This window comes from Gambusia affinis, linkage group LG08, assembly GCF_019740435.1.
Source record: "Gambusia affinis linkage group LG08, SWU_Gaff_1.0, whole genome shotgun sequence".
Lineage (NCBI taxonomy): Eukaryota > Metazoa > Chordata > Actinopteri > Cyprinodontiformes > Poeciliidae > Gambusia > Gambusia affinis.
This window is the reverse complement of record NC_057875.1, coordinates 3228133-3300221: the sequence shown is the minus strand read 5'-3', so window position 1 is coordinate 3300221 and position 72089 is coordinate 3228133. Positions and strand designations below refer to the sequence as shown.

Below are 72089 nucleotides of genomic sequence, written 5' to 3'. Positions count from 1 at the left end.
AGGTAATATGCCCTTAATATTGATTAAAAATAATTACTACTTTTATTGGCAGATTATTTCACTTACAACATGAGTAAAATGTATTGTTAGAAATGAAATAATCTGCCAATGGAACTAGCAATTTTTCATAAATAATAAGGGATTACTGACTCAAAACCAGTTCATATTTCTTGCTGAAAATATATATTTAAGTTAGTTTTGCTTATTTCAAGTCCACTGAAAATACTGGTGACCAAATTTACTTGGTAAAACTTTGTGTTTTTGCAGTGCAGGAGCCAAATAATGAATTTCTTTTCTGGATTTTTCAGGGTTTCTGTGTTAAGGTTTTTGGCAGATTCAAGAATGTTCATTCAGCCGATGTTTAAGGATTTAAAAACTTTTCTAAGAAACAGTTTGCATGGAAAGAGCAGAGTTCAGTTCAGGTTTCCCAATCTTTTAAATTCCTGGACAAATTTTAACAAAAAGCTTCACAGCTTTTTTTTTTTGTTGTTGTTGTTTTTTATCTTGCAGGAAGTATTCAGAAATTTTGAAATTCAAAAGTATGAGACGCTAAATAAGAAACAAAAGCAGCTTTGGATTAAATAAAAAAATATAAATCAAGTGAAAGACGAGTTAGAAGGAAAGAGGAGAAATGAATGAAAGGATGATACGGATGGATGGATGCAGAGGGAAGGTGGAGACGGGAGGTAAAGAAAGAAGGCGGAGAGATGATGGAGGAGAAGAAGAACGTGTGAGTTGGCAACAAGACGAAGACTGGAGCCAGTTTCACCCACCAGGTTTTCTCACCTTCAGGCTCTTTTGTCAACTTCTCACATCCTGATACAAACCGATTGAGAACAGACAGAAATATAACAAAAGGAACATTTTATTTAATAAGCAGAACAGGGCTGGTTCTGATCCGTTGCGACTGAGTACCGTCATTCTGTTGATACTTTATAAACTTTAAGTAATGTCTGATTTTCTTTTGCCTTTTTAAGTTTTTTTGTTTTTGTTTTTGTTTTATTAAACTCAAAATAAGAAATTCAAAGCAAAATTCTCCTTTTAAACAACAGTAGATAAAATAATTGAAATGCAGCACATATGCAAATTAGCCAAGTTGTTCGTAATTTAAAGTGCTTCTCATTCACTTACTGGAACATGTTAAATATGCATCATTAGTGGTGGACACATCTCCTGAAAAAGTGAATTCAAATAAAGTTTTTCTTTAAACAACAGCAGTAGATTGTTTCCTCTGTGTACTGTAAAAAATTATCTTTAATTCCACTTTATCATGGGATAAATATTTCACCAAATCTGTCTAAACGCTAAATTACATTTAAATCAAGAATTTAAACGCAACACTTATGCAAATCAGCTAAGTGATTAATAATTTCAACCACTAGATGGCAGAAAAGGGCTTTGATTATATTTACTGCAATGCGTAAAATAAGCATCAACAGGAATTGGTGGACATATGTACTCCATCACGGCTGTTTAGTTTGACCAAACGTGGTTTAAAATGTAAGAGGCACTAAAAACTTGTCCTGATGAGTTTATATTTAAATATTTTTGAATTAATAAGATAATATTGATTGTTTTGTCGACTATAATGTCTACAGCTGTCTAAACTGGACAGCTTCCATCTGTCTGGTTGATGGAAACACATCCAGAGACATTAAGACATGTCCTGCAGGAAGGCGTCCTCGTCTGTCCCACCACTTTCTGCAGCTTTTGTTTCAACTGGAGTCTCTTCATGCTGCACGGCTGCTCAGGTCGGCACGCTGCAGCTTCTCCATCACTGCTGTCTGACAGCGGGGAGTCAGAACTCACTGACAGCTGCTCCATCCCGTCTGCATCTCTAATAAACACTCTCTCTCACACACGCATTCCCACACAGCTCCTCAGACTCCACACACCGACTTCACTTCATTTCCTAGAGACTGAAAAAAAGATGACTAACTGAGAATGACTCAAATCAAGTGTAGAGAAAAACATGGACCTTATATTTAAATTTAAGCACTCATTTCTTTCTTTCTTTTTTTAACGCCCGTTTTCCATCTCTTTATGCTCACAATTGATCTGTCCTCGGCCGGCCGGTGTGCGGACAGCTGTGCACTGCTGATCTGCTGCTCTTCCCTCTGGACAGTTCAAACTGTGCAGCTGCGCACGGCTTCTCCTCCAAACGTCCTACAAACTCTCACACGTAGAGATGATGGAGGAGGCGGCAGCAGAGGAAGACAAACCAGGTTCAAATCGAGCCTGGAAGAGGAAGAAAGCTCAGGGATTAACCATAAACCATTTAGCAGTAAAATCATATTTTAGCTCTAACGTTATTGTTTTCAGGACGGCCTTGAATTTGGACTTTAGCATTTTTTAAACTGAAGTTTTGCATAAACGTTTGTTTAGATGTTAAAGGGGGATGTATTTTTGCAAAATTCACTTCTTTGCAGGTTTTTCTACTTTTGTTTGGGTCTTAACTGCTTCTAAAAACAGCCCAGTGTTTAAAAAAACAAACACCCAGCTGTTTTTGGGCAACAAGTCAATGTTTTGTCTTGTCTGGAAAATGTCTGACAGCTTACTGCAGGGAGAAGAGAAAAGAGGGTAACTCTTTATTTGAAGGGGTCTGCATAAGACTGACATCATGAACAAGACATAAACATGAAGAAGTCTCCATGAATGTTTGACTGTTGTCATGAAGTGTCATTCGGTAAATAATGACACTTGTAATGGGCTTTTAATGTAAGTTTTAATGCAACTTTTCTTTAAAAGTGTCATTATTTACCACATGACACTTCATGGCAGCAGTCATAAACATTCCTGAAAACTCTTTCATATTTATGACAGTGTCATATCGGCCTTATGCACACCCTTTCAAATAAAGTGTTTCAGAAATTTCTGGGGGAAAAATAAAAAATTTGCGAGAAAAAAAGCTCTTAAATTTTGAGAATAAACTCAGTTCTCTTATATAAAAGACATGCAAATTTCTGAATCTCAAAAGTTGAAATTTTGACCTCTAGAATGTAACGTCACAAATAAGCAGCTGTTTCACCTTTATATAGCAACCCCAGCAGAGTTCCGCCTGTTACCTAGCAACCCCAGCAGAGTTCCGCCTGTTACCTAGCAACCCCAACAGAGTTCCGCCTGTTACCTAGCAATCCCAGCAGAGTTCCGCCCGTTACCTAGCAACCTCAGCAGAGTTCCGCCCGTTACCTAGCAACCCCAGCAGAGTTCCGCCTGTTACCTAGCAACCCCAGCAGAGTTCCGCCTGTTACCTAGTAACCCCAGCAGAATTCCGCCTGTTACCTAGCAACTCCAGCAGAGTTCCGCCCGTTACCTAGCAACCCCAGCAGAGTTCCGCCCGTTACCTAGCAACCCCTGCGGAGCTCCAGCACGATTGGCCTGTTGCTTTTACTGCTGTACGCTGCAGTTTATTTGGTTTTAAAGTGACAACACACTGTTAACAGCTGAAAATGGGCAGAAATAACCAGAGTAAAATCTCATGATCTAAGAAAGATTTTGTGCAAATATGTGGAGAACATATTTTGTGTAGATTATATAATTATTCTAACCTGTTCTATGAAGCATAATAGGTCATCTATAAGGGCATCAGACTGAATGTAAATGTCTGTAATGAGATTAAATGTGATTTTTGTTTCTGATTTGATTTATATTTTTGTTTAAATGCCTTAAAACTACTGCAGTTTCATTCCAAAGTTTTATTCTATGCCAATCTCGGCTCCTTTAACCATCTGTTAATCCTAATTTTTTTGTTTTCCATCTGTAGGCAATAATCTGCTACCAAACGCCTCAAAGAACAAATGAAACCAGAAGCACCTTGGCAAAAACAAGCTCAAACGTTAAACCAGGACTGTGGCTGAAGAGTCGACCATTTCTCTCTATCACACACACACACACACACACACACACACACACACACACACACACACACACACACACACACACACACCCATGCAAACAGAGTCCTGAGAGGGCCGAGTCAAGTGTTGGGTTGATGTTTTCCTCACTTCATGAATATTAATGAGCTGCTCTCTCCATCAAAACACGAGCAGTCCTCATTTATACAGAGGCCAGTGTGAAGCCTCTGTCTCACACACTCAAACACACACCGAACACGCTGAAAAGAATAAATTTATAGACGATCGTAAACATGGGAACTTTCATGAAAACAAAGAGAGGTTGGTTCTGATCTAATAAATGTCTAAAACCATCAGGATAATTCGGTGGAGGGAGAAAGGAGGTAAACTGATGGAGAGCCGGGGATTGTTGGGCCAAGATTTGTAGTCAATTAAGTTGGATTTAGCGAGGCCATGATGAGATCCTCACTGATGCCGTGTTTTCATATTGGACCGAAGCTCCGGGTAAGCCTTTAAGTTTTCCCTCCGCCCACTAACGTCACCGTTCTCTCCGGTTCTGCTTTTAATATGGTTTTATCTGCCTGGCTCACCGGCGGCTCTGATGGACCCGGCGGACGCTCAACCTCAAATACCCCACAAAAAGCAAAGAGCCACATTCAATCAAGACCGAACCGTTTCCAGATGCTTCTGAGGAGACAAAACGCTTCCCCGTAAGCAGAGCTGGGAAGTAAAAAAGTAAAAGTACTTTCTTACTGAACTCAAGTAGATTTTTCAGGTATCGTTACTTTACTTGAGTATTTATCTTTCTGGCAACTTTTTATTTTACTCCCTTCATCTTAAGAGAAATATCTACTTTCTACTCTTTATATTTTCACATATGACTCTTGATGGAAAAATAACGACGGAAAAAATCCACCGTTTGCACAAAAAGTGTGTTAATTTATCAGTAATTCACCATTCAGGAGGATTCAACCAACGCAAAGCAGAAGAAGAAGAAAACACTATGAGAAAACAGCAACACAGGAAAACATCCAGAGATATTCTCCATCTGTGGCCTTGTTTTGAAAAAAAATTTAATCTTTACTGACGGATGCGCTGCGGTTTGTGAAATCTAAGTTATCCTGATTGAGATTTGTTTTGAAGAAAACTCAGTATTTTTTATTTCTACACCGACACGGAGCAAAGAAACAAAATAATGTTTTGGGTTTTTTATGACGAAAACTTTTTCACTATTTTAAACTTATTGAAAGTCATTTTGAATTCCTGAAGGTGAAAACTACTTTTTACTTTTTGTATGTTTTAAAACTTGTACTTATTTACAGTCAAAACTGTACTTTTACTTTTACTCGAGTATTTCTTCATACTTTGGACACCTCTGCCCATGAGCAGCAGCTAACATCAATCTGAAACTAACAATAAAAAGTCTCAAGCTTCACTTTGGACACCTAAAATTACTGAATGTCTGAGAAAATACATCTTTGCAGCAGAGATTTAGTAGTTTTTAAATGTTTTTATTATACTTTAATTTTATTTCATTGTGACTTTTTGTTTGCTAGTTTTTATTAGTTGTATATTGTTTCGTTTCAGTTTAGTTTTCATTAAACTAAAACTGAGAAGAAGTTTTAGTTTTTCATGCTTTAGTTAATTTTCAGGTGCAGAATTCAAAAATCACAATCATGATTGTGATTATGATTATGTTTACATTGACTGGGTAACAGATACTCAGCAGAAGATTTTAAAATGTGTCATTTCATCAATTTTAGTTTTAACTTGCGGTTTATAAACCAGGTTGTTTTACAAAGTGAAAGCAGTCAGACTGAAATCATTTTATCCAACTTCTTCAGATCAGCTGGGTGAACAGATGGATCAGAGGTGAAAATTAACAGCAACAACATAGAAACCGGCAGTTAGTGGGGCACACACATGTAAATTTATGTTATCACTTCTGAGAGCTGAAACAAGTTTTTTCTTTTTCAAAAGATTCACACAAACGTCCCAAACTGCTGCTAAGGCTGTTTAAAAACCACGGTTATTATTTAATCCTGCTTACATCAAACGGGCAACTTTACGCACTAAACAATTTGATTACATGGAGTTTGTATATAAATTTCCACCAAAAAGCCCCCAAAATTTTGAGATTAATCTCAGAAATCTTGTAGAAAAAAACTTTAGAAAATTCTGTCAAAGAATTTTTATTTCTGTAACAGGTTTACAGGTTGTTGTTGTTTTCCACCAGCACAAACATTATTTTTGAAATTTCATCTGCAAAAAATTGCCTGCAAATTTGGTGATCTTCTGGTGACCAAGTCAAACTAATCGGCAACAGTCGGAGTCAAGCGGCTTTCAGCCAATCAAATCACTCCTTTTGTCCGCTAGCTGACCAGCTAACTGACGCGTGATTAAAGGAACGTGATCCAATTGGCTAAAAACGGCTAAACTTGATCTAGAGCTGATTAATTCTGCCTTGAAGGTACATTTTAAAAAATCATATACATAATTATGCAGGATATAAATGGGAAATTTATCTTGTTAAGTCAAAAATTCTCACTTTTTGTACATTTTTGGGTTTCGAAAGTTGAACATCTTCAACTTTTGAAACTCAGAAATGTCAAAGTTTTTCTAGAAAATTAGTGAATGTTTATTTTACTTTTGGTGCTTAGAAATTTCCTTGTTTTTCTAATTTTCTGAAATTAATCTCAAACTGAGTTTTTCTTGGAAATGTTTGATATTTGAAACTCAAACTTTTTTTTGTTTTAGCGGATATTTATTCCCTTTTTTTCTGTCCCACACCTTCACATTGCAAAAATCATTAGGACTGTCCTCCTAACTGACATAAAACAACAACAACAACAACAAAAAACTAACACAACAAAAGGTTTTCCACCTCTAAGTATAAAATGAAACTCCGCCTCTAAAGTCTAGCGCTAGCAGGAGAAATGACTCGTGGTTTTTTACCAAAGAAGAAAGAGAAATGATACAACAGCTCAGTGACGTGCGGTGAGGTTCATAGCTGGTGAGGCACTGACGTCATCAGAATCAGATTTGCAAATAGATGCATAGATTGACAGCAGTTTACAGGTTATGTTTCACTTCTGCATCCTTACACATACAAACTGTAGCTCACAAAACACACATTTCCTTAAAAAACAAAACAAAATAAATGTTATTACTGTCTTACCCTAAAAAATCACTATCTCTATTATAATCTATCGCTGCACTTGACTTGCTTCTCGAATCGTTTAGCCTAGCTCGCTGTCACTTACTCGGCAGTTGAGGAGTGAACAAGACGAACGTCTGGGATCTTGAGCGCCCCCTGCCATGAGGCAAGAGAACTGCCTGCCTCACCTCGAACCTGTTCTCTGCCGTTTATAATCGCTCATTACACGAAACACGTTACACAAACACAGTTGGTGACAAAAAGCACTGTACATTATATACATAAGCTAAATTATTGGAAATAAGTTCACATATTAAATTTGTTTAAACCATTTTATTGACGCCGTACAGCAACATGCTCTCTCCGCTTAGCAGCCAGCGCAGAGCCAGGGGTTGCGCAATCCAAGGTGAGGCAGAGCTCGCTGCTGCCTCACCGGCATCGCTTCCAAGCATTTGAATGGGAAAATAAGAAAATTCAGCGATTTTGAACAAATAAAAATCGAAATTGGTGAAGCTACATGAAAAATAAATATTTTTTAGTACAAACCACCGGATGAATATAACAATTTAAATTACTTTATGATTATATATTTTCTTTCTTTCCATGATGGCTGGTGAGGCACTGCCTCACCTGCCTCCCCTGACCGCACGTCACTGCAACAGCTAAAATTTGATGGTACTCCATTTTTATTTCCATTTTGTAAAGAAGAAAGTTGCTCATGTCTTAAGAGGTTCTTGTGTTGTTTCCTTCTGTTGTTCCTGTTGCAGCGCCCCCTCAGGGGAGGAGAGGAACATGTTTTTCAAATTGGTTTATTTGACTCAGTGCAGTTTGAAAGAAAACAGCAGCTGAAATTGTAACAAATGGTGCAACTTTTTTCATCCATTACACCAAATCTAAAACACCCTGAAAGCTGCCCGACTGGTTTCCCTTAATAGAAAGTATTAATATGACAGTTATTGTTAAACAAAAACAAATCTCTCTCTTGGATTTAAAAAAAATAAATATGCACAGATTAATGGCTAGTTTTCTAAAAATTTCCACTCAGAGATCCTTCTGCTGCAATAAAACATTAATTAATTTATGGATGAATGTTTCACAGCAGCGAGGGACAAAACACCAAACGTCCCATCTGAACTCAGGAAGTGCTGTGTTGCAATATTTAGACTGAATGACGGGGCATTTCATAAAACAGTCTGCTGAGTGTGTGTTTAATAACCGCATCAAGTCAGCCAAGGTTAGGCTGAAAATCTGACACATAACTGGCAGAACTGATACCAAGACGTGTCAGATAGGTGTTATGACAAGAAATCTAAATAATTACACCCACTGCTGAGTGCGGAAAAGTGAAAATTTGATTCGATGTATTCTTGGAAAACGTCGGCTCAAGGACTTGGGAAAGGTAACCCGACACTCCGGCCACACTGCTGATCAGAACGATCCTGCCACATAAACAAAATGTCTGTGTCAAGTCCAAGGATAAATCCTGCTGAATGGACTCTCAAACAGTCCGGGTTTGAAAATGACAAGCGTTCACTGTGATCTCAGAGACAGACTGCTGGGTTTCCTGCCACGTTTCGGCGGAAGAAATCCGACTGATTGGCTGCCAATACGACATGTTTGCACACAAACTCTCAACAGACGGCAGCAGGATTTCTGCAGGAGGAGCAACCTGAGAACTGAAGCTGGAAATACAACAGAAACGACAATAATTACTGCATGTTTATAGAAGCCAGAGATATTTTGGACGAACACACAAAACTGGAGGAATAAATGAAGTTTATTCAGCTTCGCTCTCCTTAAAGGTGATTTATTTTGCTTCCTAAAACAGGTTAGGAAAGGTCTATGGGCGATAAAAAACATCTTTATTACATTTTTTGTGCAAAATCTATGAGCTGCATTATGTCACTTTTATAAAACATGTTTTTTTTACACATCTGTTAAAACTGTAATCATGTAATCACTGGTTATTGTGAGACAGATGATCCCTGAGCTACTATTGCGGTTTGAAGAAATGCAACAGCTCCCAACCAAAAACAACCAATCAGAGCCAGTAGGCAGGTCTTAGCGCTGTTACTCAACACTGTGTACACGCTGCTAAATGTGCTAATGGCGGAGAAACAACTTACAGCTACAAGAAAACAGCATAGCAGAAGGTATGGGGCAATGAGCAGCACCGCATGGAAGGTGATTGACAGCGGTAAGATCCGCATCCTGGCTCTGATTGGTTGTTTCTCATTAGCACTGGGAGAAGGCGGAGGAGCTTGATATTTTTTTCACACATTATTTGTCTCAAACCAAACTGTCACAACATGGTGACAGTTTAAACAAATATGTAAAAAAATATATTTTGTGTGTAAGTTACATACAGCAGCACTAAATCTAATTAAGCTGCTGCCCCCCAACTGAACCGTCACAGCCTGCAGTGAAAATGGCTACGCAGTGATCCACAATTATGCAACCGTATATCTTTGAAAAGCAGAAGTGGAACCTCCCGCACAACCAACAAGAATGCAGCAAATGGTTTCTAAATATTAAGGCAACAACGAAACAGTTGTCTTTTCCAGCAGCCATTGTACAGCACATCCATCGGTAAAACCAGCTGACCAAATGTGCTGGAGCTCTGGGTTGCTAGATAACGGGTAGAACTCTGCTGGGGTTGCTAGGTAACGGACAGAACTCTGCTGGGGTTGCTAGGTAACGGACGGAACTCTGCTGGGATTGCTAGGTAACGGGCGGAACTCTGCTGGGGTTGCTAGGTAACGGGCGGAACTCTGCTGGGGTTGCTAAGTAACGGAGCAGTGCCTGCTGATTTGTGACGTCACATTCCAGAGGTTTATTTTCCAGACGCTGATTTTCCAAACGGCTGATTTTCCAGACACCAAAAAACATAAATTTATTGCAAAAAATTAAAACAGCTTTTTTTTCAGTTCTTGGGCTGTTTTTAGGAGCAGAATGGAAATACAAAACTGTGGAAAATATGACTTTTGCATAATGTGTCTCAAGCAGCCAAATGTATCTGTTTTGGGACGGACGACAGGGTCACCATGTCTCTGGTCTATTCTGGTCATACAATCATTAAGCAGTTCTCTGTGATTCTTTCTAGATGGAAAAAAGGCTCAGATTGTCCTCCAATCTCTGCCTCAGTTTCTGACAGCCGTCCAAGCCTTGTCAGGAAGACTTGAATGATTGTCTCCCTCTTGCCTAATGATGCCAACAGGAGGAAACCAGCCCAGACTGACGATGTCTCTGCTTTCCAAAAACCTCCAAAGGAAAAATGTTTGAGACCTTCTTAGTCGTGGCGTCCAAAAGTTATTTTAGTGGAAATGTTAAGAGATCTGATAACAACTGGAGATCAAAACCGTGGGCGACACGTTAATGTCTGCTTCTACTTTTGTTTTGCTCTGTTAGAAAAATAAAAAGCAAAAATGGTGGATGGTATTTATACTGCATGATGGCAGATTTTAACCTGAGAAACACGAGATACTTATTTGTAATAAATGTATTTCCTTATCTTTTATCTAAAAACAAAAGATTTAATGTAAGAGGATGTGCCATCAAACCCTACTAGGAACACACTCTGAAGGTAAAACTGATCTGGGATGTTCTGGTTTCCATTAGGAACACCAGACACCCCATCATGGTTCATCATCTTGTTGGCTCTATGTCTGGGTGCCGCATAATAACATCAGAGGAAACCTATTCATGAAATGAATAGGTTTCCTATTCATCTAGATTTGACTCTAGAGAATTTAATTAAGGGTTGCAGGCTGTGTAGCTGTTAGACCTTCTTGCTGTTAGCATTTTGCTAACAGAAGCTGTTAGCAAGCCTTCCTGTCTGGTTTTTCTCCAGGTATTCAGACTTTCTTCCCACAATCCAATAACATTGATTGTTTATTGTTTGTCATGTTTGGGTTTTCTGACGCAGAATCTCCAGAAGAAACATAGACTTCATTGACACCAGCCATGTTTAGTTCGCTTCAATCCAACTCCAATTTGTTTGCATAGAAAGTCAGATTCGATTGGGGATTTATGAATTCATAATCAAACTCTACACACCTGGGCCTCAGTTTAGTTTGAATGCATATGTGAACAAGAAGTGGTCCACAGAGCGCTCCAAAAGCAGGAAGAGGACTACAGCGCAGGGTATTCTGGGTAAATACAACCAAAACAAATGTGCTAGCCTAATGCTAGCAGGAGAAATGGCTCACAGTCTTTTGCTGAAGATGAAAGAGAAATCCTGCTAAAATCCGATGGCATTTTGTTGACATTTTATGAAGAAGGAAGTTGAGCTGATGTTTTCTTCAGAGGTTTTTGGTGCAGCGCCCCCGCAGGCGAGGAGGGGAACAGGTTTTTCAAAGGGTTTGGATTGCAGCAACTGACAATGTAACAAATGTTACAACTTTGATCCCCAGTCAAACTGAGTCTGCAGGACTATCAGATCAGAAAACAAGAGTCAGAGTCAGTTATCTGGTTAGCTAAAAACTAAAAGGAGCGTAATTTATTTGTCTAAATGTTAGGCCTGTCACAATACACAATAAATCAACCACATGATAAATTAAAACATCTCAATAATTTTCATTTGCATGACTTATCGTTTTTCTCTTTTCTCTGTTTCTACCAAAAGTCTTCAGTTTGGTGTTTTGGTCTCAACTAGCAATTTTTTAAGTGCAGTTTTATTTACAGACTTCATAATTAATTTCATTTGTTGTTTCTGTTGTTTTGTTTATTTATTTTGGATATTTAAAATGTCTTCCAGTTCCAGTGTTAAATATTCATCGGAAATTGAAGTTTATCTGGCTTTGGGAATGTGATCTTGAATTATTATTATTGAACCATTTTGCTTGAAAATGGTTTCAAAAAAACAATATTATCATTTATTGCAATAAAGTCTGGGGCAATTTATCTTCCAGCAAAATTTGTTCCAATTAGACCAAAACCTAGTGCATTCTTTCTGGAATTTGGCTCCCGTCAAAGGGAGAAACACACACACCTCCAAATTGTGCATGTGGGCAAGTTACTAGGATATAAAGAAAAAAGCAAGGACTTTGGTAGCCTTTAGTTTAAATGCAACATTTATTTCTCACTGCATTTGCATAAAAAACATCCTTCTCCTGAATCACTGCATGCTGATAAACTGAACAAACCAGTGGGAACCTTGGAAAAAACCGATCTAAAGCCTCTCCATCCTTTTCCCAGCTAACAATAAGCTTTTGTTTTTCTCTGATAAATAACAGTTTGTGCTGATCCACCTCCCACCTGCTGAACTGCGGCACACAGTCAGCTTCTGGGTCCACCTCGTTTTCCTCTGAGGGTCTTCAGAGGTCTCAGTACATCTGCCCACAACCAGTGTCCATCCGTCCATCTGCCCGTCCGTCCCCGTCCCCGTGCCTCTGTAACCCAGAATCTCCAGAGTCCAATCAGCTCGAACGATCCGGTCAGGCTGCTGCAGCATCAGGCGCCGAATCCCCACTCTGTCATCATTCCTGCTCTCCATCTATGTGGAGATTAAACATTTATTGACCCAAAATAAAACAAATAAAATCAGAATAAAATCATAATATTACCAGAAATAGTCATAATAATTCATGAATAAACTCATAATGATATGAGAATATAGTTATAATAGTCATAATATTATGAAAATACTACAACAATAAGGTTGTTGTAAGACTATGAACCACGCCCCTCATTTCCCTGCGTTGGGGGAAATTACATCACTTCCCTCCTGGTCAAAATGAGGAAAAGATTATTGCCAACTTTGTTGCTACATTTAGCAACTTTTCAGACCCTCTTTTCAAAAATGCGACTAGCAACAAAGCTACCAACTTTTCCGATTATCTGAGACTTTTGCTTAATGCTCCTGATTCCAACTAGTTTCTAAACAAAACGGTTTCATACCTGAACCAGGACTGTGTGACCCTTCAACCCAAAGAGGGAAGCACTGAGATGATTTTAGGTCAGATATTGCAGAATTAAACAAACTTACACAAAAATGTCACAACTTGCACTGAAACTTAAAGATAGCATCAAGTTATACAGTTTATCCACATAGAAAAGTTGTTTTGTGCTTCAGTTGCCCTTTAATGTCAAAATAGAAATTGATTTTAATGATATAATGACAGTTAAATCAAAATATGTAACATAAAATGTGTGGTAGCATAGATATTCACCCGCTTGGCAGACCTAATTAACAGAGGTCCAGTCAGTTGGTGCTACTGGCCTCACTGTTGGTCTTTGCAGACATTCACTATTAAACACATTTTTACTACAAATCTGCTGAGAAAACACACAAGAAGATCAATTTTCTCATAAACAGCAGCGACATACAATGTTTTATTTCCAGATAAAATGAAAGGAACGAGTAATTATCCCAGCGAAGCCGATTTACCATGAGAGTCCATCTCTCATGCAGCAGTGAGCTCCTAATCAGAGCCGTGTGACAGGCATCCACACGCTGCCAGCTCCGCCTTATGGCTCCAAACTGAACGATATCCAACAGGACCCCAGATGATAAACACTGCCAGCCTCGTCTTCCGCTGCCTTCACTCCTTCACTGCCCCACTTTCTTTGTTTACTGTCCTTTATCCTCTCATTTCATTCATGCTGCTAATGCTGTCTACAAAGGCCTTTGCTGTTGTTTTCTGCACCTTTATGTAGGTTTTTCTTCACACAGATAAAAACTAAATCTGTGAAACATAAAGCGAAAATCTATCTGCAAATTAGCTCACTATGTAGTTTAATGATTCACTTAAAACAGATTAGAGCCACTGGGAGAAACCTGAAGAATTGTTCTGAGAAAAAAGTCAGAATTATGATGATAAAATTATAATTATAAGAAAAATTCAGAGCTTAGTCATAACTAAAAGTTGTGATTTTAGTCATGACTTAGTTAAAAAAGTAAGAAAAAAGTTGAACTTCTGAGAAAAAGTCAAAATTTTGAGAAAAAGTAAAAATTCTGAGATTAAAGTTGGATCTCATTTTTTTCCAATGCAACACTAGGAAATGAAAAAAAAAATTACAATAATAAAGTAATTCGGCAATAAACGTTAAGTAACACGAGAATAAAGTTCTTGTATGATTATTAATTTATTCTCGTTATTTTATTTTTTATTTTCATTCTCTGTCAGAAAATTTCACGTTCAGGATTCTCTGGAGTTTTTCAAGTCCACGTTTAGTAGACTTTAGTAGACTTCTCCTGCTGTATATTCACAGCTTTCAGAGCTGAAACCTTTTGACAAAGCCGACGAGTTTAAAGGACATTTCAGGACAACAAAGTTAACCGTAAACAGAAGAAGTCCAGTTTCATTTTGAGCCAAAGCCAAGCCAAATAAAGAGTAATCCCGCTATTAAACATTAATAAAGGCTATTAATGTGGGAGGTCCAGATGGAGGAACACCTAATAACAAAGATGGCGAAGAAAAAGCAGGCTGTGCACAATCTGTCTGCAATAACCTCCCACCAGAGAGCAACAAACAGATTTTAATGAGAAAAACAGCTCCTGTGAGACTGAACCGCCTTGACTTGTGTAGGTCAGGAAGGTTTGTGACGAGAAGAAAGAACTATTTATCTGCACATGCTAATGCTAACGTGTGCAAACGCTAAGGCTAACGGGAAATGTTAGCATGGATCAGTGACACTTATTTACAGCCAGGAAATACACAAAAACGCAGAAAGACGGACATGTTTCATTACTTTTTCTTTAAATATTAGTTATTATTAGTTATTATTAGTTGTAAGTTGAGTTCACCATCTGATTAAAGTTTTTACACATCTTTAGGGACAGTTGTTTATCTGCTAATTAGCAAAAATAACACAAAACACTCATATGGCAGCGACTGAATGAGTCGTGCAGTAAAACCTGCATCCTGGAGTTTAAATCAAGAATCGAAATTGTGGAGAAAAAGGGATTTAAGTAACTGTTATTGTGTTTTCATTGGAGGTGAAACATAACCTGCGATTCCGTTCACTAAACATAATTGCACAAATTGGAATTATGAAAATAAATTAGCTTAATGGAAACACGCCAATTTAAAAAAACTTTTTGCTGAGAGGTTTTTGCTCTAGATGGACATGAAGCGGGGTTTCAGTGTTTCACACTTCCTGATATTGTTTAACCAGGAGAAAATATGTGTAAAGATAAAAAGGACTAAGAAGAGAACCTTGAGGAACACCATATTCTGTCACATAATACAAATAACCCCGAAGATATTTTACCCACTATTGATTTTACAAATAAATTTTGACTGACAAGATTTGGCCTTTTTGATTAAAAGGTTTATTTTTTAGAAAAGGAAAAAAAGTGAATTAACTTTCCTGTGGTAGCATAGCCACACCCACAGACAACCAATGAAAATGTTCATAAAAGTGGGCGGAGCCAAGATACACAGAGGGTCAGGTATGGGGATGAGTGGAAACAGTTAAGTGGGAAATCACTGTTGCCAACTTGTTCAGTTTGTTGCAATTTAAAAAAAAAATCACTAGAAAAAAAGCTAGCAACTTTTTTTCTGTTACCGGAGAGAATTTTATTATTTTTATTAATTGTTTTGCTTAATGCTCGCAGTTCCAACTCGGGCTGAGTGTCTAAATAAAACGGTTTCAAACCCGAACGCAGGACTGTGTGACGTAGCCACCGTTCCACCCAAGGAGGGCAGCACTGAGGCGATCTGAGGTCAAATATTGCAGAATTTACAAACATTTACCCCAAAGTGTCACAACTTGCACTGAAACATAAAAATGGCACCTTAAGACACAATTTATACAGTTTAACTAGCTACGCTTTAAAGTCAAAGTGGAAACTGACATTAAAATAACTTTATAGTTGTTGTTAACGATTTTATGTGGATGTAAAATTTATTTTCCCAGATATCCAATCAATCAATCAATCAATCAATCAATCAATCAAATTTTATTTGTATAGCACATTCCAGCTACGTGTGGACTAGCCCTGACACCTGCATGCTAATGCTAATGCTAACTTTGACACTTATTGTTTTCAAAACAACTAAAAATGTGATAATAAAAAACCTTTTAAAAATTTCTTACCCAAAATAATTTCTGGAACATTTTCTTCACATTCTTCAACAAAACATCTCACTTAAAACTTTTTACTCTACTTCCTCTTTGTAGCTATTCTTTCCATTCTTCCTCTGTGTTTATGCTAAGTATTGGTAATTACATTATCATGCGCCCTATGAAATATAGTTTCGTTGACACAGTGTGTGTGTGTGTGTGCGTGTGTGTGTGTGTTCGCTGCTGATGATGGAGAGGCTGTCTGCGTTTTTAATAAACACAACACCACAACGCCTCACACGCTAACTGCCTTAGCATTGAACTCAAACACAAACACACACACACACACACACACACACACGCACACACACACACACGCGCACACATAACGAAACACACAAGCATCTGCCAAGTCTAGGCTCAAACTTGCAGGGAATTTATGTACAAATAATTACTTTTTAATAGCCAGTAATGTGATTTCCTGCCAAAGAAATATTCAAATGCATCTCAGGCAGTCCAGTATATTATCTGCCTGGAGCTATGGATGCGACTACGGGGAGACGGCGCAGGAAAGACGGATTATTGTTTGTGTGATAATAATTATTTTACCCTTGTCATCTGCTGAGGAAAATGGGAGGTAATGCCTTTGTCTCTCTGTCTTCTTTCTCCACATTCTGAAAATTCATCTAACTGGGTAACTTATCTTTCCAGTTTAAGAGTTACGACTTCTAGGACTTTTTTGAGAAGCTTTTTATAAATGCATGTCGCTTTAATTTTCCTCCTTTGGACATCGATGTGGAGTGTGACAGATTAACTGCCTTTGTCAGAAAACCTTGCACAGACTTTCAGCTTTGAATTCGTCAGTAGGTGGAATTCGCCCTTGTAGGTTTTCACATGTTTTCACATGGTAAGACTTCATTCCTATAAACCTCTGAGCTCAAACTGGTGAAGGTTTTTCTCTCATTTAGAGCTCAATCCAAAGATGTTTTTTCACTGCAGACAGAGCAAACTATGAAAAGGTCGAGTCCATCATTAAAAGACGTTTGAGCTCACGTTGACGTGTGTAAACCTGCTAGATAGAAAACTGAAAGCTGAATAAGTAAAGCCTTATCAGTACATGAAGACAAATTCAGCTCCAGTGAAGATGAAAATTAACATTATTTAGTTTTAGAAAATGAGAAGTTGTGTTTTTTTCCCCCAGAAGTCATTCCAGATCATTCAATGTCTAATTTATTTATTCATATTGAACTAAACATCTGGTTTCAGCATCTGGATGTTCCCTATTGAATAAAAACTGAATAAAAAGACTCATTTTTTCTCACTGTTTGAAGTTAAACCAAAGACAAACTTTTTTTGTTTTAGTTCACCCAGAATTAACAAAATGATTTCTATTTGCTAAATGCCACAAAACTTGGTAAGAATCTTTCTTTTTGTAACTTTCTTTGAATTCAGAAGTTTGCACTGTAAAAGCATGTTGGTTGAATTTCTAGTTCGAATATCTAAGCAGGCCTGAAATAAGACAAAATTAACATAAAAATAACTTTCAACAAGAAACCTGATCTTGTTTTAAGTCAGTGACGTCTTAATATTGATTTTAAAACAGTATTTATTGGAATGGCAGATTATTTCACTTGCAGTAACATATTTTAGTGAAATAATCTGCAAGTGCAACTAGAACTTTTTCATCAATATTAAAGAAGGACTTAAAAATAACTCCAATATCTGCCTCTTAGTTTTCTCTTATTCTAACTGCACTAAGATATTCTCACTAGAAACTCGACCAAAATTACTTGGTAGGATTTTCTGTTTTTGCAGTGTAGATACATTTAGTCAATGTCAGGGATAACTGTAAGGTTATGTAAAGCTTTTTTGAGCTTTACATCATGTTATAATGTTATTCTCTCATTAAAATCATACCTGGAGTGTCGCTTTGATTCCTTCATGCGTGTTTGAGAAATCATCTAATCTCCATGGCAACCACTCAGCTGAGCAAAACGCCTGGTTGGACCTAGCTCCGCCTGTTAGCTACAACAAAATCTCTGAATTGTTTCATGGCAGTTCGAAAATATGAATGATTTTGGTGATTTTAACTAACATAAAACAGGAGAAGTTTAGTCGGATTTCACTTCAGATGGTGAGAAAAAAAATAGTTTCTTTTTTTTCGGTGAATGTATGTATCTGGTTTCAGTAAAATATAGTCAAGAAAGTTTTAAAATACTAGAAATTACATCACAAAACATAAAGAAATATCAAGTTGGAGTCGAAGTTGGTCTTTTGAGAATTAATTGAAATGTTACATTTTCATGGAGTACTTTTATTTACGTACAAATTCTTCTGTTTACTTAGAATAAAAAAAACAAACAGAAGAAATGCAAGAAACAATTTGCAGAATTGTTGCAGTTTTGATTTTATTGCATCACTTCCTCTTCTGTGGAGCATCCTGTTAGAGCCTGCAGCCGATGGCGAAGTGTCCTTTCTCCGGCCAAGTCTTTAAATGCCTCCCTGATTTGCAAACCGATGAGTGTTTTGTCTGGAATTAATTTCTCGCTACCAGTTCACGTCCTTCATCTGGTTCAAGAGCCTAATGGTGTGGAAGTCGGAGAGTGTCTGTGTGAGTGTATTTTCAGGTTTTAATCTGTGCTGGAAGTGTGTGTGTGTGTAAAGTGTGGTTAATGACCTTTGAAAGAATGAGCTAGCTCCAATTGAACCTCAGGGAGTCTAACCGATTGCAGCTGTAGGAGTGTGGGTGTGGTGCTAAGCGCTAACTGATGAGCCGTTGTGTCTAATCTGCACCAACAAATCAGAGCGAGGTTTACCACACACACATTGATACGCAGGAAAAGTGAGCGAGTTCAACTCGTTTCGCTCACTTTTCGTTTGTCTGTCGGCTCCTAAATGTGTTGGTGGATCTGTTTGTCCTGCGGCGGACGTGAGTTGGTTTGACAGGGTGGTAATGGGGCCCAGGCCGGGCAACGCCACCAACGTGGAAACAGACCTGTCGCTGATGAACACTTACACACCCACACGCACACGCACCCACACACACACACACAGTATTATTTCTTATCAAATTGCAGTCTAGCAAACACAAGTCGAATAGCTTCCAGTCAACAAACAGACGATCTGTCCGCCTCAAGCTTGTATCTCAATGTTTCAATGCATTAAATTCAAGCCAAAAGGGTTCAGACATTTACTTCCTTATTTTACATTCAATCATTTTCAGGAAAGTAAGAGTATTTGTTCCAATGAAGCTTGTTTGTCAAATTAAAAGTACCTTTTGTTAGTAAATACCTTTAAGAGAGACTAATTATGGATGTTTGTATACCTTAATTTTGGCTTCTACTGCTTCTAAAAACAAAAAAACTAAACACCAAGTCGTTTTTTTGGCAATGAAAGTGAGCCGATTCAAAAACCTCCAGAATGTTACGTCACATTCCACACTCAGATCGCCGCTACCTAGCAACCATAGCCAGCCCAGCCCCGTTACCTAGCAACCACAGCCAGCCCCGCCCCGTTACCTAGCAACCCAGCAGTTGGTTTTACCGCTGTATGTGCTGTTCAGTGACGGATAGAAAAGATTTATTTATGATAGTACTTTCTTACAATATGAAGAAGATGTTTCAATCCACGGATTAAACAAAGACAATAGAATAGAATAGAATAAAATAGAATAGAATAGAATAGAATAGAATAGAATAGAAGTACTTTATTCATCCCAGCAGGGAAATTACTTCGCAGTTGCAGCATAAAGACAAGACACAGTAACAACTAGTTGTAGATAAGATAAAATAAAATATATAAAATATAAAATTGGAGACGTCAATAAAACAGATTTACACACAGATATTCACAGATTAGTAGTCCAGTAGATTTGGTTCGACTAGAGACCAAAATTGCAACATTTGTTACATTTTCTGGTTCACTTTCAAACTGCACTGTCAAAGCAACCAAACTGTTTGAAAAACCTGTTCCCCTCCTCGCCTGTGGGGGCGCTGCACCAAGAACCACTGAAGAAAATTACACGAAAACCTCTGAAGAATGTAAACAAAAATTTTCAAATCAAATTTTAGCATTTGTAGGATTTCTGCTTCATCTTTGGCTAAAGACCATGGTACCCCCCAGCACGTTTGTTTTGGTTGTATTTACCCAGAATGCTCTGTGCTTTAGTTTACTACCTGCTTTTGGAGCAATCGCCGGTCCACTTGGCATTCACCTTTCTATGGGAAGTGCACCAGAGTTCACTTCAACCAAACTGTGATGGAGGTTTCTAGGCAGACTAACTTGATCTTTTAGTTCTGTTACTCACCAAACGAACCAGACCTTCGAAGGAAACGGACTGGAGTTTCAATACAGGGTTTTGCCTGCGGTAAGAACTTTGATCCATAATAATTATTGCATTTTGATTAATAATAGACAGTTTGTGCTTCTGTTTGATTTAAACTCCTCTTATTATCAGTAACCTCTCTGTAGCAATCTGTATTTTCATTTTTGCTTTACTCAGAAGACTTCAAAGTGAATTTCAGTTACCTTTACATCTAAAACTCTGTCCTCATTCTTCTCTTCCTTATCTCATAATTCTTTTTTTTTTTTTCCGTATTTCTAATGAATCACGCTGAAGCGAGTTTTCATACTGGAAGCCCTCTGGCATGCACACATATTGCATACATTCATCACTGCTGCAACACATCTTAGACTCTGAAAGATAAATACATAATGGCACAGTTATTTGCACATTTGCTCATGAATTTATTTGTTTTTGAAAATATGTATCTATGGGTAAGAGTATATCATGCACTCTATTTCTTTGTTTTACCGGAGAACAACAGATACTGAGTGGTGGATATATAGAAAAACTAACAAATAATAATGGAATCTGGTATTTAAATGGTAATATTTTCTCACATTGTTATTTATTTTAAAGTATTTTTATCTTCCTCTTTTTTGCATCATATCAAGTGAATTTATGAAACAAGAAAATGTTACGTTGATATACGACCTGTAGGGGTCGCTGTTTAGCTCAGCAGTGTCCAAAGGGCGGGCTGCGGGCCATTTGTGGCCCTCAAAGGATTTTGGTCGGCCCTTGCTCACAATTCAAAAATAACCTGAACTTGAACTTTTCACTGATGTTCAAACAAAGAAACAAGACACAAAGTATTCATCCAGGTCTTTAATTTATTTATCAGTAATAAGGAACAAAATCCTCCAGTTGATTTAATAAACTTAGAAAAATAAAGCTAAATTAATTCATATTTTGTTCTTTTTTCTGAAAAGACGCATGAAGCTAATCATGAACTAAGTATAATATGATTTGTTGTTATTTGTTTTAAATTGATAGCTTATCAATCGTTAAGTTATAAACAACATAATGGATGTTAATCCATGATCATGTTTAATTTTTTGCTTTTCTTAGCATTTTCACTGTTATCCCTCAAGAGTTTTTCTTAAAAAATGCTGTAAATAATTTGTTTTGTTTTGTTAAATAATATGATCTTAAGTGTTAAGCTACCAATATTTACATTATCTGGTGTTATTGTCAATATATGGACAAAATTTACATGATGTGTACTGTTTCAGCCGTAATTATCAGTTGGAAATGTTGCAGAAATTCACCTTTAAAAAGTCTTTCAGACACTAATGGCATTAAAACAGCATTTTCACATCCAAATAGTTATATTTAAACATTTTTTTACAAGAGGTAATTCAAATTAAACAACAAATAAAACAGCTGGAGTGAACAGTTGAAGAAACACCTGCAGTTACGTGAAGATGTGGAGATTGAAGCTCGAAAAAAAACAAAACAAAACAAACCTGGCAATGGAAACACATTGGTGAAAAAAACCCAACAATATTTAGTTTTCATTTAAACTATTCACTTCATACAGATAAATATTGTGGTTTAAACATTTTCTTATCAAACTAAGAGTAAAAATGATAAAAAAAAATTCAGGATGGTGGGAGAAAGTGTGTGCGTGTGTGTGAGGGTGTGTGTGCGTGTGTGTGTGTGTGTGTGTGTGTGTGTGTGTGTGCGTGGGCATGCAGGTGTGTGTGTGTGTGTGTGTGTGTGTGTGTGTGTGTATTTCAGGATTTTGTTAACTAAAACCCAATTTCAACTTCAAATCATTGGCCTGCCAACAGCAGCCGCCTGTGACATCATCACTGAGAGACGGGTCGATACTAATGAAGTCAGAGAGAGGAGGTGAAATCCAATTATGATCCTCAGTTCATAAACAATATATTTCTATTAAAATGCAACTTGTACAGAAGTGTAGGGTGTCGCACGAAAAGAATAGAGAACACAGGTAAAATAAATGAAAAGGGGGAAAAACAGGTACTAGAGAAAGTTGTGAAGTTTGGTTATTGTGTTTAATATTGAATGAACTGTGTTAAAAATGACCAATCAGTCTCTTTTATTCAAAATTGTAATAAACCCAAAATGTTTTCCTGAGAGATTTGAACATCAGCAAACCAACGGCTCATTTCAAACATGTAGAGGCAATAATCTGATTATAACAGGAATGTTTATGGGAGAAAGAAATCGCCCATGTTTGTGTTTGATGGTGGAAAAAATACCAATAAATGTTCATGTTTGTTATTCTAAGTGCTTTTTATTGCAATGTGAGCTTCGTTTAGGTAATGGGTCAACTCGGAAACATCAAAGGTTCAAGAAATGATTTAGATAAATGAAAATAATGTCATCAAAGCTGACTGAGTGTTTGGTGTAAAAGACTATCGCCATGGAAACAGACAGCAAACCTGCAAAAGAGAACGAAAACACAACGAACAGATTAAGGAGAAAGGTTTCTAATTTGTTCGACACAGAAGACTTCCATATGGGCCCAATAAAATGATATAAATTACATCAAAAACACAGACATATTGGGACAAACCTGGTGTTAATTTTTAAAAACATTTCTTACAAAAATAATTGACCAAAAATGTAACTATATTACAGTGTCTGTTCCATAAAAATATTGATATTACCCATTGAAAACAGTGAAATGCTATATATATATATATATATATATATATATATATATATATATATATATATATATATATATATATATATATATATATATATATAGTATTTTAGTCCACATTTAGCATCTTTACTGTTGTTAGCATTACAGTTTGCAAACAAGTTTTAATTTCCATTTTTCAGGTAAGAATAAGGCAACAAATTGTCTGAAAGACCTGTAGCATTGGCTTTAACATGCTAATGCTAGGTCAACAACTCAGTTAACATCAGCATCAAACTATACATATCAAAAATTTTAGAGTAAACTTGCTGGATTTGGTAAATGTTTTTTTACCAACCTAGTTTCAATTTGGTTAATTTATAGAAAACTAGATCAAAACCAGAAGATGCTAACGTCTGTCGTAGCAAGCTAACATAAGCAGAATCTGTTCAAGCATGCTAGCACTAACAGAATAAATACATTTTTGCTAATATTAGCATTAAACCACTTAAGACATACCTGCATTAAGTTGTTAAGAATATGATAAAAGAAAAACACTCCAGTTTCATATTTCTGAATACAGATGTAAACGTCTCTCATTATTTTTTTTGCTTCTGATCAAAGCACAAAAATCAACAAAAAATGTTTTTAGTGCCTTATCAACAAATGAATACAAAAAAGACATTCACATAATTGTTTTTGTTTGGTTTGGTTTTCATTAGTACAATATATAATTAGCATGCTAATGAAATGGCATTAGCATTTCATTAGCAATGTAATGTATATACAAGTATACACATTAACTGTATATATTAGTGACGATGAATAATGAGAAGGAAGAATAAAGAAATAGTTACCAATCTAAATTCAATAAATTTTGCTTTACTGTACCTTCTAATTTGTCAGTTATATCTGCATGTCAGCAAAACACAACATATAATTTAGAAAATTTCTTTGCCTGAAAATCAGGTACGTTAACAAAATTGTGCTTAAAGAAAAGATTGTTCATTCTGGCAAAAATCGAAATGTTTTCTTTTATTTTTAATTAATTAAATGCTTGAAATGTGTCAGTTGTATTTGGTTACAGTATTCTGACTTTTAAGATGATGTACATATTTAAATTTTCTGTCAACCAACTGAACATCTAGCATTAATGTATTGAAGAAGTTTGAAGTCAAACTCAACTTTTAGCCTTTTTATTCCATTTGTTTATCATAAAATGACATTCACGTCTAATTTCAACCTCATCTTTCCTCTGTGGACTCAAATAAAAACACCTTCAGGGGACAGAAAACACACAGACACATATCTGAACTGACAAAAGAAAAATGAGACCCATAACGCTTTGAGTTGTGGGACGCAGAAATGTCGTTAGTGACACTAAAAACAGAACCTAGCAACACGTTTTAAAGTCCAGCTCCGTCCCTGGATCTTACGTTCAGCATATGGAGCTGAGTTGTGAATCTTGAGCACAATCCCAAGTTTGAGTCCAAAACATTGTTTCCCTCGTCTGTTCTTCTGCAGCAGTGCAGGAAATCTGCTCCAGAGAAACAAATTAGATTAATCACAGCAGAAACTGGAAACGAATAAAGACCACTACGCTTTACACACACAGCTGAAGAAAAAGAGGAGCAGGAAAAACACACACACACTTACAGTTGGTAATGCCATGCTCTGAAAGCAGGGCGTTGGGTTTGTGTGTCAGCGCAGCATCAACTGTGGCATCTGTTGCCCACTGAGCCAATCTGCTGGAGCTGGAGTCAATTATAAACACATTAGACTCTGTTTCACATAACACACACTGACAGACATACCTGGCGCCGACCAGCCCTCTGCTCACAGCGTCATACTGAACCTTTCCGAGAGTTCAGGGTCCTTCAAGGCTCCATGCAGCAGATATGTGTGATTGTGGCATTAATGAGACAGTTTACAGAAGCAAAGGCGATCTATTATGCTTCCTTGAACTTCCTTGTTTTTTATTCATTCATAGAAAATGAGATTTCCTGCCTGTTCTGACCTCCTTTCTGATTGAAATGTTTGAGGACAAAATGTAGCTTCAGTTTGATTTGGGACCAAAACTGCAATATTTTCAGCCATTTGGAAAACCTGTTCCCCTCCTCGCCTGTGGGGGCGCTGTACCAAGAACCACTGAAGGAAATGACACAAAACCCTCTGAAGAGACTGAGCGCAACTTCCCTCTTCACAAAAGGTAAATAAAACTAAAGTAGCATCAGATTTCAGCGTTTATAAGATTTATTTTTTGTTGTTGATAAAAGACCGTGAGACATTAGCTAGGTAGCCAGTGCTTTTGTTTCAGTCGTATTTACCCAGAATGCCCTGTGCTGTACTCCACTTCCTGCTTTTGGAGCAGCCTCTGGTCCAGTTGGTGTTCACATATGCATTCAAACCACACCAGAGTTCACTTCCACCAAGCCCAAGTTTTTAGGTGGACCAGAGTTTGATTTTTTTGGTCCAAATCAGAGTTTGACGTATTCACACCTCCCCAGACAAACCGGTCTTTCTGGACAAACGGACTGGAGTTCAAGTAAAGTGGACTAATCAGTACTGGTTTTAATACACCCTTTAAATCCTTATAAGCTGCTGCTGACCACGCCCCCACCCCCATCTCAATGTTTACACTTGCCTTGAAAAGGGCTGTAAACCAGGGGTCTCAAACTCCAGTCCTCGAGGGCCGCTGTCCTGTGCCACAGGTACAAAATGCTGGAATGAAATGGCTTAATTACCTCCACCTTGTGTAGATCAGTTCACCAGAACCTTAATTATTCTATTCAGGTGGTGCAGCAGAGGCACATCTAAAAGTTGCAGGACTGCGGCCCTCGAGGATCGGAGTTTGAGACCCCTGCAGTGTAAACAGATGAGCAATTATTCAACTGTAGATCTTTGAAAAGCAGACGTGGAACCTCCTGCAAAACCAACAAGAATGCAGTAAGTGGTTTCTGGATGGTAAGTCAACAACAAAACACTTGTCTTTTCCAGCAGCCATTGTATAGAGCACACAGCGGTGAAACCAGTTGACCAAACATGTTGCAGCTCCGTTTGGTTACCGGGAGGAACTCTGCTGGGGTTGCTAGGTAACAACGCAGCACCCCGTCAGTTGTGACTAAACATTAGGGAGGTTTTTTGATCTAAATATGTAAAGAGAGACACATTTTGTGAGTATATTTTGATTTAAAATTTGTAGTTTTGTTCCAATTTATTATTTAATTTATTCTTAAATTTTGGTTTGCAAAAAATCAGTCCAGGTGCCCCAAATGGTCTGTAGGCCCCACTTTGAACACACTTACTACAAGGTTTAAAAAAGAAAAGCCTCAAAAGTTTCTGACTAAACAACAAGCTGTTTAATGTCAGTTGGAGCAATTTTCTGAAATAATCTAATCTGCTGTGATTCTCAGGGGGGCCAGCGTCACTCTTCACATCTGATCTCACATCTGATCGACTTCAGAACCGAGAACGCAATAAGAGAAACACGTTCAGCTGCGTCTTCTTCTAAAACTCAATTTGTTGAAGAGCCTCTTTGTTAAATGTGGAGCCTGCATCTGAATCCCAGCAGAGGATCGGCGACTCGATGCGTCTCTTATAAACGCGCCTGACAGACAGAATGGAAGAGAACAGCTCTGAGTTTCTTTCATTAGCGGATCGACAAGCCGTCACCAGAACCGACTGCAGGGCTTCATACACACGTTCTGGCTTTTAATGCATTTTGCAGAGTCTCCTGCATCCTTCTGTGAATTTTATGTGACGGCTGACAAATAAGCATCGGTTCAGAGTGACTGACAAGGAGGCAGATTATGAAAAACAGAGTTTCTCTCTCTGTCGTCTGCAGTTGTTACATTTCCATCTGGTTCTCTTTACAGCAAACGGAGGACATTGTAGATAAAGCAGTAAATTCACAGTAAAGTCACTAATTCTGAGATTAGTTAATTTTTATTTTTTTATTTTTTTAAAAACATGTAAATTGTGGAGTTTGAAAAGTCAAAAACTCAAAGAAAATTTGAGATCAGACTGAAAAGTAAATAAATTCCACCGAAACATTTCTTAAATTTTGAAACTGACTTAAGAATTGCTTTAATGAAAAACTGTAGAACATTCTGAGTTTGAAAAGTCAAAAATCTGCACTTAGAAGCTGAGAAATTTTCAGATTGATCTCAGAAATTTTAGAGAAATTTAGACTTTTGAACATTTGACAATCAACAATCTGCTGGAAAAAGTTCAAAAATGTTTAAGTTGATTTCAGAAATTTTCTGGGAAAAAAAATTGTAGACGTTTCTGAGTTTGAAAAGTCAAAAACCTGCTTGAAAAAAAATCTAAAAGTGTTTTAGATTAAACTCAGAAATTTCTAAGAAATCATAAAAAGTAGTAAAGAAAGAAAAATATCAGGAAGGAAATAAGAAAAAACACTGAAGAAAGTTTATAAATACTGACATTTTATCAAACTCTCCAGAACAGGAAAACTTTTCCAGATATAGAAATTTGTATTTTTCCTGAATTATTCCTAATTCTCATCTCCTTTTGGATTTCATCACCTTCAGCTGGGAAGATCCCAGTATCAGTGTCAGTAATGGAGCTGAACCCACTGGGAGCTGGTTCCAGACGACCGGCCTCGAACCGCCGAGCCATCAAATATGAGGCGGTGTGTGTGTGTGTGTGTGTGTGTGTGTGTGTGTGTGTGTGTGTGAGAAGTCACAGAGGAAACCGGTGTAACCTTTATGCTGCTCTTTACTCTGTCAGTTCACGTAAAAACACGACTTCATCACTTAGCGAGGAAGAGGAGGAGGAGAAACAAGCGAGGAAGAGGAGGAGTAAACGTGATTAAACGGGGGGAAAGGAACGTTTGCAGCGAGGAGGGAATGAAGAAAACGATGTGAGGAAAAGATGAAGATGTTTCATATTTTCAAGGTTAAACGCTCCGCTGTCAGGCAGCCTGCTGGCCGGAAAAATGAACAAAGAAAAAGGCAGAAAACCGGAGACAAAAGAAAACTGGAGCTGTTAAAAGTTTACAGAGATGAAATAAAACATTAAAGAAGCAGCATTACCACTTTTTCAAGCATTTTATAGCATAATCAAGTAAAAATGTGAGTTTCAGTTGTTAAAAAGTTAGAAATGTCAAATATGACTTCAAGAAAATTTGACTTTGTAATTTAAAATTTGGTCTCTGTCTCTTTAAGAAGCTCCTGCTCTTTCAGAAGCTCCGCCTTCAGGAAGTCATCACAACATGGCTCCTCTATTAACCCTTTAGCAACTTTTTTACCAGTGTTGTTCTGAGAAGTAGCTCCTATAATGAGCTCAGCACTTCAACCAGGCGTTAGCTAATTGCTGCAGGCTAGTTTGAAGGAGCTGAGTTGCAAATCGAAGCCCCTTGAAGGCGGAGCTACGTCCAACCAGGTGAATGGTTGCCATGGAGATGAAAGGATTGAATCAAGGCGACACTCCAGGTTTTGATGAGGGTATGAGATTATGATCTGATGTAAAGTGTTTTTTTAAAGTTGATTTTACACGGCACTGCCCCTTTAAAGATACTTTCATTGCTCCAGGGTCTAGTTAAAACCTGGCTGGGTTTAGATTTTTAACGTTGCACTTGGAAATACTTCACAATTTTCCTGTTTTCTGTAGGAACCAGCATGTTAACTTAAAGCTAAAGCATGTAACTTTTATAAAGAATCATTTTTTTCCGTATTTACTGAAACTGTCACCATGTTGTGTTTGTTATGAGACACATAATCTGTGAAAAGATTGATCTCCTCCACCTCCTCCCTGCATCACTACAGAAGAAAACAGCCAATCAGAGCCAGGAGGAGGTCTTAGTCAACAATAACGTCTTAATTTCAGTTTGGGATCAAGCTCCTGAACGTACTTTAACTTAATTCTGTTTGAATGCATCAAATAAAATCAGTATGTGATTTTCTGAACTCAGTAAGAGACTTTATAGTGGGATGCTCCTTCAGAGTCTCCTTACTGATGAAATAAATTAGATTTTAAATCTTCTTTCAAGTGTTTTAGAAAACTAGACAAAAATACTTGTCATTTGGTATATGTATAAATCCAATAACATAATCAGAGTCTCAGCAGTGATTAAGATCCGTACAAATAAATATGACATAAACGTATCTGCTCCTTCGCCTCTCCTTTGGTCTCCAAAAACCAGATAAATTATTCACTTCATCTCAGCAGTAATTATCCGCTGCAGCCTCATAAATCACAACCACCTTAAAAAGGTCAGCCACGTTACCTGGATGTAGACAAACAATTAAAAATCAGATAATGCTGCATAATTTATACAATATATTAGATTTCCCTGAGGTTAGCACCATGCAGCAAACACAACAGACACTGATGGATAACAGACGCTCTTCAGGACGTCGTTCTGCCGCAAAACAGTCAAAAAAAAAAAACGCTTTCCAGTTGGTATTATTCTGTGTGTTTACATCCACCCATCCAAGGAGACTGAGGAGCCTAATCAAGTTAATTAACTGCATTTACACTGTAAAAACATAAAAGTATTACACTAATTTATAGTGCAGATATCTTAGCACTTTTGAATTAAAACAAAACTAACTTACAAGTAACTTTTTCCGTAAGAATTAAGAACTTGTTTTAAGAAAATAATTTCTTAATATTGATGAAAAATTCCACCAGCAGATTATTTCACTTTTCAAAGACATTTTTCCATTTGTTTAGTGAGATAATCTGCCGGTTTATTCTTCTGTCCATGGAAACTACGGACACAGCAAAGCAGCAGAAAACACTAAGACAAAAACAAACTTTATTTTAGGCAGAAATTTGTTTTGATGCGACGTCCGAGACGTTGTTTCGCTAGCAGTAGCATCATGCCACTGTTAGCGCTGTGTGCTAATTGTTAGCTTCTTGAGGACGGAATCATACTGTGTGTTTATTACATAAATAGTTTGTTTACAGCATTTTGTTGAGAGAAACACATGATGCAAATTGACTCAGCGACGTTCTTGGCGCTAGCATTAGCTAAATCGCTAACAATGGTGAGGCTTGTTTACAACATGTGTTCATTCATGTTTTCTGCCTCGAACAGGTAAGGTTGGAAGAACAAGGCTTCGGTTGTTCACATCTTTTCATCACCTTGTGGGGAAAAAGTTTCTGCTCTGCTAGATAATCGTATCTCTGTCGTCAAACTACAAAAATGGCAGAAGGAGGAAGAGTGGAATCCTCTGTGACCTGCAGGGGGCGGGGTTTGAAGTGCCTCATTTGCATTTAAAGAGACGGCACAAAAATAAGTTAGTCAGATCAGAAGTTAAAGAAATGTCTGTGGAGCTTTAATAATGAGAAATTAAAACTGAAACATTGCAGCTCTACTTTACATAGATCACAACTGACTGATTTAAATGGAAAAAGTAATTTAAAAGCACAGTATGTCTACATTACGTAGTGACAAATACGCCTTAAAGGTACAGTGTGCAACTTGTATAAAAAATATTTTTTACATATTTGTTGAAACTGTATGTGACAGTATGGTATGAGATAGTATTTGTTTAAAAAATTACCTCTTCTGTCTTCTCCGAGTGCCGACCAAAAACAACCAATCAGAACCAGGAGGCGGATCTTAGCGCTGTTAATAATCCTCATGTAAGCAATACTAAAAGTGATAATGATGGAGAAACAACTTTTTTCTGTAACTGTAAGTTGTTTCTCCAACATTATCACTTTTAGTATTGCTTACATGAGGATTATTAACAGCGCTAAGATCCGCCTCCTGGCTCTGACTGGTTGTTTTTGGTGGAGAATGGTGCATTTCCTCAGGGATTAAGTGGAGGAGATCAATCTTTTTTATGGTGACAGTTTTAACAAATATGGAACAAATATGAAAAATAGTTTTGTAAAAGTTACATCCTGTAACTTTAAAATTCCTGAACCTTCAGAGTCACATAAAGACGGTTACAAAGTCGGCCTTCCATCACCTGAAGAACATTTCCAGGATTGAAGGACTAATATCACAAGATCTAAAGAAACCCATCCATCCGTTCATATTTAGCCGCATGGACTACAGCAACAGTGTCTTTATAAGTTTATTATTTCACAAATATTTAGAAAGGTCATCATTTCCTCAAAATGGTGTTTGAACCACCAGAGTAATAATGCGGAGTGTCGCTCCTAGTGAGGCTGAATCAGAGATAAGTTGAGCTTTGTTTGGACAGGAGACAGATGCAGGAAGAGAGACTCGCGCTGGAGGGAATATCAGCCATGAAGCTCATTAAAAATGATTATTAAAGCAGCAACGCCACAGAGAAGCATCCAGGCGTGGCTGCAGCATCCCAGGTGTGTTCGTACGTTTAGCCAGATAGATGCTGCTGCAACCAGAGTGCAACTGGTTGAAACACATGAAATGAGATATTCAACCGATTTGACTCCGCAAGCATTCCTGATTCATGTGAATCTGAAACAGCATCCATGTGTTAGATAACTCCTCCTGATCCAGGGGTGTACAAACTTTTTCATTGCTGAATCAAATCAGGCCAAGAAAATAACAATAAAAATATAATCAAGCAAATAAAGTAGTTGGATTTATTTTTATTTTTTGATTAGGCAATGGATGTTATTCATCGTAGATTTAAAACATAAAAAATGGTATTTTGGCTGTTTTCGAATTCTTCTGGGCTCAAAGGAACAAATTTATTTTCAGTTATAAGATCTGGATTTGGATCAATTTCTTTCAAGACGCTTCCTGAGATTTAGTCGAGTTTAATAAAGTAAATAAAAGCTAATTTGGGTGAAATTAAAATAAACATTTCTGTAAAGACGTGGTTCTACTGCCTACAAAACCTTGGTTATAAAAATAAGAACATTTTGAGTTGTAGTTAACATTTTCCATGATAAGAAAATTATGCACTGTAACAATTTGACCCTGATGATGGGACAAATTTGTATCATTCTTGAACTGAAGTTGAAGGCCGCAGAAAACCAGACCACAAGCCACAAATGACTCTGGACACAAAGGGTTTAAGGAGTTGTGATCCGTTTGTGATGCCAGAAGTTCTTCCTTCTTTTGAGTGTTTCAGATTGGTAGTGAATGTAAAACATGTATAATGGAGCCATTAATCTTTAATATTTAATTACTTTAATGGAATATCTCTGTAAGCAGACAGAAGACATCACTCATAAGCGGTGGCACATTGTCGTTCCTAATGGGCATTTATTATGGTAAAAGGCTAATTAATCAGTGTAGGAAAACATTAGCAATCATGGTAATCCAGCTGAAAACTGTTTTCTAATGAGAGATACAAATATAAAACCACATTATGGCGGCAGACTGGACACTTTCTCACGATTTGATCCAGTCAGAAACGATCAGGAGGAAAAATAAGAGAAAGTAGACGCAAATTGTGATGCTAGCAATGCAGTTAAAGTTCTTGGCTTTTACGCCAACAGGAGCTACTTTAGTTGTGTAATGGCTGCCAAGCAATGACCTGAGAGATGTAAACCAACTAACTTCTTCTTCACTGCTCAGTTTGTTGTCAAACGAAGGAGAAAAGCTGCAGAGAGAAGAGAGAGTTGCACCTTACAGCGCAAGATCAAAGAAAAACGCAGCAGCTGAAAATGTTGCAACTTTGATTCCCAATCAAGCTAAATCTACCAGACGATGAGGTGTGAAACCGGTGGTTTCTTAGGTTGCATTCAGACCAGCCCTGTTTAATCCGTTTTAATCAAACTCCAGTTTGTTTGTCTAGAAAGTCCGATTCATTTGGGGAGATGTGAAAGTCCAACTGGACCAAAAACACAAACTCTGGTCCACCTACAAACCTGCATCTCTGTTTGACTGAAGTGAACTATGGTGTGGGATATGTGAACGGCAAGCGGACCAGAGACCATTCCATAAGCAGGAAGTGGACTACAGCACAGGGCATTCTGGGTAAATACAACCAAAACAAACATGTGACACTAGCGCTAGCAGCAGAAATGGCTCATCGTCTTTTACCAAAGACAAGAGAAATTCTAGATCTGCTAAAGTCTGTCGCCACTCAGTGTGCTCAGTTTCTTCTTCAGTGGTTCTTGGTACAGCGCCCCCACAGGCGAGGAAGGGAAGAGTTTTTCAGAGGGTTTGGTTTGTTTGACCCAGTGCAGTGTGAAAGAGAACCACAGCAGCTGAAAATGTAACAAATGTTGCAGTTTTAGTCCCCAATCGAACAGAGTTCACCAGACTATCAGGTGGGAAAACAGGCCGACTCCATGCTGGATGCGACTGAGAAAGAAAAACGTGGAAATCTGCAGAATATTAGAAACCAATCTGGATGCTGCTGACCTGAAAACACAAAAAGATGGCAACAAAAGCTTTCACTGGGAGCTGAGCACAATGCGGGGTCTAAAAAAAAAATAAAAACAGGATGCAAACTCGTTCGCTTTCATCTCCCAGACCTCCTCATCCGTCCATCCTTCTTTTCTTTCCTCTCCTCCATCGCCATCTCTCTCCTCAAAAGGTTAGTAAATGTCAGATGGGAGTTGTCATCGCCTTCAATGGCGTCATATTTCTTCATAGAAACTCTGTCCGTCTCTGTGTGAAAGAAAAGCGTTTTGGAGGAAACCGAGCTGAGGATCTGCTTCTCTCTCCCTTCATTTGTCACTTTGTATAAAGAAGCAACAAAACTTCAGTGGTTCGGCTTCGGCGACTCAGTCCTTATATTTCACTGCGTCTTGCTGCTGCGTCTTCATCAGAGCCTTTATTTGCCCCCTCTGTATATTTTATGACTAATAGAAGGAGCAGGCTTTAGTGGCGATGACAAATCCCTGCACTCAGACAGTTTTACAGCCCCTAAAGAGCCCCTTGACAAACGACGGGGCTGTAAACCCAATATTCTAATGCTGCATGTTATTGTAATGCTGCGTGTGCAAGAGTGGATATTCAGGAGATATTAAGTATCGCTCCTCTCAACCAATTATTAAAGTGCTTTAGCATCCAGAGGAAGACAAACACGAGCCGGGAAACTGACAAACGGTGGTTTACACACTGTTTATGTTGGGATAAAGTCTTAAATTAAACTGCTTTAATATACGCCCTTCACTTTTCCAAACACAAATATAGATGTGTTTTATTTGGATTTTAGGAGATGCACCAACAGAAAGTAGTGTATATTATAAAGTGGAAGAATTTCACTGCAAAAACAACATCTAACCAATTATTCTTGGTCTAATTTCTCATGAAAATATCTAAGCACACATAAAATACTAAAAAAACTAACTTTTACGGAACTGTAAGAATACAAAAACTATTAGTATGTTTTGCGTAATTAATAGTAGAAATATATTTGTACACTTGAAGAAATACAAGCTTAAGTCAATAATTTTATAACACTGATGAAAAATGTCTTGTTATTTCAACTCTCTTATTAAACCTAAATCCTGAAGAAAGTCAAAATTTAAAAAAAAAGTCTGAATTTTGAAAAAGTTAAAATTGTAAATAAAAAAAGTAAATAAAAAAAAAAATCCAAATTTTGAGAAAAAGTGAGAATTCTGGGATTAAAGTCAGATTTCTTTTAAAAAAATATTTTCTTGGCCCTAATCTTCTTCCATACATTTAACGACCTGTTGACTCAGATTTTATTGTGATATAATTTAGATATTTCTAATAACTGGATTAAGCCAGGTTTGAGGTGAGCGACGTTTTCCCATTTTGGCTCGTCAGAACCGGTTTTACAGCAGAGTTTGGATCGGTTCTGTCATTTTAAAGCTTGATAAATCATGACTGGAGTCATTAAGACCCGTCCAGCATGGATTATGTCCTCTCCTCTTACAGTGGATGCAAACCCTTCTCCTCCTCTACTCGTCTTTAATCCCCTAATGTCTGCATGCTCTTATTTCCCCGGAGAGCGGCGAGCCGCGGCGCGCTGCGGGAACGCATTAAACTCAAGAGTTGTTGACGCACGCTCAACAGAAAGCAATAACCTGTGCAGGGTCATCCCCCCTCCCCCGCCCGTTTCTTGCTTTCATTTTTTGAGGTCGGACAGACTTGCCTTTTAGTGCTGCTGTGATTATGTTGCATTTAACATGGGAATTATGAGGATTACACACATAAGTGTGGAGCAGCAAGATTAAAAACACCATCACTGGAAAGGAGCGAGGAAGAAATGCAGCACTACAGTTTGAATGATATCGAGCCCGAAGCGTTTAAAGACACGAATAAGACAACATTTCATGGCTGCAGAAAATACCTGCAGGCTGTCGGGAGGTTTATTCTCACAACCTCAAGTCCGCATGATGGGAGGAAATATTTCACACCAGATAGACGCCAAACTTTAACAACCACCTGCTTCCACCTGTTAGACATCCTGAGCCTGGGAAAGAAACAGAATAACATAAATTTACTGGGGAAAAAGAACTTTGGACATTCACCAAGTGAGTTTTTAAAAAAAATTCTCACTTTTGACAAAGATAATCTCAAAATCTGAGAAAAAATGAGGAAAACGGTACAAATTCTGCAATTAAAGTTAGAATTCTGAGAACAGCTCAGAATTTTGAGGAAAAATCTCACTTTTAAGAAAAATAACAAAATTTCAAGAAAAAACGACATCTGAGAAAAAATTAGAATTTTGAGAAAAATGTGAGGAAAACAGTATAAATTCTGGATTTAAAGCCAAAATTCTGAAAATTTTGCTGATTTTTTAAGGAAAATAATATACATTCACCAAAAGTGAGTAAAATTTCCATGATAAAAAAAAAAACTCTGAAAGAAAAAGTTATAAATGTGAGAACAAAGAGTTTTGAACATTTACCAAAATGAGAGTTTTAAGAAAAAATTCTGAGAAAAAAAATCTAAATATTTGAGACTGTTTTTTTTTTGTGACAATTTTTTTGACTTGCATATTAAATGTGAAAGTAGTAATAAAATTTCTGAATTTTTTCCCCACAACTTTTCTCCTTTCAGATCTCAGAAATGTCTCTGTGTTTTCCAGGACATTTTTGAGATTTTTCTCTCAAATTCACTCTTATTTTTTTCTATATGCAGTGGCTCTAATTCGCTGGGTGCGTCTGTGTGTGTGAGTGACTATCATCTCCAATTTTACAGTAAATTACACCCTAAACAAGCTGAAGAGAGTCGAGCCAACAGGCTGGGACCCGGCGCTCGCGTGTAAACATGATTATATCGAGGAAGTGGCTTCACATTCTCAAGCACACAGTGACAGCCAATTAGGGCCGGCGTTAGCGCCGATTATTCTTCAAATGCAACACAGTGAGGAGCGACAGGAGGAAGAGCAGGGAGGAGGATGAGGAGCAATTAAAATGAAAAAAGCATCCGGAGCGCCACAGCCTGGGTTGTAATTACAGCGTGTGACTCCATATTAGGGCTGTTTGCTTGGACTAACAGCTGACTGTTGTTTTCAATTACACATGCCATCAGATTATGTGGGGGAATGAGGAAGAGGAGGAAAGAAAAGTGTTTTCCTTCTCCTCCTGACATGAGACGGGAGGATTTGTGACGGAATTAGTAGGAACAATTATTCTAAGTCCCATCCGAGGTGGAAAAGCACCTATAATTACTGACAGGTCGGGTTTCTGCACCGGGTCAGGAGGCTCGCAGGATAATAATTATGGGAACTCAATTAGTTTGTCCTCTCTCCTCCTTTTTTCCCTCCTTCTTCATAAACAAAAAGTGCATTATGCATCGATCCTCAGGAGTTGCTTGGGTAACAAAGCGGTGACGTGTCCTTAATGAACTGTCTGCTGCCAGCAGCTTGAAAAGGCTCTTCAGATTCTGATAATTAACTTAGTCCAAATCTGACTGAGGGGAGCGAAGTTCTAAGCCATTTCCACCATTTTATTTAGCTTCTCCCTGAAGGGAAGCGTTTCCTCTTCTTCACTGGATTGTTACGGTTGTTCCTTGATGAAGCCATGAAATTCGACTATCATGTTACGCAGATGATGCTCCGCTCTTCATCACGACGTCGTCCATCCAAACTGAGCAAATCAATCCATGCAGGCGCCAAAAGCTTCTCCTGCTGAACAGAAACAAACTGTTCAGTTGTCGTAGTCAACACTACGGCAACTGAAGGTATAATATTTGGACCGATCTGGAGTCAGATTCAGTTATTACAGCTAGAAAGTCAAAGTTCATTCACATTTACAACAACCTTAGCTGATCAAAGTGCATCACAACATGATGAAAAATTAAAGTTTGATAAAAATAATAAGACAATTATAAAAATGGCAGAAATATTGTCTTTATGTGGCTCTGGACATTCAGAGTCACATAAAGACAGTTACAAATGCAGCCTTCTATCACCTAAAGAACATTTCCAGGATTGAAGGACGAATGTCACAGGAGGATCTAGAGAAACTCGAACATGTGTTGTAGCGATGCAACAGTATGAAAAAATGGGCCGATATCAATGTCTGATATTAATATTTATATTGATGTTATGGCTGAAAACTAATATTTACTGATATTATATGTATTTTTCTGTCTTTTTCACACATTTAGAAAAGAAAAAAAGACCAGAAATAGACAGCAACAAGATGGAAATAAATGTCAGTTGTTGGTATCAACCCAGTTTTATTGATCAGTCCGATACCGATCAACATCAGTGCTGATATATGTGTTTATCTTTAGTCGCATTGATTTCTGCGACAGGTCTGCCTGTAAGAGGAACTCAGCTCTCAACTGTTTACAGTTTGTAGTTTTAAAAGTTTATTTTGTCACAACTGGACCTTAATTTGACACCTCTGGACTAAAATATAACTAACCCCATCTGTGAAAAGGTAACAGTTCATTTAGAGGTTATTTACACAGATCGATAATAAATGCAGCAGTATACGTTTTTGCAGCTTCTGCAGCATAAATCTGTTGTTTGAAATGTTGACAGACTTTGCCAATTGAAAGCGTCTCTATAGGGAAGCATGGCGACCAGAGGGCAGCTTTCCTGGGACAACAGTCGCCGTTAATTCCCGTCTCAGCACAGTGAGGGTTCACTCAAGAATCCCATCCGCCGCCGCAGATCTGACATTTTTCTCCTCTAATTGTCTTTTCTTCTTTATCTGCCTGGGATTGCTGGTGAGGTTTTATTTGTTTGTTTCTACTAGTTTGTGTGTTTGGCTGTACCATATTAGAAAATAAGAAAAAAAAAGTGTGCATGCACATTCAAAGCACATATTTATCTCCCTGTGTGTGTGTTTTTTTGCCAATTAGGCACTCAATGACAGGCCATGTGGCGAAGCAGCTAGTGGGACTATTCACGGATCAGCAGTTATTGGAGCAAATTTCCAGTCTACACACAGTTACTGTCATTTTATCTGCATACGGATGTAAAGCTGAGGCTTATCATGCAGCATGATGCGTTCTGTCAACGTATCGCATGTCGCCACTGTTGACATCAGTGGTAACCTCCAAAGAAAAGCATGCAGCCATCATCATGTTGCAAATAAATGTCCTCATATTCAGGAACCTCAGAATGTTTAGAAAGTATCAGGAATAATTTTAGTTTTATTCTGTTCTGGCTTTTCCTGTAATTCAGCTTCTATTAGTTTTCAGAGTGTGTTTGCTAATTTTTATTAGTTAAATGTTTAGTTACAGTCATAGTTTTAGTTTTTTCATACTTTGGTTCATTTGTAGGTTCAGAATTCAAAAAGTTCAAATTATTTCCGTCATGCATGTACGACCCCCGATCTCCTTCCTGAAGGGCAAAAAGCTGCTAGCCAACAATAACTAGCATTGGTTTTAGATGTCAAGTTGTCAACATAACTCACTTAAATGTATGAGAGACATATAAAAGAAAGAGGGACACATTGCATTGCTGCTATTTGTCAACACTATGACAACTAGATAAGGTCAGAATAAAGTTTTAATTTAAAAAATAGCGTAGCAGAAGGAAGTAGTCAGTTATGCTAGCTTGACTTTTACAATCTTAACATGTAGACGTGCTGTGGGATTCTGTGTTTCGCTCAATTAAAAAAAAAAAAAACAAACAGGGGAGTTACACACAAACTGACAGATGATCAGCAGAGCAGGTGTTTAGATCTGCTAACCAACCAGCACAGTGTTAGCTTCGCTGCCTATGCTAAGTAGCTAATAACTTATGAATAATTGAAAAATAAACATCAAGCCTGAAAAGTAAAACTGTAACAAAAAGTAAAACTGCAACGACTGAAGCTTCTTTGTGTGGGAAAGGTTTACATGTTTTTTGGTGTTGAATCCTGACACATTTGTCTAGCTGTTGTCAGTGAGTTGCTATGGCAACGATTCTGTGTGCAGCACAGTTTTCTGATTATGTATCAGAAAACAAGTGGTTTTGAGTTGTTCTTCAACGGTTTTGCTGCTTTATTTTTTTCCTTTTTGTGGCGCACTGAACTAAAGAACATCCACATCTCCGGGTTTCATTTTAACTGAGTTGTTGGACGGCAGGTAAAAGAATCACCTTCTGGTCCTCCAACGTTGTGCAAAATGTCCACATGTAAACAATAAACATGTAACATAGTGATTATTACAAACAGAAGACATTTCAATTATTGTTGAATAACCAAATTACTCTGGCATTTTACGGACCAGCAGGAGGATCTAGTGCTGTAATTTTCCCAAAATTTGTGAAATAAATTTGCAAAAACAAACTCTGAGAATTTGTAGATTAAATTCGAAAATGTTCCAGAAAAAAGTTGGAAAGCCTTGAGATCCAAAATCAAAAATCTTTTACTTTTGAAACTCAAATAAAAGATTTTTGACTTTACAACCTCAAAAAATTTCCAAGATTTCTTGAGAAAATTTCTGAGATTAATCAAAAGAAATGTAAGTTTTTTTTGCTCAAACTATTTCAGCCAATTAAATACGTTTTTCTGAGCGTTGCAGTGATCCAGGTTTGCTTAAGATCACAGAAACTGATATGAAACAACTTTTCACTCAACAGTGTGTCTTTATTGTGCTTTATGAAACGCCTCCTCGGCGTTAAAAAGCATTAAAAAGCCAGACGCTCACCTCTGAGATTGGACGGATGTGATATGTTTGACTCCTTTGAAGCACGTTGTAGGTGCAATGTCACGAGCCGATCCTGACCGTGTTGATTCTGTGTTATGAGCCCAGTTGATGTGGGAGCGCAGGACCAGAACACAGAGTTACAACCACACAAAACGCGCCAAAGAGGAGAACATGATGAAACCTCTCAGCATATATTCAGCCACTGTTCGGAGGGGAACATGAGCTGAACGTATTTCATATTCACTGCAAATATATTCTTTGACGCCGTGAGTTGCTTTTAGATGTAGTTTCTGTTTCTGTCAGGTTAGAAATAGTCCAGAACCCCCAATTAACCCAAGATGAATGTTTTCAGACTGATACTGAAGTCTGGCTTTAAATATTCAGAAGCAAAACTCAGCATGAGATTCAGCACTTTTACTGTTGACCAGATCTCTGCCCTCATAATGTCTCACAAGGGGTCCTGAGGTTTGGTTGTCCTGTTTAGAAATCCCACCAGGTGGGGCTGATCACAGGCCTACAAGCAATAAATCAATTAATCGCATGAGTTCATATTTTTTGGTGTCTCGAAAATGAGCCGTTTCAAAAAACCTCCTGATTGTCAAGTCGCATTCGAGAGGTAACCGTGTCGCTACCTAGCAACCCCAACAGAGTTCCGCCCGTTACCTAGCAACCCAAGTGGATCTCCAGCACCTTTGGTCAGCTGGTTTTACCGCTGTATGTGCTGTACAACGGCTGCTGGAAAAGACAAATGTTTTGTTGTTGACTTACCATTCGGAAACCACTTGCTGCATTTTCAATGGGTGAGCAGGAGGCTCCACTTCTGCTTTTCAAAAATGCATGGCTGTGTAACTGAGTATCTGTTTGCAGCCATTTTGACATGTAAGTGTAAACGTTGAGGAGCAGCTGCGTATTTAAAGTGACAAGACGCCCTCAAACAGCTCATTCTGAAAAGAGCTCAAAAGAGGCAGAACTGACCAGACTAAAATCTTATAATCTAAAAATGATTTTGTACAAAAGATGTAATAAACATGTTTTTTATAGACCACAGACCTGCGCTAACCTGGTCAAGGAGTCATAATGGGTCAACTTTAAATAATCCTGAGAGTATCCTGCTGCAGACACAGTCTGGCCTCTTCCAATGTGTGGTGTGACAGGAGTTACTGTCATGTCGCGCTGCCACAGCCTGACATGTTCCAGTGCTGGACGATATTTCACATCACAGAGACGAGGAGAGAAGGCTGTTCTACTGCAGGGAGACGATGTGGGACTTGGTCGTTTTTCTGACCTTTGTGGGCTTTGATGGAATGGAAACATTGGTCTTTAAATGTTTTCTATTGTAAACAATGTTTGAAAATGACTTTACAGACATGTTGAATGTTATTGATTACATTGTGAAATGTTGCACATTTACACATAACTGGAGGGCAACAATTTTTTTTACTTGCCATCCGTATCCATGGAGCAATTTGTTAACCAAACAAAACCTGCAGACGAAGGTATTACTGATTCAGTTCATCAAAGCAAAGAGAAAGAAAACGCAGAAAAACCATTGATGAACAACTCCAAACCAATCATTTTTTTTGCTAACCTACATGCAGACTTGTTGCCGTAGCAACAGCCAGTTGTCAGCCAGATACAATCCTGATACAATCCTGGTGTATCAGGATTCAACACAAAAAACCACTCAAATATTTCCAACACAAAGAACAGAACATTCAGTCCGTTTAAGTTTCATGTTATAAGGCTTGATATTTATTTTCCGATAATTAATAAATGATCGCCTGAATCCAGCGGTGGATGAGTCGCCAATTTAAACACCTCCTCTAGTGATGCGTTAAGAGATTTGCCTTTTTTTTTTTTTAAACTGAACTGAAATGCATCAAATTCCTCATCATGTCCATGTTCAGGCTGTCAAAATCAAGCTACCATAACTGACCTCCTTCCAGCTCCCTCGTTATTTTTTTCTAAATTAAAGCGTTTATTTGACTCGGTTATCTAGTTTTCTGAATGTTGACATATAGTAGCAAAGCACTGCATCCCTTTTTCTTTTATATATCAAACATAAATTTATAATTCAGTGTGTTGTGTTGGATACTTGGTAGCTAAAACCAATGATACCAATTGTTAGCTAGCAGTTTTTAGCCGTCCAAACTACTAAAACTCCTGATTTCTAAGGTTTTCTACAGACAGTGAACAGGTGTTCCTTACATCTGCTACTTTCCCTCTTAAATCCAGTTGAAACAGTAATGATGATAAATGTTCTTGTTCTAAGCGCCAAAAAAATGGATTTAGGGGAAAACTGATTCACTTTTTTCATGACTGCATGTTTTTTGATAGACAAACTGTTGGATATATCCAAGTGCCAGATGTCATATGATGTAAAAAGGGTAGAGAATCTTCTCCTGTGTGTCCTGAGGAAGGCTTGAAATTGAGTCAAAGTCAAAGGTCATCCGTCAGTCAAATAAAAACTGCTGATTTGTTCTTCTCCTCGTCAGTCTGAGTCCACCGTCTCTGTTTTCCGTTGTTTACGTGTCTTCACGCCCATCTGGCTGCAGTAAGAGGGCACCGGGGTTAGAAGCGTGTGCTGCTGGAAAAATCGGGCCGTGAATTTCCATAGAGCAGAAAATATAATGCTGCATCAGGTCCAACTGTCAGCCTCTTCCTGACATCGAGAGGAGACGAGGATGAATACAAACACAACACACACATCTGCACACGGTTTGTTTGGCTCGCCACGACCCTCACCAGACATTTACATCCCCCTCACTCAGACCCAATCAAATTACTGCTGGAGGACGAGGAAATAAAACACACCGACATGAAGACAGCCGCTTGGAGAAGAGGCATCCTGCAGCACACATTTCAATACGAGCAAAACACCAACTTGGCTGTTGTTTTATGGAAACAAACAAAAGAAGCTGTAGGTCTTTAGGCAAAAATTTACAAAAACAATTACAGCAAACAAAACTTAGAAATTTTCTAGAAAAAAAACTGGAAATTTCAAAGCTTGTAAAGTCTAAATTTTTTCAAGAAAACAAATTTTTTCTAGCAAATTTTCAACTTTTCAACTTTTCCCAGGTTTTTCAAGAAAACTTCTGAGATTGTCAAAATTTCCTATTTTTCTCGAACAAATTTCCATCTTTTCAGGCTCAGGTTTTGGCTATAAAATTTATGAGATTAATCTAAATTTTATGAGTTTTTTTGGAAATTATTGAATTTTCAGACACAAACATGTTTGAGATAAAATTTGATTTAAGTTTATTAACTCACTTTGTGACATTTAATCAAGACTGCTTTATCTGTGATTCTCAAAAGAAAAATAATTCAAATGTAAACATGCATTTTTAGACTAATTACAGTAACATTAAAAACTTTTTCGTTTGGCTGCTTTCACTTACTTCACTTGCCGTTTCAGTCAAACTTCTCCATTTCTTCTCCTCCATCAGCTCTGAACACCGCTGTATCCGAGTTGGCTCCTTCTTTCACTGGCATCTTATTGGTTCGTCTGAGAAATACTGCCACCTAGTGACTGGAGGTATGTTTATCATTCTAAAGACACAAATGCGACTTTTTCAGGACAATCTGAATTCAAATCTTTTTCACCCCCCCCAAAAAAAATCTGAATTTGACGTTTTTAGTCAGACCGGTCATGTCGCATTTTATCCAACTTTTTCATCATTGACATGAGACTTGCATAATAATTCTGCACTAGCAAGACGCAGAAAATCCAGACGTAAACAATGGCTGAAGCAAGAAGTTACAGCAATGTTTTGATCGTGAATATTTTCTTTTTCCTTCCACAGACCTCCAGAAAAACTCATAATCTTCTATGGAAAGTAGCCGACTATCAACATGTTAGCCTGACTTAGCAGGATTCCCTTTTGTGTACCAACACCTGATATCTGAGTCACGAATTTCAAAAGTTTGTTTAATGGGATGGTAAATTTAAAACTACAAATTTCTTTCAAAAATACCAAAAAAAACAAAAAATATGTTGTACAAGTTTAAGTGATTTTGAGTTTGGTCGGCTTTTTTAAACCAAATTTAGAGAACACATAAAAATAGGACAAATAGGTCATATAATGGAGGTTTGAATTTCAGTCATAAAAAACAAAAAACAAAGTCTTGTGTTGAAAGGAGTGAATCACCAGCTGAATAAAGCTGATTCAAGATATTTTAAGGATACAAATGGATTTGATGTAGAGAAGGTACAAAAGCTGAAGCAACGCTGACATCATTCTCGGTTTATGTAGCCCACATGAGATGCAGAGAAAGGTTTTAGTCTGGTTTTTAAAAGTCTTTAGAGCACAAGTCACAGTCGAGTGTGACGTCTTAAATCTTTTAAACTCTCTGTCTCTGTTAAAACCCTGAAAATCAGCTTTTATGTTGTTCGGTCAACAAAAACCGGCCACATTCCTTTTTCTCAGATTTTTTACATAGATAAAAACAAACGTTTCCCGGTCACTCTTAGTTTAAAGCCCTCCAAGAACAATTTGATATTTTTCCTCCTAGTTTAAGTTCTGAAATATAAGATCTTTACCAGTTACCACCATAAGGTTTTTCTTGGCAAAGATAAAAGTATAAATTTAAAAAACCTTAGTGTTTTAAAATGTATGAAGTAGGAAACAATTATAAGTAACAGCGAACACCCAATTTTAGATTTACTTGGCAAATATTGACAGAATAAAAAAATAAAACACAAATTAAGAAAGTGGCTGCTAAAAAGTACTTCAATATTTCCTTTAAGAGATTTGTTGTTCCATTATAAGACAATATATAGATAGCCAAAGGAGAAAAAGTATTGGAAAACAAAAAGAAACAGAGGATGCAAAGACATGCAAGCTTGTTGAAGTCAAGCTAGCATAACTGGCCAACTTTTTTTTATTATTCTTGTATCATGACCATCCTAGTAATTTTTTGACTTAATTCGGATTATTTTATTTATTTATCGTTAGTTTGGCCCCAATGCTCCATCATTATAAACAACCATCCTTCACTGTGAAGAGAGATCCAAACAAAATGGCTGTAAATGTTAATTCATTACTTTAAAGCGTGACTCACAGACTGTATGTCTTCGTTCACTTCCTTCGCTGCCATTGATAAAAACCGCAGACAAACTACAATTCTAAAATAGTACAGAAAATTGATGTCATTGTTCACAACTTCTTCTGTTCGCTGACTGGCCCAACAGAAATTCTACAGGAGACAATCCAACTCTATAGGAGAAATCCCAGATGAGAATCAAGCAGTATTGTGTAGCTAATAAAGTGACTATATGGTGATATTTGTTATGAATTAGCAATAAATACATAAACTGAAACAAGGAAAAAAAAGAAAGAAAGGCTGAAGACATGGAATGAAAGGACACAAGAAAGGAAAAACAAATGAATAGAGGAAGGAAACAGTGATGGAGAGATGGTAGGAAGAAATGAAAGAAAAGGATAAGGAATAGTCTGTAAATACAAATTATTTTTGCATACTCATTTAGACCTGAAAAATATTGATATCAGGACAGGAAGTCAAAGAGTTCAGACATCTCAAAGCGCAAATACAGAAACGACAAGAAGACGACGGAAAAACGAGACTGAGGGAAGTAAAATAAAATCCAACCGAAAAAGACGAGACGCCTAACCGTAGTGGGAGCTAATGTTCGCTTGTTATTCCAGCAATAATTTTCCCCCCGGAGCTCATTAAAGTCTGGAGAGAAACGATCCACAAAACCTTAAAAAACCAACAGAGTGGAGACGGCGAAGGAGGAACACGAAGCAGGTGTGAGCTTCCAAACAACGCAGAAAATAAATGAACAGAAGAGAAAGAGCTGAGGAGGGAAGAGGAAGCCAAGAAGAGGCTGCAGGTAGAACAGACCAACCGACAGAAAACGACGTGAAAATGACACAAAACCAGAAAAGTCTCCATCTGCATGCAGGTTTCTGGGTGTTTAACAAACTACCAGGACAGACGTACGTTTGGTTTAAGAAAAATAAAAGTACAATTTCATTTTATTGAGTTCTTCAAAGCAAATAAAAAAAAAAACTTCAGAAACTGATTCAATTAAATAATAATTGCAAAGTCTAAATATGATCTTTTTACAGTCAATAATAATAATAATAGTCCTTTTACGCTATCATTATCTATAGAAGTAGTAGTTTTAGCCGTTTAGCCACAATTTGTTCGACACAAAACAAAAACAAGAAGCATGTTTTTAATCAGCAGAATGGCAGCTTCAGATTTTTCCACACAATCAATATTAGGTTTCTGTTTCTCTTTTATATAACACTCAAGTACAGAAATACAGATAATATAGTCATCAGTCAAATTCATTACCTAGTAGTACCAATATTATCATCATAATACCAGGAGAATAAAAACAGTGGCTTTGATATATTTATATTTGTGTGCGTGTGTGTATGGGTGTGTGTGTAAATATATATATATGTATATATATATATTGTTAAAGTTCCATGGTAGCAGGGTTCAAAGTTCACAGTCCAACATGAAGAGAAGCGAAGGACAGTCCGTACTTCGAAGCGAACAAACACCGGGCGATCCAGGGTGGAGGGACAAAATGGTGGCCTGTTGGGGAATGTGGAGAAAAATAAAGGTTTGCAAAATAAACCAAAGGAGGATGAAATAAAAATCTGTACTTCATGGAAAGCAGCAAAAAGCAAAAGAGAGGAGAGTCCAAAAGATGAGGAAGTTTGTTTCTGAAGAACAGCAGCAGGAATGAGGCGAATTTAATAAATAAAACTCCAGTTGACCTCAACAGAAATGAGAAATTCAGATGACAAAAAGGTAATTATAGTGTTTGTTGAAATAAAAAATACTTGGTTCGTTTGTTACAAGAGCGTAAAAAATACCAGCTAGTTAAGTACGATGAAGCTACTTCTCCCAATGAATGCTTTATTATTTTACCCATAAAATTAATTACAACCTTTCATTTTTATACACCGTTTACGCCTGTACATATTGAACGTGCAAAACCAGAATTAAATAAATTTAATTGCACTATTTTTAATTGTCATCTTGGAGTTAAACTACATTTACTTTACTGAAATATTTAATTTTAATTTCCAAACATTTTGTTGATTTAAAAACGTCCAATTATGTTTTTCATCAAAGTTCTGGATAGTTTGTTTTGTTTGTTTCATCAGTAAAAAGAAATCCTGGTCCGTTTGACTCTCCTTACAACTTAAAATACTTTCACGTTTACTGACTCAGTAAATGTATAAACACGTTTTCACTCACTGAGCATTAATGCAGTAAAAAAATGTTTAGAAAACATCAGACTTTTATTTAGCGTTAAACTGGGCGAAGTTTATGTCAGGCTTGGAGAAACATCAAACAGCTACGTTTATCCACAGAATGAAGATTTAACAAAGTGCTTTACGTTTACTTATTCAATGTTTATTTTTAAAATATCTTAAATATGGCTAAACTTTCCATTCCATATTTTAAATTATATTTATGTTTGTCTTGGATTTTCGTGTTTGTTAATGTTTTGCTCATTCTGTCAGAATGTTTTGCTTCGTTACGGTAAGTTAGTTTTGGTAAAAGTGTTCACAAAGTTTACAGTGGAAATGTTGTTCGCCTGTCATTTCATATTCCACAACTAGTTCATAAGAAATCTTAACAGTGATTTGAATTCATTAAGGTCTTAAATTTCAATAATAATCTGGGAAGGAATTTAAAAGGTTATATCTGTGATATAGAGGAAAATATGCACCATTGACTTAAATAAATTACAAAAGAGAAGATGTGGGATAATTCACTACGATTTAACAGTAACATTAAAGTCAATCATGTTGAAAAAATTAAACCAGCTGGACCAGGCTGCAATCACGTAATTAGAGGTTTGTGTTACATGTTTAAATCACATTTTTTAAATGAAACCAAGAACAAATCTTGCCCTAAATGACAAAAATAAAAAATAACAGAAAAGAACTACATAGAAAATGTGAGTTTTTCCCTTGAGAAACATTCTTCAGAGTGGCTGTTTAAGGTGATTGAAGGATGAAGGGATGTGATAAACGGATGGCTGGGTGAAGGAGTGAGGAGGAAAGAGGGGATTCTTACACTTCAGGACACGATAAGATGATCAGCTGCGTTTCTCAGCAGAGTAAAAAAAGTTTTGGCTGTCCAAAGCTGCAGTCAAGCCACAAAGAAAACGGAGAGAGGAAAAGGATGGATGAAGGGATGGATGAAAGGAGGAAGTGAAGAAGGTGGCCATTTTCTCTCATGTACTGGCTTTTCTTAATTCCTATAATCAAACTTCATCTTAAATCATCGTCCGTTGTCACGCCCTCTCTCTTCTTCTTCTTCTCTTCCTCCAGCTCATTTGTGTCCCTTTTTTCTGCTTCTGAACTTTCCGTCTTCCTCCTTCGTTTCCATCCCCAGCTCCTTCTTCCTCTCTACAACGGGAACACCAGGAACCCGGAGAAAGTGGAGAATTTCCATCCGCCCATCAGGTTTCCTTTTTCCAGTTTGAGGTAGGCCCGGTCGCCCTTCTCCATCTCGATCAGGACGGCGTTGCTGGCAGCTTCGCGGGTCACATCCTGGTCGCCGGCGAATGCAGAGATCACCGCCCAGCCGTTGTGCATCAGGCTCACCTGGACCAGGAAAAACACAAACCGGGTCAGACTGCAGAAATAAATTTCCCCTTTAAAAATGAGTTAAAGGAGCATTTCTCAATTTTAAAGACTTGTCAGCATAAATATTTATGTTATAATATTAGGCCTGTCACAATAAATTGTCCCAGAAGTTATTGCAATAAACGATAATATTGTTATTTTGACAATATTATTTTAAGTACTTTCATTTCCTTATTGTCATATCTGACCTATGTACTTAAATTTTTCTTGGTAGTTATGTATATTAATGAATTATGACGATACATATTTAAAGTTGCTTACATTTCATGTAATATTTCAAGTAATATTGTGGTAACGGCGTAATAATCCCCAAACACATTCTAGAGATTTTTAATTTCTCGTATGAAAAAACCCTGAAATTAAACAAACTCTTTTTCTACATGACTGTAAACAATGGAAAGAGGCTGTAAAAACAGGTTAGCGCTATAGGCCAAGCAATAAATCAACTGATCTCATGATAAATTACAACAAGCTCGATAATTTCCATTTGGGAAATTTATCGTCTTTCTCTTTTCACCAAAAACTGGTTAAAAGTCTTCAGTCTGGAGCTTTGGTCTTGCCTTGGACTTTATAATTAATTTTATTTAATGTTTCTGTTTTGTCTATTTCAGGATATTTAAATTGTGTTCCAGTTCAGTCCCAGTTTGAAATGTTCATTAGAATTTAAAGTTTATTGATCTTTGAGAATGTGTTTTTTGCATTATGCCTTCATTATAATATTACTGGAAAATGGTCTCCAAACAACAATATTATCATTTATTGTGATAACTTCTGGGACAATTTATCTTCCAGCAAAATCTGTACTGTGACAGGCTTATTTGGTACAAATGAATTTTTGGCAATGCTGGTCCACATGTAGACCGGGGATTATTATACACAGTGATATTAGGATCAAATAAATTAGCTCTTCATTTATGCAACACATCCAATAACTATGTGGTTATTCTGGAACAGCATATTTATCTGTAGTTTTGTACAGTCAGCACATTAATAATAGATTTGCCAAAATGGAGGGTCTCTTTCTTCCTCCCGAATTCAACAAAACCCCCACAGAGCCAACGACGGAGAAAAAGAAGAAGACGTAGAGTCTGTCTGACTCAACAAATATTTCAATAGGGAATAACATCTTGGGACAGAAAGAAGTGTCTGTCAGAGACGTTTCCCCCCTTCTTCTTTAAACAGGCAGCAGCTTTCATCACTTCTCTTTGGAGCTACAGCAGAAATACAGGCTCTCCTGGGATTTGATTCCCCTTCTTATGCTTCACTTTAAATAACAACATTGTTTTGTGCCGGCTCTGGTAGCAGCGCAGTAGTAAAACAAACTGAAACGAATGCTGGGGAAACGTCTTTATGCAGAAATACATTTTATAAGCCGAGTGGGATTACAGGCCGTCCTGCGAGAAGATGCTGAGCCTCCTGATGGGAAAAGGGAAACAACACGGTTTCTCTTGTATTTCATTTCTACAGTTGCTTGTACAATCATGTTTCTGCTAGAACATACAGAAGTAGAGGAAGCCGCTGTATGTTTTTTGTTCTCTAGCTCAGATTTTGGAGAACTGAAGCAAAGCTTCATCTCCAGCACAAAGAATCAGAATCATTTTGCACATAAAATAGGCATCAAATAAATAAATCGATACATCAGTGTTAATGGAGAGAATTTACTCGATAATTTCATAGTGAGTTACAGAAAAAACAAGTTATTTGTTGTTTTCTGTTTTGATCATTTCTTTCCTTTTTACATTCTGCTCTTATATTTTGTTCCTTGTGTTTAGTTATTCTCATTGTTTGTGTTTCGATTTGATTTATAAGATTAGTCTTTATTTGTGTTTCTTGGTTTCTTTTCTTTCATTTTCCGTTTCTGTAGTTTTATATTACCCTCCCCATTCCAGCTGCTAATCCTTGTCTCATCATTTGCCCCCCTGTTTCTGCCCCAGCTGCATCCAATCACCTGTCAACTATCTGCGTTTCCATAACAAATGTCCACAAAACATTGTCAATATTCTGCTAGTTATGACAAAATATAATTTCGCATTTGCTATGTTTCCAATAAATAAGCTAAGCAATTGAAATCACACGTGAATAAGTTTGTTCACACATTAAGTAATTGAAAAACGTGCAGCGCCGTCATCCTCCAACTACTTCCTGTCTTCTTCTTTGTGGTTTGCGCCATTGGCAGCATCCTGTTGTTGATCATGGGACTCATAAATTAGGCGTTTCCATCTACTGGTGTGGCGCGAGTCAACCAGACTGAGGAAAGCGTAATTTCGTCAGATGTTGGCGGTTGACAGAGGGCAGTAATAAACCAGCTGTGGAGGTGGAAAACTAGCCTGGAAAACACACCTCAAGCCGAGAAAGTCCTCCCCTCAGAGCCACCGGTTGGCACTTCAAGTTTTTTCTGAGGTTCTTGCCTCTGGTAAGGCACAGATGGATGGGATCCTTCCACCGCTCCCATCACATTCAGCAAAATGTTTCCATTTTAACAGATTAACTCTTTTTGGGAAAAGCCTAAAACCACCTGGAGGATGTGTCAACTTTTTGGAGTAAGTCATTTCAAATTTGGCTGTTCCTGTCACTCTTTTCTAATATGATACTTCAAAATGTACATCAACATCCATTGATGGAAACACAGCTATTGAATCCAGTTCAGTTTAATTATATGGAGCAGATTCATGTAAAACGGCAGCAACTAAAAACAACTTCTGAACTCTTCTGTACATCAAAGTATCGTAGAGTAAAAATGGAGACCATCTGTCTTGATGGCTGAGGTTTGCTCCAAACTGGGTCATCAACACAACAATGATCCCAAGCACTGTGACAAAACAAAGAACGGTGCTGCAGTGGTTTAAGTCAAAGTCCAGATCTCTGATGGAAATGCAAAAAAAAAAAAAGTTTTAATCCATTTTTATTTGATATATTTGCATTTCCTTTACTATAAAAGGAAATGTACAAGCAAATCTCTGTATAGAAAGCTATAAAGCTGTAAACTGTTTTTGAGCATTTGACAAGCTGCTTCAATGCGTTTTTTGGTCTCAGACATTTATTGGAAAAAGTTTGTTTAATAATTTGTTTGGTCTTTGTGTTTGGATAATAGTTGAGTGGGTTTAGTTTAAAGGCAGCTCAGACAGCTTTATAACAGCAGTCATGATAAAAACATTTTATTTGTATACATTTATTGAAAAGCACTCAATAAGCTGCCCTCTTTTAAGTCCACTTATATGTTCAGGGATAAAAACATTGAGTTTGAAGTTCTTTGTTGAAGAATGACATTTGAGGATGCAGAGTTTTCCAGCTTCTTTACATCAATGAAAACATGAAGCTTTTTACAGCACAAGAATCAATTTCCCTCAAATTCTCACCTGAGCGCTAAATTAGTGAAAATATTTCCTTTCACCCCCAGAAAATATGTAATTGTAAAACTGTCACTAACTGATGGAGCAAAGTCATAAACATCCCATAATTATACACTTAACCAGCTCATTTGGCCTGATGGTCAGGACAGTGTGTGTGTGTGTGTGTGTGTGTGGGCAGGAGATGGAGAGCCTGTCAGAGTCAAGAGCTCTCTTGGCCTGGCACTCCTCTTAATAGAAAACTGAACGTGGCTGGATGAGTGTTTGCGTGTGTGTGTGTGTGTGTGTGTGTGTGTGTGTGTGTGTGTGTCGGTTTGAACAGCTCATGTATGATTCTGATAAAAACACTCAGACTACACTTAAATTATTTTTTTTTCAATTGTCAGAACAGAAAAAGAGAAAAGGTCAGGGCCAAAAAAAGAACACTTCAATTTCTTGAAAATGTATTCATTTAAGTCTGAAGAATATATTAGAGGATATAAATTTGCCAAAAAAACACATTGCTTTTCACTTACAAACTATATGCTGTCTTTAAATGTAATGTCACGTATACGTCCACGAACAAACCATTTTAGGTTGTGTAAAGAATATTTCTAAAGCTGCTGTCAAATAGTTTGTAATTCAGCCTGTCAGAGTCGAGAGCTGAATAGAATAGTTCTTCTATTACCTGAAGAACAACTGCAGGACTGAAGGACTAATATCCCACCAAGAGACAGAGCGTTTTACTCCATCTTCATACAACACTAAACTGATTTGTACGTTTGTAATCACAGACATTTTAGAGTAGAAAAAATGGCTGAGAGATTTATTATTAATTCAAAACTATCATTTTTTTCCAAAAAGAAAAGGTTTGAATGACAGGAATAGATGATACTGATGCAGATAAAAAAAAGAAAGCAGAGGTGAAGTGGCGCAGTGGAAAGAACAGGCTCAGGGAGATTGGGACATGGTTTCTGTCCAAAGTGCAAAAACTGCTTCCAAACAGAGACGGCAGACAACTGCATCCCACAATGCTCAGACACACCTGCTCCAGGTCACTGAGGTGGAAATCAAACCTCAAACACCAGCTCTCTGAGGTGTGAGTTAGGTGTCAGGCGTTAAATGTTTAAAACTGTCATCCTACATTAATGGCTTTCTGGCTTTAACAAAGTCTCTAAAGTCAGTGCTTCATACACTGATGTCAAACATTTTCATACGAACGTATGGATTTAAATCAATCAGAAGGCTGATTTAAATCTAAATAAGGATCTGATGTCTCAAGCAAAACAAGCAAACTCTCAGATTCCTGATTTTAGTTTTTGTAAAATTTAAGCTCTATTTGGAAGTTTTTGTGTTTGTAATACCTGCAAATCAACAGACTTGTTTGGTACCACTTGATAATTGATTTTCACTTTTTTGACTACTAGTATTAATCAGTTGGAAAAAAAAAAGTAAGAGGAAACATTTTCATGTTGCTTATTTGGAAATTAGGAGAAGTTTAAAATTATCGTAAAATAATTTGTGAGAAAAAATGGAAATGGTGAGAATAAAAAAGTTTAAATGACTGGACAAGTTGGAATTACAAGTCGAAAATGAGAAAAAAGTATAAATGAGTCAAAATGATGAGAAAACAGTTGAAATTACAAGAAAAAAAGCTGAAAAACTAACAAAGTTGAATGTTTGCAAAAATTCTCAGATTACATAAAAGTGAAATGTCAAGATGACAATAAAAAAGTAGAAATGCACAAAGATGAGAGAAAATTTGGAAAACAATCCTCAAAGTGAAAAAGTACAACAATAAATCAAAATGAAAAGAAAAATTTTGACATGACTAGAAAATCGAAATTATGAAAAATGTTTAAATGACCAAAAAAAGTCAAAATAAAAATAAAAGTATAGGTATATTAACAATTAGGTGGATGAATAAATACTCTAAATGACTGTCCAGCAAATTGTCTACTGGGGAATAAATGCTTAAAGTTAAAAACAGAATAAAATCAAAGTTTTCACTCATTATCATTAAGTCTCTGTCAAATCAAAGTAATATATTATTTTTATCAACCACACTAACATATATGTAATACTTATTTTTGAATAATTGTTTTGTCCAAGAACCCAAAAAATAAAGCTAAGCATGAATGTTGTTCCATATATGTGAAAACAACATATAAGCATCTTTTAAAATCCATCTAAAGTATGTATTTTAAAACAAAGACAGAAAGTAACTAATTAGCTTGTTAAATGGTTGTGAATCCACAGGGATCATTTTAATTTAACATTTTAAACAACTTTTAAGATCTGGAAACCAAAGAAACATACCATCTTCACACAGTCCAAACATTTAGTCCATTCTCTCTGGTTGACGAGTCGTTGCCGGGTCGATAACGCAACAACGATCCGGTTTGAAATTGCAGGTTGTTATTATCCACCAACATGTTTCCCGTTGACATTTCTAGTTTTAGACAATTCAAATTGCAAAGGTTAGCTGTAACAGGCGGTGTAAAATCTCCATGAGCCAAACCATAACCTACTCCACAATGTTCTGATTCACCCGTGTTTTCTCAACACACACACACACACACACACACCCACACACACAGCTGCTGAGGGTAAGTGTGCGAGGTTATGGCAGTGATGTATAGCAGCAATAAAACCATGAAACTGTGGTCATCGCCTGTATGAATCAACCCCACATTGTGATTCTTTACCTCCTCTCCAACATGCAGAAGCACAGGTGATCTAGAACTACCACCATAAAAACAAAAAAGGATGAACGTGAGGCGCAACACAACATCAGACTGCAATTGATTTGCATTCATTATTGGAAAAGGCAAAGTAACAGAAACAAAGATAAAGAAGAGGATTGGGACATAAGGAGAGTGACAAAAGAGGGTTCAAAGGCAGAAGGATGTGAAGAAAAGAAAAATTCAAAATGTACTAAAGAGAAAAATCTGACATCTCAGTGCAGCACTTAATGCTTAATGACATCCTGTTGCATCACGACTTCCTGTCCAGATTTTGACATGACAATAATGCTTTTCTGGTTTTGCATTTCACAACCTGTCTTCTCGCCCTCACTTCCAAATCATCTCTTTTCAGATCCACATCTTTCTCCTTTAGATTCTCTACTTTCCCTTCTGAGTCGTTTTTCTTAAAACTTTTTCGTTTCCACACAACCAGGACTGATGACAATGGACTCCTTCAAAGGGAGACGTTCTTTACCTCTGATGAAGGGGGAAAAAAAGTACAGAGAAAGTGACCAAAAAGTAAACATGAAAAATACATTTAAAAAATAAGAGTGAAACCTTTTGGGGAAGACAAATACTGATGTGAAGAAACTATAGAAACAGTGCAGGAAAACGCCAGGGACGTTTATATGGAAAGAACAATTTAAATACAAATGTAATTGCTTTTCTGGCCGATGACTGATATTTAAGATATCAGACATTATCTGGTTCTACATATGACTGATACCAGTATGGTAAAAAAACAACAAAGAACAGTATCGTCCAAAACCGATGTTAATAGCAATATATTGTCCATTCCTAAGACAAGCAAGGCATAAAATAACAGTAACCTTTTTTGCATTAAATACATAGAAAGAAAGAAAAGAAATTCAGGAGGAAATTCTCCCACATCCACAAATGGATGAGTGAAGACTGTGGTCAAGAGCTGTGCATAGATTCATAACAGTACTTTTTTGAAATACCCCACAGTCTTAACCAAGGGGAGCATGTAGACATTTAAAGGTGGTCCGAAAATGGAGCCTTGAGGAACCCCACATATGATCTCTGTTAGATTACATTTAGGATTATGATGGTCAACAGTTGCAAACACATAAATAATACAAAATCCAAAAGAAACTCAAGAAAACAAAAGCAACAGAAAAATAGTGCAAACACAGAAAACAGAAGGGAAAATGCTGCAAACAACAAAAGCAGCAACTATGAAACTGCAAACTCACTCCACAAAATGGGAGTCCTCCAGACCACTAGGGGGAGTATACAGGATCAACTGTCTTTATATACGTACGAGCTAATTATTTTTATTATTATTTTTAAAATCACAAAACCAGAGACTAAATATATCAATACCTTGCATGTTGTATTTACCATACAAACAATCCGTCAACACCACCCATCGTTCCCACCACTCATTTCTCTGTCTGTCCATACAGCTCCTTAAAGTTAGGTTTTCACAAATTTTCTAACCAAAGTCTAACTTGTATAGAAATATCTACAGTGAATTCATTAAATTCAAAGTCAACTTCTGCATTTACACTTTGAAAATGGGTTGAGAATTTTGGGAATTTCATTCTGGATTTGTGAAATGAGAACAAAGTGAGGACAGTCTCTGCCAAAGCACAGCTGGTCCAATCAAAACATTTCCTCCAGTTTTAGACTGTCCTCCATAAGACAGAGGCTGTTCCTCTTAATAACAATGTTGATAACAATGTCCCTCTGCAGTAAGGTTCTCTGCTCTCCTTAGGAGGCAAAGAAGTCATTCTTATTCCTTATTGGTCTGATGAAACAACCTCCTGGATCCAAGTGAACAGTTTGTCTCAGGTTCTGCTTCCAAAAAAAAATTTAAAAAAAATTAAAGTTTCCTTTATTTAAACAGGGAAACATGACATGTAGTCTTCTTCAACTGAAAAATCTCTGCTTTTAATATTCAACACATAAACCATAATTTGGTTCTACAACTAGAGATGCACCCATCCACTATTTTCATTTCTGATGCGATGTAAATATCAGATATCCAGATATTTCACTTTTTACAAAAACAAAGTGCAAAACAAAATCCCACAACAGATTTTGCCTCAGTGCTGTAGGCGATGAATGCACCACACTTACAGGAAACACACTTTTAAACAAAATATGTCTACCAGAACGGCAATCGACAACATCTGCAACGTGATTGGGTCAAAGAAATGTGCACCTCCTCAAAGTGAATGGTAAAATAATAAATATTTCTAAATTGATAACTTAAAGGACTACTTGGCTGTAATATTTGGTTGGTTTTTGTATTTCAGATGTTAGACGTTGATGTTTTGAATATCAAATTTATTAGTCCAGTTGGATGAACTCTTATTGAAATACAGACCACAATGATAAAAGCTACATTTTATCAAAATGGAGGTAATCATAATGGATGCCATCATCCATTACATGAGTAGTAACAAACAGCCCTCCCTCCTTTTTAAAAAACTAAAAACATTGAGAAGTAATAGTTTGAATAAAATAGTTTTGATTTAGTAATGCTGTAGGGCTGTACAGAACATCTGCATTAATGTTGGAAAGTAAAACTGAGCCAAGAAGCAAAGTTACCGGTGTGGTTGTCAAAAGTCTAAGGAAATGTACATAATATCAAAAATATTGGTTATGTATGGAGACCATGATGTTTAAATACTTTATTTGATAGACAATTTATTTGGACGAGTAGCCCCTCAACTTTTATTGGACAGTTTGACAGATAAAAATATTTCAAGATTAAATTTTAATTATTTAAGGACATTTAATAAATTATTAAACAAATTACTTAAAAGTAGCAAAAGTTATGATACATTTATTTAATGATCTGTTTAATTTTGTTCCTTTTGGCCCTCCATAGTCAGCCATAACAATATTAAACATTGGAGATCAATATCGGTCTAAATTTTTATATTGGTGCATCCCTAAAAAACGTAATTGATTGGTTCTTAATCACAAATAATCAGTACTTTTAATCAGTCGCCAGGTTCTGCAGAAAGCTGCCCGTCAGCCAGGTTGTAAAATCTTACATTTAAACTCAGTGGGTTGGATTAATGCTGAGCAATAACAACAACCAGCGAGTCTGCTGAGTCACCGGTCTCTCTGAGTCAGTGGTTGCCACGGTGACGCCCAAGGGAAAGCTTCTTGTGGCCAGAAATCAAAAATTATCTCCTGTGTTTAATTTGGGTTGTGTGACCCAAACTAAAGACACAACCTTTCATTTTAAATGGAGTCGCATTTTGATGCCTTAATCGCATGTTTAATTATGAAAAACTTATCAATTATTTTTGGTAAATGCAGAAATAATTGGAAATAACTCATTACTGCACTTTGAGGACTGAAATAAGTGTAAAAATGTTCTCTAATGTCTTGAATATTTTGTTAAAACAGCCTATTTATTCAAATAATTAAATGAGTAATGTCCTTCAGAAACTGCTGGCAATAAAATTCTAAACCAGAAATAGAACAAAAAATAAATAAATAAAATAGAAATTTAATTGCAAAAAATTAAATTATAAACAATAGGAGGATTAAAATTATTGCAATTTGAGGGGCTGGGCATGTATCATAGTTTATCACTTATCGTGATAAATCTGACAAGAACTTTCACTTATCGTCACGATAAATTGCAATTAATGGATTTGAAACCCTCAAAAACTGTTCCTATTGTCGGGATTGTTGATTTTACCATCAGTTGATCATTTATTTGTTTTTTGTTGTCAATATCATAAAGACTGCCAAGCTTGTGTGAATCAAAGTTCAGTGATTCTATATATTGATTTTGATCACTTGTCTATCGTAATATAGATCATTATTGATTTATTGTCCATCTATAGCAAAAAATAAATAAATTCGATTCCAACTAAAATATCACATAATGATGGCCAATTGACGAGGGTTGGACAGAGGAACTGATCTAATAATGCTTTGAAAATGAAGAGAAAATTCAAACTCCATGCAGAAAGAACCAGAAAGTTACCAGCTGCACCTCCCTCCCAACTGAAAATAATACCCGATAGGATTAAACACATTAAATATAAAAAAAGAAACATTCCCACCATCATCATCTATGGTAATCTTTTTCACTCATGAGCAAAAATCAACCTTCTGTAATGTTCTGCCAAACTGAACACACATCTATTGGATAAAAACCAAACCATGCATCTGGCTTGTACACTCTCTTTGTGTGTCTACGTTACTCATAATTCACATAAATCTGTTCATGCAGACACCTTGTGAGAACTAACGTCTCTTTTGGCAGCAAAAATAAAGTCCCAGCAAGGAAAATAAATCAATTCTGAGAAGAAATTCTGGTTTAAAGTTCGACCAAGGATACATTTAGATAAGCAGCAGTTAGTTAGCTGCACAGCTTGTCTCCAGTAATGAGGAAAGCAAATTAAAGAGCGCCTTCTCTGTTATCGCTCATCCCAAACCGTGCAGAGAAATGCTTTTTTATAAGATAATTATCATAGTTATTGTCTCTAATTGCTACACATGATTTAAAAGGATGCCCTTCTTTTGCATTGATATATTTTGAGCCTTTATCTCCCGACAAAAGAATTTCACTCAACCCAGGCACCATGTTTTACTTACAAATAGATTTATTAAAATACAAAAGAAGAACCTAATGAGCATGACCGAAAGGTGAGAGTTTATATTTGACCTTTTGGGATAATTTCCGAAGCGTTGTTCTGCACTCCTGGATTCTTATTAGTGTTGCCATCAATGAATATCAATTTACATGTTATGTATGATCACCATGACCTTTTCTGCAGAGATCAGAAAGTATGGCTCCACATTATGTTTGGCAGATAAAAGGCAACATCTTAGATCCATAAGTCCATCTACAAAGAAACGCAAAATTATCTCAGTAAGGTAGAAACGTGAATCTTATCGGATCTCTTAAGAGAAACATTACTAGACATAAAACAAAGGTACATAAACCTTATTTTATCCCAACATTAGGATGAACAAAAATTGTTATTGACCTTTCATTTCACTTCCCCTACAAAAGGCAGAACTAAAGTCATACAGGATTAAAAGAAGATTTTGTTTTTCGTTTATTCATCAATGTGTGTTAAAATTGTAAAAAATCTAAACATGAAAACATGGAAACCTTCTAGCATGTGAGACTGACCCAAAGGCTGTGTGTTACACAATGACACTCTCACTTACACCAAGAAATAGAAAATGAGTCTGGTAGAATATTCAATAATTTCACTGAACTCCAATCCAGAACCGCATGGCATTCTGGGAGATGTAGGCAGATGAAAGGCTTTTAGCCGCTCAACTTCTCATGGCTAACCAAGCTAGATTGGTGGAATCAAATCACTCACTCACTGGTTACCCAACAACTCACTCACTCCTTGGTTGCCTAGCAACAACTGGTTGAGTAATATGCGCAGCAGCAGTTTAAAGTTTTGCTATGACATAGTGGGGCGAAAACTGGATAAAATCAGGAAAGGTCACGCCAGTAGTTTGTCAGTAATTCAGATATTTAAAACAAAACTAGTCAATAACTATTGATATTGACTTCTACAAAATGCTTATATTGTGTTACTTTTCCAGCCATATCATCCAGTCCTAATGATAACCATCGACAGTTAGCTTTGTTTTTTATGAGCTTCCTTCGTCTAGTTTTGTTCTGCACTGTGTCAATCTTATGATCTTTTGACGATATTGTCAGCTCCCGTTGCTCAACTACTTTAAAATCGATCTGTAAACAGCGGTGTTACCATGTCCGTGAACAAAGCGTTGCTGTGTGACATCAGCGTTCTTCTTCTGCAGGTTGCTTTGAAGTCATGAACCGTTCACATAAAAGCCTGACTGGGGTCACGTTTAATTAGTAGCATGAATCACCAGGCAAAAAATTGATTTCAGAAAAAACAATTAATAGAAAATGGAATCAAGGATCAATTTTCCTGGACGATAAATTGTCCCAGAAGTTATTGTGATCAACGACAATATTGTTTAGAGACCATTTTTCAGTAATATAATGGTAATGGCATACAAATCCAAGAACACATTCTGAACTTTAACTTCTAATAAACATTTAACCATAAAACTGGAAGACATTATAAAAATCCACAAAAAAAAAAATACAAAACAACAAATAAAATGAATTATGAAGTGTCTGTAAACAAAATAGTCCTTGAAAAGGCTTCATTGAGACCAAAGCACCAGCCAAAGACTTTAATCATCCACTTTTTGGTAGAAAGAGAGGAGAGAAAATCAATTTATTATGCAAATGGAAATCAAGTTTGCTTTAATTTCTAGACTGTTTTAGCAACTGAAAACACATGAATACAACTTAATATTTCCAACATTTTAGAGAAACATTTGGTGGTTTTTGGGAGAGATGTAGAGTTTCATCGTTTATATGTAATGATGTTGTAGTCCCAAACAGAATGACCTTCTGTAAAAGCTGTTATTATGAGGGCGGTGTATGAAGAAGCAGTTCCTTCAGATCCATAATGCACGCAGTAAGGGAGGCATTTTAGTTTCCTCCTGAAACTCCCAATTAAAACTCAGACGCAGCATTAAGAGGCCTTTACGAACGCGAGCCGAGTGCGCAGGCATTTACGATACATCTGCAAAAAAATGCTCCCAATTCACCACAAAACCTCCTGCTGCTCAACTTTGAGGACAAAAGAAGAGTAAGTATTGAGTCAGTTTGATCTAATTTCAGAAGAAATCCTTTAATCTTCGAACCATCAGGGCGACTGGTGGACACTGCTGGTTGCTGTTCAGTTAGTTTTGTCAAATATCTGCGGTAAGTTACAAACAAGTTTTCAGCTTGGCCAGGTTGAATAAAGCATCCAAAAAGTGCTTTCTTGTTCCCTTGGTAAGAGAATCTACCAAAGGCCGGTTTTTGCAGTGCTTTCAACTAGAAGTGCACCAATAAATGGAGTCCAATTGTCTTAATTTTGGGAAATCCGCAAGTGGTCAATGAGAAACCAAACTCATCTACCTCGGGTCTGAAAATCTCCTTTCGCTCTACCATGACAAAACTATAGTCACCCAATCTTAACTTAGATGCTATACGTAGCGACTTTTCAGCCAAAAAATAAATAAATTGATATTGACCAAAAAAAATAAATAAAATAAAATAAAAAAATCAGTGTTTTAATGAACAGGTATCAGCCCAAAAAAACAAAAACAAACCTGCAATCGGGGTACCACTACTTCCACCAGCATATACTGTTGTCAAAGAGACTCAGTTAAACTTAAATCTATCAGATAAAGTGTTAAAAAGTCACAGGAAGCTGGTTTGTGGATTGACCAACATAAAAGGTGTTTTCACCTGATAGTTTGGTTTGGACCAAAATATCAACATTTGTTAATTTTCAGCTGCTGCAGTTCGCTTCCTCACTGCACTGTCAAATGAACCAAACCTTTGGAAAACCCTGTTCCCCTCCTTGTCTGTGGGGGCGCTGCAACAAGAACTACTTGTTGCAGTGACATGAAATGAAATGAAAACCTCTGAAGGAGACAATGAGCGCAACTTCCTGCTTCACAAAATGTAAACAGAAATGGAGTAGGGGCAGATTTTAGTATTTAGAGGATTTCCCTTTTCTCTTTGGTAAAAATCCATGAGGTATTTGTTTCCGCTATCGTGAGACTAGAGAGTTTGTTTTGGTTGTATTCACCCAGAATGCCGTGCACTATAGTCCACTTTATGCATGTAAAGTGGTTCAAGAGCATTCTTTGTGTTTGCAGAGCAATGATTGCTGTACCAAGCAGTTATTTACAAAAGTAAACTGTTTTATTGTCATTTTTATCATTATCACAATAGTACCGCAAAATATTATGATAAAACTTTAAATCCAAGCCATATCTCAAAACCCGATGCTCCAGTTTTGGCGAAAACTTTATCATAAATGTTTTACTTGTAAAAAATTTTTATTTTAAAGAGAGGTAAGAATCAGAAAAGGAATCTATTTAAAGAAATTATTGAATGGATAGTAGATTAGGCCCTTCATGACAAATTTAGGTGGACGATAAATCGTCCCAGAAGTTATTGCAATAAATAATAACGTTGTTTGAAGACCATTTTCAAGTAATGTTATAGTAATGGCATAATAATGCAAGAACACATTCTCGAAGATCAATAAGCTTTAAATTCTATTGAACATTCAACACTGGAACCGGAAGACATTTTAAATATAAAAATAAACAAGTAAGACAACAGAAACAACACGTAAAATGAATTATGAAGTCTTGAAAGAAAAAAAAAGAGCTAGTTAAGATCAAAGCACCAAACTGAAGACCAGTTTTGGCAGAAAGGGAGAAAAGAGAAAAACAATAAATCGTGCAAATGGAAACTGAGCCTGTTTCAATTTGTCAGGCGATTAATTGATAATTTGTTTATTATGACAACCTTATATAAGATCAACTTTAAAGTCAGTGAATTTATTTATTCCAGTCCGTTAAGGCCGGAGATGAAAACAGTTGCATCTGAAGGAAGATGTGCAGAAGTAGAGTAAATACGAGCTGAAGGGTCACATCGCAGGCAGATGAGATACCTTTCATTTGCAACATTTCTGTTGTAATTGGTAGGAAAATTGCTTGCTTTTATCACCTTTCACATTTTCATCCAGAAATCCAGGTAGAAAACTGCTTATTCTTCCCTCCACATCCAAAACCTGCTAATCAATGGTTTCTCCAGATGTGTGGCCTTCTTCAAACCTCTCTGAACATCTTCCTTCTCCTTCCATCTTCTCCAATTATTTGCTCAACCAATATCTTGGTTCCTGTAGCTCCCCCCCCCCGTTTGCTCTCCATTCTTCCTCGTCTCTTCTCCTCTTCCTCCCGCTGCCTCTCATCTCCTGAACGCTCCACGGTGGCCGTCTCTCAGGCAATTAAGCGGTGGGAGTTTTCAGCGCAGCAGATGTGCAGGACGGATGACGGGCGCGTTGGACGGATATGATTTCGGTTTATGTCGAGAACTGAAGTATTTCTCCTCACATAAATATTCAAAAAATGAAGTGAAAGATGCCGTCCAAGCAGGAGATTGAGTAAAAGTTAAACTGAATTGCTGTTTTAATCACATTAAATAAATTTAAGCAGCAGATTTAGACAAAAGTCATTTTCTGCACAATTCATAGTCTTAATTACCTCAAGCAGTCATGACTGGTGTACTTCCAGTTTATTATCGCCCGTTCATTCATTTAGTTCCCCAATAATAAAGTAAAACCACTTTATATTGCATATCTTGCAGTATAATTTGCGTGAGATGCATTGTAATTTCTGCTGGGTGGCTTCTAGCGCAGCATGTCAGAGGCTAAAAATGGATTTTAGCGCTTTGACACATCAAAAGAATCAAGAGAGCATCTATGGATGTGCGAAACACAAATATTTTTGACATTAGGTTTCATGTTTGTGTCTGATTAAACTAAAAACTACTAAAAGAATGATGAAAAACAGCATTTCCATTCGTGTTCATCACGGCTCTCTTGACGGATTCCAACCAGATTCTCATAAAAACTTTTGAGAAAATAAACGGATGCACGGCACATTTAACACACACACACAGTTAGACTTATTAAACAGCTACCTGTATGAGTTGGCGGTTGTAGACTTTGACTACATGGAAGTTAAAACTGTAAATCCCTTTCCGCGGCGCGATGAAGCTACTTCGTTCCTCGTCAAAATTCCTCCCAACGTTTACTAAAACCTGGAAGAAAAGAAAAAACATATTAAAAAACTGTTACTGTGACAACAAACAAAAGTAGTTTTTGGAAAACATGATAACATTTTAAGTAAAAAAAACACCAAACACTTAAAATGGAAGAAAAAAGTGAATTTTTTCAACCCAACTGAAGAAAAACTCACTTTAAATCTCAAAATGTAAATAATCACAAATGTGTTTTCTACTAAATCAAAACCATTTCCTGAGGCTATAACCTCAAATTTTACGTTCTTTCATCAACTTTAAGGAAGATTCAAAAAGAAAAAATCTTAGATCATAATTTCTGTAGCTGTCTGTCTACTTTTATGAATGATGACTGAGATGCTGTTTAAGGAAAAAATTTATAGTTTTCCCATCTTTTATGACACAGTAAGCAAGACTGGGAAGAATTTAAAGAATAATATCCAAAAGGAAAGGCTGCAAAACTGAAATAATAAGGATACAGTTTTCCAACAACAAAAACAAAGAGAATCAGACTTTGTATTAGTTTATGTTCCCTTGATTTAGCAAATTCCATCATTAAATCACCATATTTGCGATACACAAGTGAAAAGAACTGGTCTGATTTATTTTAATTTTAACAGAATTTGACTTTTTTATATATAGTTAAACACATGAAATCTACAAAAAATGTTTTATTCATTTAAAACACTGAGGTGAACAAAAAAATGTGCATCGCCATCATTTCTGCAGTTAAAAATTTTATTTGGAGTTTTTAAGAGAAAAGACAAATCGGAACAGCTTCACGGATCAACGTACGACAGAAAAAAACCTAATAATGATCATAAATATTTGAGCCAAACTTAACGTATTTTCTCAGTAAACTGACCCAAAACCAACTGTCACTAACCTCCTGTAACGTTATATAAAAAAATTTAAAAAAACATAATATGAGATGTTTTTAGACCCACCTGGTCAAAGTAGATGACCATGGTTCGGTTGCTCATCTCGGACGGTTCGTGGTTGGTGTTCCGGACCGCGGAGAAAGCCACCTTCGCGCTGCCGGAGCGCACAGAGATGCCGAGCGCCATGCCCGTCGGGTCCGAGGTCGGGTTGGAGTCGCACACCACCAGGCACTTCCCCTCCAAAACGATGGGTTCGGTCTCATTCTGAGCCCGAGCCGGGCCAGCAGCGAGCCAGGCGGCACTCAGCAAGCACAGCACCAACATTCCGGACCAGAAAGTAAAAAAAAAAAAAAAAAAAAAGCCCCAACAATAGCAGAAGTTTAAACCTGCGCGAGCCGCTCCGTTCTGCTGCGGTTAACGGTTAAACTCCGACCCGGATGGATTCGCTGGTGTTCGCTCCGGTCCAATCCCGGTCGCTCACCTGGTCTCCTCCTCCTGTCGCACCTGTCAGCGGCTCCTGTTCCGGAACAAACAGAGGGAGAGTCGCGCGCCGAGCGGGCGGACAGCAGCACTCATAGCAGCAGAGCGGGAGGGGAAGCTCCGTCTGCTCTCTGGCGCGCGCCTCAATTATTGATAGGCAAGATGTGAGAGTTCTAAACACAAAAGGCTCGCGAGGAGGAGACCCCTCCCTCCGTTCCCGCGGTAAACGACAACTCATCAGGATTGGCGCGTGCGCGTATGTGAGATTTTCCAATCAGCGCCTGCCGACCGCCCCTTTTCCCCGCCCTTCGCCTCCTCCTTTAACTCAATCCCAGTTCTCTTTATCTCTCCATCTGTGAAAAACTATCTGCCTCCTTAAGGAGTTGTTTTTCTTTAATTTTTTTGTTTCACATATTTCACACAATCAAGAGATCACTTTCTGGAGAAGGTTTCTAGAAAATCTTAAAAATTTTGAGATTAATCTGCGAATTTTCTAGAAAAAAGTAGAAAAATTCTGAGTTTCTAAAGCCGAAAATATTCTACATAACATGAAATTGTCAAAGTTTTTACAAAATTTTTTACTGATTTTCAAAACTTGATAATCTTTCAACTTTTGTACTTTTTCTGAGTTTCAAAAGCAAAAAATACCACTTTTGAAACTCAGTCAGTAACTTTAGACTTTAAAAGTTTAGAATTTTTCAAGATTTTTCTAGAAGATTTTTCTAGAAATTTTCTAGATTCATTTTCCAGAAAATTAAAGTTTCAGAAGTCAAACATTTTTTACTTTTGAAACTCAGTCAAAAATGTTGTAGAAATTTTTAAAATTTCTGATTTTCTATTAATTTTTTAAATTTCCACATGTTTTTTGTCAGAAATTTCTGAGGTTAATTTGAAAATATCTTTTTTTCTAGCAAATTTTTGACTTTTCAAACCCAGGAATTTTTTTGTTTACTATTTTTTTCAATAAATATTCTGAGATTAATCTAAAAATGTATGAGTCTTCATCAACTTTTTCTAACACAGTACTTCAAATTGTGCAGAAAAACAATGTTGACAGAAACACACTTTTTGAAATCCATCAGTCTTGAAACTTTTACTAAGCCATTTCTAAGTCTATGGGGCTCCATAAATGGAAAAATGAGAAACAGTGGCAAACATTCCCTAAAAAAAGGCAGAACTAACAAAGTTACTTTTTAAAGGGCACCGGCCACTCATTCAAGAAGTCACAAAAGGACCATAAATAAAGTGTTAAAGAGATGAACTTATTAGAGAGATGGTGGGCAAAAATGGCATCCATAGAAAGAGATATATTATGGAAACCACTGCTAACCAAAAAGGATAAAAAGATTTGTCAAACACTTGATGAAATCTTGATGAATCTCCAGACTTTTGAGAAAATATTCTGCAGCTTAGCAAGGAAAAGTGGAACTTGTCCCATAACTTCTGGCACAAAGTAAACAGTATTGATCTCCATACTGTTTATACTGATAGTGGTAGGTAGAGTGACAGTTAGCTTGCTGCTTCAGTGCCTAGAACCATGATGAGCCATGATATCTAACAATGAAATTATCATGAAAAAATCATGTCTGGCCTGCAGTTCAAGATATTAAACTTGGACACACTAATGTTATGCAGCAGAACAGTGATTCAAAACGCCAAATTGAATAAAACCAGAATTGTCCAAAAGTGTTTAGCATCTTTTGTTCACTATAGAAGAAGTTGTTTTTGGTTTCTCTTGACTGAAACATGCTGAAAATGTACCAAACCGTGAATATAAAACCAAAGTACTTTGGTTGGATAACTGGTGGATGTGCACTTAAATGACTGAATAATTTCATTAACCAAGAAAAGGTGATTGGCCTTTCCAGACAGTACTCTGCTGGGGGTCGTCTGGACGTCGACTTTTCTAAAATGTGTGTTTTGATCATATACTGCTTCGGAAAGTTATAATTTTTGTATCCTAGTGAGTTATTTTAGTAACCACATTTGTTGAAAAGGAAATGCTTCTTTGACCACTCACCATGTCGAGGAATTTATATTTATCTCATGCGTTTCATTTTTCTGCCCTGTTGTTCCATTATTTCTTGGGTTTTATCATTTTTCCATGCCCTTCCAGTCTCTGTCATTCTTCCTACCTCCCTGGTTTCCCTCCAATCCTGCAGTTTTCATCCCTGTCTCTATCCCAGTGGGTTTTCCCTCGGCGTCTAATATGAGCTGACGGTGAGTGACAGGCCAGAAAGACTTCTGTGTGACGCCGGGCGCTGGGGACGAGCTACATCTACTCTCCGTCTGTCCACCTTTTCTCCTCCACACAAACACAGATCCCAATTTTCTTCCTCTTTCCTGGGATCACACTGCTCTGTTGGCACCGTGGCTTCACTGAGTCTTAGTCTGTTTTCACACCTGATAGTCCGGTAGACTCGATTCGATTGGGGACTAAATTTGCAACCCTTGTTAAATTTTCAGCTACTGTGGTACACTTTCACACTGCACTATGTCAAACCAACCAAGCCCTTTGAAAAACCTGTTCCCCTCCTCGCCTGTGGGGGCACTGCACCAAGAACCACCAAAAGAAATTACACAAAAACCTCAGAAGAAGACACTGAAAGTCAAATTCTAGCAGTTGTAGGATTTCTATTTTGCTTTTGGTAAAAGACCACGAAGCATAGCAGACGCTAACGCTGGATTCACATGTTTGTTTTGGTTGTATTACCCAGAATGCCCTGTGTTTTAGTCCACTTGCTGCTTTTTTAAGCAGTCTCCTGTCTGTTTAGCGTTCACATATACATTCGAACTGCGTCAGAATTAACTTTAATGGCTGGCCAGAGTTCACTTTGTTGGTCTGCGTCAGAGTTCGATTACATGTTCACACATGCCCAAATAAATTGGGCTTTGTAGACAAACGAACTGGAGTTCAATTAAAGCGGACTAAACAGGACTGAATGCAGCCTTTGTGTCAATGAAAATAATTTTAAATTAAAATCTGGCAGAGGTGTAAATATTTTGGAGTTTAAAAGTAAGATATTGGGTCGTTTTGGAACAGGAACAGTGAAATCAGGCTTGTCACAAGATGCACTGTTGTGTTTAAAACAACAAAAATATGTTCAGAGAAATTCCTATAAAAACTTATGTTTCCGTACGATTCAAAGGCATTGGAAACAGTGAATAAAATTACAACAATTTGTCATAACTTGATAGAAAGTGAAGGGTTCAAACTCATTTAAGAGTCTAATTCTTTTAAGATATTAGACTCTTAAAAGAAGCAACATCAACATTTTTCAATACAAATTCCAACTTCTTACTGTATAAACTGTAAAAATACACAAAGATGTACGTTTCCTGTGACCCACTGAACAAATCAACATAATAACCTTTTTTTAATTAAAAACATCAAATATCAGAAGTGGTTTCCTCATTTTCTTCCACAGGACTATAATATTCTGACAATCTAAGAGGAGAAACCCACATTTCTGATGCAGAACAACACAGACGCACTGAGCATGCTCAGATCGACTGGAGCCCAGTGAGGCAGGTAAACACAGAGCGAGAAGGTTCGACCAGAAATCAGCAGGTAAAGCAGTCTGTTGATTGGAGGTTTGCCTCCTGGGATCTTGTGAGCGTGTTTACACTGGACTCTCATCTAGTCTAAATAAATGGGGCAGAATAATAAAGCCACACCTCTGCTTTCTGTCTGCAGTGTTTTATCCATTACTGTGCTCTGCTTTTTATATTACAGTCACAAAGAAGTTGCAAAACTGGAAGAAAAAAGTTCTCTCTGGATCTTTACAATAACTTTAGCACTCTGGGTGTTTCCTATCTTTATTTAAAAGAACAAAAACATAAATAGTGATTCTTATTTACAGTTACAGTTTTGAAAATGGATTCAAGAACAGTACAGCACTCCAACAACACTAAAGCTTTCCAAGTATTTTTGTCTAGTTTTTTGTGCAAATACATTATTACACTTTAAATAAGACAAAACAAACAAGTAACCTTTCAGCAACACCTTTCAGCTTTTAGACAATTATTTGTCTAAAAGCTTGTTTTAGACAAATAATTCCTAATATTGTTTTTTTTCTAAAGTACAAGTTCTACTGGCAGATTATTTACTTATAAACGGAAACAATTTATTAAGTGAAATGATCAAATACTAAAGACTGATTTACTTAAAACAAACTCAAAACAAACTTCCAGAAAATGTGAAACTAGCTAGGAAGCAGATTTTAGCGCTGTCAATCAGACCTCAGTGTGGCTGTGCTGCTAGCTATGTTGCAGCTAGCAACCTGTTGTGAATGCTAAGGCTAGTTAGCAAAGCCACCGATGATGGCGGATAAACGGTTTTCCTGTAACTTTAAGTTGTTTCTTCAACATGTAGCAGCGCATACATGAGGATGATTGATAGTCAATCTGTTTTAGATATTTTATCTCATAAAATATAATTGGCAACAATGGCACTAATGTATTAGGATTCAACACCAAAAACAAGCAAACATTTCCCATACAAAAACAAAACATTCAGTCCATTACAGTTTAAAGTTTGATGTTTATTTGGTGATTATTAATAAGTGATTGATCACAGCGGAGATTAATTAGCTAATATCAACACCTGCTCTACTGATTTTCTGTGAGTGTTAATATGTGGGTTTAATTATTTTCCCTTTTATTATTTTTTTAAACTGAACTGAAACACACTGAATTCTGCAGCACATCTATAAGTAAAAGTGTCAAAGTCAAACTAGCATAGCTGACTTACTTTCCTCTCCCTTGCTATTTTTTTAGTTAAAACTTTTTCCTGACTTTATTCTCTAGTTGTTTTAGAGTTGACAATTAGCAGCAAAGAACTGTGCCCCTTTTTCTTTTATATATCACGGACACATTTTACGGTTTATGTTGACAACTTGACAGCTAAAACCAATGCTAGTCATTGTCAGTGAGCAGGTTTCTGGATCTTGTGTGCATGTATAAGGACTGCACAAAATAAATATATTAAAGGTAAATCCACAATTCTATGGAATATTTCAGCATCTGGTGTTTATGTTTCTGTATTATAAAGGAGTTTCTGATCCCAGGTTGTTGACCTTTTTGTCACACCTTGCAGCAGCAGCAGCAGCAGCAGCAGCAGCTTTATTTTTCCTGCTCCTCATCGTTTTGCGATGCATGAGGCAAGGCGGCTCAAATCTAATAGGTTCGCTTAAAACACACTTTTCCTGGCTTGAGATTAATTACCATATCCTCCTGCTATTACGGGTGTATTTTTGAAGTGTGGCTGCCATTAAGTGAATTATCGCCTGTCTCCGGATCAAGTACTCTGATGAAATAATCAAATTAGAAATGTGAAGCACGGCCTGTAATCTGATTTTTCAGGAGATGATTGCATTTTGTTGACAAGACATTGGTCGATGTGACAGTTGCTGGCTCGAGACTGCCAAGTGCACGGCAAGGTTGTCACGTCCCGTTTGAAACAGTCATCCTGCCGACTGCAGCGAAGACTGACGTCTGAAAAAAAACACAAGACAGCTGCTTCTGTGTTTTATCTTGAAGCTGCGAACACATTTGTTAAAGCTTAAACTTTGAGATTTTAACACATTTTAACCTCATTAAATGATAATGAAGACCCACAAAGGCGGCTGAAGTCTGACTGAGAAGCTCCTCACACGGAGGAATACCTTCTTAGTTACAACAAATTTTTGGATGAAGATGTCCAAATTGCCTTCACAGAAAAATTTACCAACTTTCTAGAGCGGCCCTGACATTCTGTTGTAAGAACCAGCAGTTAGGATGTTGGGTTACGGTATGTCTCCACCTGAGACCTTGTGTCAAACTCAAGGCCTGGGAGCCGAAACCGGCCTGCCATAGCTTTTTATGTAGCGCTATAGACTCCAGATGCCAAATTACATCAATCAGTCCCTTCCAATTGCGGAAAAATCAAGAAATCCCTGCATTTTTAGACATTTTCTACTCAGTGTATTGATACACGCTAAGCTATATTTAGTGTTTGGACTATGAAAATAGGCAGCTATAAGTATTTTCAATTGTCTGCTTCACTGTACTGCGACAGACTGGCGACCTGTCCAGGGTGAACCCCGCCTCTCATCCGGGACGCAGCTGGAGAGGAACCAGCAACCCTCCCGACCCCATTAGGGACGAAGGGTGTATAGAAAATGGATGGATGCTTCACCTATAGTCATAGGGTGTCCAGTACTATTCCTCAAGGATTGGTGACCTGCCAGTTTTTGATAAGTTTCTCCTCCAACAAAACTGAATCAAAAGGTCCAAATACCCTCTCAGCTTGTCTGAAAGTTCTGTACAGACCTGCTAATGATTCACCATTTGATGCAGGCGTTGAATGAGAGTTTAGTCCTTGAGGATGGATTTTGACTCACTTTTATGAACAGCTATGAAGCTACTGCAAAAAAAAACAACCTTATAGCTGC

At 37.1% G+C, this 72089-nt stretch overlaps 1 protein-coding gene across 2 annotated transcripts; it reads right to left on the bottom strand.

The window, feature by feature from the left end:
- Positions 1-45880: 45880 nt before the first annotated feature.
- cbln1 (cerebellin 1 precursor) lies at positions 45881-65844 on the bottom strand. 2 transcript variants are annotated; one of them, XM_044125800.1, is made up of 3 exons: positions 65242-65833; positions 64196-64315; positions 45881-48521 (listed from the first exon to the last, which is right to left on the bottom strand). In XM_044125800.1, exons 1-3 carry the CDS (start codon positions 65497-65499, stop codon positions 48324-48326), a joined length of 576 nt encoding a protein of 191 aa, XP_043981735.1. In that variant the 5' UTR covers positions 65500-65833; the 3' UTR covers positions 45881-48323. The 2 variants fall into 2 exon arrangements, with proteins under 2 accessions (XP_043981735.1, XP_043981736.1); XM_044125801.1 differs by lacking the exon at positions 45881-48521 and adding an exon at positions 62893-63601 and having other exon boundaries at positions 65242-65844.
- Positions 65845-72089: the final 6245 nt, after the last annotated feature.

What these genes read in the sequence shown, in the direction of transcription:
- cbln1 (XM_044125800.1), bottom strand. Translation starts at nt 65,499, where the DNA reads ATGTTGGTGCTGTGCTTGCTGAGTGCCGCCTGGCTCGCTGCTGGCCCG. An exon ending in TGGTCATCTACTTTGACCAG is followed by an intron (nt 64,316 to 65,241) that starts GTGGGTCTAAAA and finishes CTTTTCTTCCAG; the next exon opens with GTTTTAGTAAACGTTGGGAG. An exon ending in ACAACCGCCAACTCATACAG is followed by an intron (nt 48,522 to 64,195) that starts GTAGCTGTTTAA and finishes TTCCTGGTCCAG; the next exon opens with GTGAGCCTGATGCACAACGG.